Below are 53,096 nucleotides of genomic sequence, written 5' to 3' on the forward strand. Positions count from 1 at the left end.
ACTACTGAAGCCTGTGCTCTGGAGCCCGCAAGCTACAACTACTGAGCCCGTGTGCCACAACTACTGAAGCCCGCGCACCTAGAGCCCATGCTCCGTAACAAGGAAGCCAACGCAGTGAGAAGCCCGCGCACCACAACAAAGACCCAACGCAGCCAAAAATAAATAAAATAAAATAAATTAATTAAAAATAAATAAATAGCCACATGTCGCCAATGACTACAGCATTGGACAGCACAGTTCTATAGGAAGTGACAGTCAAAAACTAGTAGGAAAAAATTAGAGATTTTAAATAAATAGAGTTTCTGAAGAAGATATCAATACAAAAAATAAAAAGATTGTATAGAGGTATGAGTTGCATAGAAGAAAAAACAAAATGTACTATGGGGCACCTATTATGTGCCAGATATACTGCTAGATACAAAGTACACACTAGTTAATAAAATTTTCTTAAAATATATTAGTTCCAAAAGATTATTTAGACGTTCCTTTGCTCTTTAGTTCCTTTGTCATAAATCCAGGATGTCTCTGTAAAGCAACTATCATGTATAAATCTATACAAGTGTAATTATCACCTTTATTTATTTTTCAGCATCACATAACTCTTTTGTAACAGATCCATAACCCCTTATCAACAATTTTAAAATACAAAATGTTTTGAAAACTGAAAAATTTCTGGAAGCTTATGACAAACTCATTCAGTAGGAAAATCAATATGACATAAGGTATTAATAGTCTCTAGAACATTTAGTGTGAATATATATCAGTGCAGAAACATGAGTGTGTTTCACTATGGAGCTTGTTAAAGGCTAAAGGGGTTGGAAGGAGCTTTCCAAGGTGATGGGAATTTTTTTCTTTTTACAAGTTAAACATTTTTATTTTGATAAAGGTTACACATCAATATGGCAAAACAAACAAACAAAAAAAGTACCTTACATAGCCAAAGTAATCTCCCACTCAGGCTTGCTCCCCAGCAGGTACCCTTCCCAGAATGTGTATATATTTAATTTAACATTATTTACACACATTCTTTTGATCCTATCTTTCGTGATGGGAATGTTTTTGACCTTGATTGTGGTATTGGTTACATAAGGGTATATACATTTAAAAAATTAATTAAAAAAAACTATTCCACCCTGAAAAAATAATAAGGATATATACAATGGCCTAAACTCATTGGGTACACTTAAAACGGATGTGTTTTATTGTATGTAAATTATACGCCATTAAAGTTTTTGTTTTTGTTTTTGTTTTTTTGGCTGCATTGGGTCTTTGTTGCTGAGCACAGGCTTTCTCTAGTTGCAGCGAGTGGGGGCTACTCTTCGTTGTGGTGCACGGCCTTCTCATTGCGGTGGCTTCTCTTGTTGCAGAGCATGGGCTCTAGGAGTGTGGGCTTCAGTAGTTGTGGCACACGGGCTCAGTCGTTGCAGCTCGCGGGCTCTAGAGCGCAGGCTCAGTAGTTGTGGCACAGGGGCTTAGTTGCTCTGCAGCATGCAGGATCTTCCTGGATCAGGGATCGAACCTGTGGCCCCTGCATTGGCAGGCAGACTCCTAACCACTGAGCCAACAGGGAGGTCCCTAAAGTTGGTTTTAAAAGAAAAAAAAAAGACAATTCTTAAAATTTGTGCATGTGCCATCTAAAATCCAAAATATCTTCAATTCCAAAACACATTGGTACCCAAGGGTTTGGAATAAGGAAATGTAGATCAGTATCACTTTGAACACACTCCAAGTTTTTTCACTTATGGTGCAGGATGTGATTAATAATGTCAAACCACCTAAAAAAATAAAATTAACCACTAAAATCATCTGTTGGTGTCAGGCAGCATTCATTTACTTTTCCTCTGGCTTTATGATTTCTTGGCCTCCTTAATAGTCATTTTTGTCTTTCTAATTAAAAGGATAGAAATAGGGGCTCCTCTGTAACGTTCTGATGTACTTGTCCTGCTAGGGGTATAACCATCCCTGTGGTTAAGAGCAGGGTTTTCCCTTGGAGGAAGTAGATATTGCCAGTATCAGTCATCCTAGGAGGCACATCTTGAGACAGCATATGGGAACTTGCAAGAAGGGCTCACACGGAGAGAGGGAGGTACTTCCTTTCTCTCAGCCTTACTTATTTGGACTTGGACACGAAGAGTTTAATGTGTTTGAAGGAATGTGCCCACCTTTCCACCTAGTCGGGGAAAGAAAAGTCTGCCTCCAGAGGGACGGTTTGATGTTCTGTTTTTTGTTTTAATTGTAAAACATCTTAAAATTCTTCATGGCTTATAACCACAAGCATTTATTTTTCTCATGATTTGTATGAATTGATCTAGGCTGGGCTCAGGTAGGCCAGGTTGGAACCCAGGCTTTTGGTTGGGTTCCCATCTATTCCATATATCTTAATTCTGGGCCCAAGCTGATAGGGCATTAGCTACCTAGGGCATGCTCTTCTAGTCGATCACAGGAACACAACAAAAAATGAGTGGAAACATGATATCCTTCTTAAGGCTACCCCTCCCCCTCAACCAACTGGCACACTGTCACTTCTGCTTATGTTTCATTGGCCAAAACAAGTCTACTGCCAAGCCCAGCACCAATGAGATGAAGGATATGTATTCCTTGGTACTCTAGTGAGAGGTACTGCAAAGGTACATGGCACAGGGTGTAGATGTAGTACAAATTCTAGTACAAAGAGGGAATAAAGAATTGGGAGTATTGATCCAAACCAGCACAAGAAGACACCTTGCACATCGGCCTAAACAGGTGTTTAGGGAGGAGATCAGAATGCTTTAATACTTTACAATCTCCATGAAAACACCCCTTTTAAAAACAAATACAAATGACTCTTCAGTCCTTTGTAAATTGCTATACCTATACAGCATTAACCTCCTTATTCCAGTTAAACTGCTATTCTTTTTTCTTCCAATGTAAAAATTCTAGAGTTGGCTCTGGCCTGGGACCTGTGAACTCACAAAGCTACCCACAAAGCTATCTGCTACATAGTTGTAACTTACTAGCTACAGTTAACTAGGCTGCTTTCAGCTGCAAGTAAAAGTAGCTTATATATTTCATAACTGTCTGCACAGCTCATAAAATAAATAGTATAGAAATAGGCTTTCCCAGGATAATTCAGCAGAGAAAAGATATTATCAAAGATCCTGGCTCATTCCTCCTTTCCACACCACCAGTCTCAGGGTGTTGTCTTAGATTGTAGGCTTGCCTTCCAGTGGCTGTCACTTAGTACCATACATAGACATAATACACACCACACACAAATATCAGCCACAGAGGAAGGGTATTTCTTCCCATGCACCACTTTTTATCTGCAAGGTAAGTCCCCCAGAAGACTTCCCATCATGATGCACTGGTCAGACCCAGACCATATATGTCTTCTTAAACCATTCACTAGCAAAAGGAAATGGAATTACCATAAATGGCCTAGAGTAGGGGTCAGCAAATTAAGACTCACAGGCTGAATGCAGCCCATGGCCTGTTTCTGTTAGGCCTACAAGCTAAGAATGTTTTTGTGTCTTTTACATTTTTAAATGCAAAAAGAAGGAGAAGGAGAAGAAGAAGCAAAGATACCATATGTGGCCCATGATATCTAAAATACTATTTGGCTCTTAACAGAAAATGTTTGCAGACTCCTGCCTAGATCAACCATGATATACCTCGGGGGATGAAGAAAGGCCTACCTTCCCTGAGCACCATACCAGTGTTAGGTCCACCATATCATATATGTGTAATTTCCTTCTGCTCTCCCCAAGCCTTGAGTAAGATCTTATTAACCATTACTGAATAGTTCCATTATTCACCACTCCTGAGGTAAATTAAAGGCAAAGTCAGTGTCCACATGGGTGTCAGAATGTTATGGGGGAGCAGTGGCTTTTCATTTCTCTTTTATGGGAATGATAGTGTTTAGTGAATTATCCCCAAAGGGAAGGTACACCTCAAGGGAAAACCATTAAAATGTAAAGTCCAGACTCCTTACGTTACCAACACGTCACTCCATTGTCTTCTGAATCACATAATTTGTGACTATAAGTCTGTTTTAATTCCTCTGCATGTAATGTGCCCCCCCCAGAAACCTTTAAGATTTTTCTCTTTATTTTTGGCTTTCAGTAGTTTGAATATTATGTGTCTAGGAGTGTGTGTGTGTGTGTGTGTGTGTGTGTGTGTGTGTGTGTGTATAAGTGTTTTATCCTTTGGGGAGCTCTCTGAGATTCTCTGGATGTACGGTTTGATATGTTTGATATCTTTCATAGTTTTGGGAAAATTCTCAGCTGTTATCTCTTCAAATTTTTCTTCTGCCTTATCCTTTCTCTCTTCTGCTTCTTGGATTCCAGTTATACATACTTTGGATCACTTTGTCCCACAGTCCTTGGATGCTCTACCCACCCCACACTCTTCTACCTACACATTCTTTTTACTCTTTGATTCTTACTTTGGGTTCTTTCTATTGATCTGTCTTCAAGTTCCCTGATTCTTTCCTTGGGCTGTGTTGAGTCTATTCATGAGCTCATTAAAGGCATTCTTCATCTTTGTTGACATGTCTTTTTATTTCTAGCATTTCCTTTTTATATTTTCTTTTACTTTCCACCTCTCTGTTCATTCTTCATCTGTTCATTCATGTTACCTACATTTTATATTAGAGACTTTAACATATTGATCATAATTATTTTAAACTCCCTGTCAGATAGTTTCAACATCTCTAGATTGTTTTGTCTCTTGAAAGTGGTGTGTGTTTGTGTGAGTGTGTGTGTGTATGTGTGTTTCTCATAATTACTGATTGGATGCTGGACCTTGTGTGCAGACAGGAGAGATGGAGATAAATATTATTTATGTTTTAAAATGGGCATGCATCTTTTTCTGCTAAGCTGTTAGTGTAAGAGGTTTAGTTATTCTAGTCAGGAGTTGAACTGGGCTTGGGTTTTATTGTTGCTATGGTTACCTTCAGTGCATCATCATTTTCAAATTCCTCTAAAGTTATTTTGTGCTTAGAGTTGGGGCGGGTTTGCTAAAGTTTTTTCTCAGTGCTGATATTCCACTTTCAGCTTTAGGCTTTCTATGCTGTTACCACTCAGAGGGGGTCACTCTAAGCTCATGCCTTTCTCCCAGCAGTAACCTGCTTGTTACTTGGTGCTTACTAGAATGGTTGTAGTGATGGGGAAGGAAGACAGTGTCTCTGTGGTCCTGTTCCAACTTCATTCTTAGACAGGCTCTGTGTCCCTGGGTCTGGGTAATCCAGACCCTCCCAGAGCATTATGACCTCTAAGAGTAGACAGTTTCCAGTCTCTTCCCTGGGATTAGAGGTTTGGGGGTTTTTTTCTTTTCTTTTCATTTTTCCTATTCTTCCAGCTGCAATGGATCTTTACTGGTGCCTTGGGGAACAACAGGGCTTGCTGCCTTCTCCCATCAATTTAAGTCTTTTGTTCCTTGGGGGAGAAGTGTCTGGGTTTCTTCCTGCCTTTCCTGCAATGGCAGCCACTCCTCTCCTCTAGGCTTGAAGGACCCAGGAGTCTTTTCCTTACCTACCACCCTGCCCCCAGTCTTTGTCCTGGCTTCCCAGTGGTGGTCTCTGGAGAAGAGCCTGTGAATAGTTGTGACTCCTTTTATGACTGTGGCTTCTATGGTGTTCTACAAGCATGCCAGCCCACACTCAGTCTTTAGCAATTTATTTAAAAATTTAGCAGAATTCTTCCTTCCTGTTTGTATGGCTGCCCCATCTTCCTTCCCATGCTCTGCCATAGATGACACAGTGCCTGCATCTCATCTGTGTTTAGAAGCACCTGTCTTTCCTTAGATTTCAAGTTAGTGGGTTGCCCTATGACCTCAGATCTTTGATTGGCTTAATAAAAAATTATGATTTTATAGATTACCTAGATTATTGTTGTGTGGAGGGAGCAATGCTTTTTTGCAGCTCCCTCCAGCTAGGCAGAAGCTGGAAGTCCTCCAGGTGTTATTTTATTAAGAGAGTCAGACGGTCTCTATTGTTGGACCACAGTGCTTATCACAAGTTTTACCCAGGATAGTCCTTCTACTTACTCTCTTAACCCACCCCTTCCTATTTGTCTTACTAGCTCTCAGAACTCTTGCTTTATGACTCGAGTTTAATATCTGCTTCTGGTTGTTGCCACAGTTGGTGGCAGATTTGGATAATCTTCTCCACCTTACCCGCATTAGTTCTTACTCAGCCTTTGGATTTACATACTCCTTGATTTTAGTGCCACCTCCAGAGAAGGGAGATTTAGATGGAAACACCAGCACATTCAATGATGCTGGGATTTTCTAGGTCTCCTATTTATCCAACTATGTTCTTTACTCAATTTAACAAGTATTTTTTGAGTGATTACTTAATACAAAGAACATAGTTCTGGGTACTGGGTGGTTTATAGAAGTCAATCAAGCTAGCACATCTCTTTCACTCACTTTCAACTATATGAGCCCACTTGAAATATGAACACAAGGGAACAAGCAGAAAGACATGGTGGGCACTAGATGGCACAAATGAAGCCTCAGGTTACAGGGAATCTAGAGATAGCAAGGTAAGAGTATCAGAACACACTAGATAGTGAAGAGAGTGTAGCCTGTGAAGATGCATGGACCTCCAGGTGGAAGGATAAGACCTACCTGGACACTATTATTAAGAGGATCTGTTGGTCATCTTGATACCAGAGGGAGTTTTGGGGAAGCATAACAGTTGTGTTCGAGCATCTCTTCCTCTGAGGCTGGAAGAGCACTAGCCTTTGAAACTAGTAGAGAAGACAGAAGACACCTTAACTGTAAATAAATACAAAAAATACATAAATAAAAGCATTCAAGAAGACTAAATTCAAAACATACACACAAGACTATGGAACAAAAAGCATGATTTTGTTCCCTTTTTAAATTAAGGTTTTACACTCAGTGAAATGCATAGATCGTAAATGTATACTTTGATAAACTTTGATAAATCCATACACCCCATGTAACCCACACGCCTACCAACATATGGCACATTTCCGTCACCTCCACTTCCTGCTACTTCCCAGTAAATTCCTACCTTTCTCCATTTCCTCCTCCTCAAGCACTTTCTGATTTTCTATCATCATAGATTAGTTTTTTCTAATTCATAACTTCATGAGATGGAACCTTATTACATGTATTTTTTTAACGTCTGGTTTCTTTCACTCAACATATTGTTTTTGAGATTCATTCACATTGTTGCATGTATCTGCAGTTTTTCTTTTTGATGCTGAGTAGTGTTCTATTGAATGAATATATCACACTTTGTCTACCCACTTTCCTGACAACTTTTTTTGTTTTCACTTGGGGCTATTATAAATAAAGCAGCTATAACATTTTTACACAAGTAGACATATGAAAATCATGATTTTTAAAATACAACGTTGAAGATATATTGAAGGAGAACTGAATCTTGCTAAGTGGCCTGAAAAGTGGAAAAGATATCTCAAAACAGAGCGAAAATATAAAGAGAGAAATTATGAAGAAAAAGGCAAGTCACTTTGAAGATAAACCCAAGAGACCTGATATATGACTAGTTGGAGTTCCAGAAGGAAACAAAGGAAACGATAAAAGGAAGATAATATTAAACAAATAATACTAGAAAATTTCCCTGACCTAAAGATAGATTTGCATTTGCAGATAAAAGGGGTCACTGAATTTCAGGTAAGATCAATGAAAAAAGACACACCTAGGCACGTTTGAGGGAAATTCCTGTAAAGAAAAGATCTTAAAAACTTCCAGGTGGAAAGAACAAGTTTCCTACAAAAAGAATAGGAAAAACAAGAAGAACAATGGGGAGGACACGGAGGTGGGGGAGGGGAAGAAGAGGGAGAGGAGGGGCAGGGGAGAAAAAGGAGGAAGAAAGTTGGAAATAGACAGGAAGACCAACCAGATGACAACAAGTAAAAGCTATTTATTCAGAACTTTCTATAGCAAGGGAATTGGTCACCATCACTTGTGTTTGACAGCGAGTCAGAGGCAGGCAGAGAAAGCTTTATAGTGGAAAAAAAGGAATTTAAATGTTCCCTGATTGGAGGCTGTGGACCTGAGGGGGTTGTAATTAGCCTAGCTTGAAGTGGGGTATCCCATGTAAGGGGGCATATTTGTCCTTCTCTGGTTAGTCATAAATTAGAAGTTAATTAGAAATTAAATTAGAAATTAAATTACTAAACTAAATTAAATTAGAAATTAAATTAGAAATTAAATTACTCGGGAATCTGGTAGTTATTGATCAGGTAGTGGCTGTTTTGGGCTGATGGCTACAGGAGTTGTTGTTTGGATCCTAGAAGGGTTGCTGCAGATAGTGAGTTGATTTTTTGGACTGGTTGCTACAGATTGTGGGTCAGAGTTTTATTTTCATATATGGTCTTGCCATTGCCGGTTTGCATATTTAGTCTCTCAAAGAGAAGAAAGAAAGAGAGAGAAAGGGAAAAACAGGGAGAGAGAGAATGGAGGAGGGAGGGAGGGAAGGAGGGAGGGAGAAAGGAAGGAAAAAAGAGGAAGGGGAAGAGAGAGAGGGAGAGAGAGAAATCACTGGCACTGAACTTATCTGAAATCCTGGAAGCTAGAAAACTGTGGAATAACATTTGCAGGTCACTGAGGGAAAAGGACGGCAGCTCAGACAAAATCCCATTTAACTGTCAGGATGCCAGAAAGATATTTGTGAATGTACACAGATTCACAAGTTTGTTAGCCATGCACAGCATCTGAGTGACTACTTAAGAGTAAATACGAACAGGAAATTCCCTGGCGGTCCAATGGTTAGGACTCCGTGCTTTTGCTGCCAAGTAGAGTGCGCGCGTTCAATCCCTGGTCAGGGAACTAAGATCCCACAAGCTGCGCAGGTGCACCAAAAAAAAAAAAAAAAAAAGAAAAAATAGTAAATACTACCAAACAATAAAACAATCAGAACAGACACCTCATATCAAGATAGGGAAGATGAAGAGAAAGGAAATTTGTGGTGAGTAATTCACCTTGAATTTATTATATAGTAATGTAAGTGAATAATGACAATGTGGGAATTATAACACAGTGGTAAATTAAGGATTCCTAAAATAGAAGAGACATACCGCAAAGCAAAACAAAAAACTTGGTGAAATGGAAAGAAAGTACCAACTTTTCTCAGCGAAACCTAGGAATTAAGTGGAGGTAGAAGGGGCAGAAGTAAATACTGTAGGTTCTGAAAGTCTCCACTAGGAGTGAAGGGTATAGCAGAGAAAATATTCTAAAAGTCTCATTTATTGAGGTATAATAAACAGGTAACGGGGAACTAAAGTGTCTAGAAGGAAGGAAATGGCTGAAAACTTGTTCTCATATATTATTAAAGGAAAAGTGTTTGATAGTGAATGTCAGAAAAGGGAAGGTAATTACTAAATAGAAAAGAATATGATATAGGACATGACAGGATACCATAATAAAATCAGATATACCCAGAATGAGCGGTGGAATTCAGGAACGAATTAGAAGTAAAAATATTACTTTCAAAATGAAAACTAGACTAGAAGGAAACCAGGAGTAAATAAAAAGGAAAAATAATGCCTTAAGAGAAATAGAGAATGAAAAGGAGGAAATTTTTTAAAATAAAAATGATGTGAAAAAAGGAATAAAAAGATTTTGAGGATGGGTGACTAATACTAAAGATAGGTAGATCTTCTGTTTTAACATATAGATAATAGTAGTTTCTGAAGAAAGAAACCAAAGAAATAGAGCAGGTACAAGAGATTGTAATGAAAGACAATGTTGTTGAAAAAAATTAAAACTACATATTAAAAGAGCACACTGTGTACCTGAGAATATTGACCCAGAATGACCAATACCAACACTTAGTCTAGTAAAATTACTCGGTGTTAGAGGAAAATAAATTTGGGACATCTAGGTAAAAAGAGTAGGTCATTTATAAGAAAAGAAAATTAGACTCTCATGAGATATTTTTCAGCAATGCTTTATGCCCCAAGAAAATAGAGTACCACATTCAAGATTCTCAAGAAAAGTGAGCCAAGGTTGATTATATCTAACAAAACTGACTTTCAAACATAAAAGGCAGAAGATGTTACTGAGAATATGCCTTCTATGAGCCCTTCCTGAGAAACCTGTTAAAGAACTACCTTCAGACAACAAAAAGGACTAGAGAGATATCAATATAAGAGCTGACAGTGAGCATTAAATATGTATTATTTATAGAACTAAGACTAAATAAGGATTAAAAGGAAGAAAGTACCATTTGTACTGGCTGTATTTGCTTATCATATAGTTACAGTACAATTATGAAAAATGAAAGGAAATGGGAGAGGATTAGCAGAAGATTGAACTCTTCTCAGCAATCGTATTGAGGGTGTTAGTTTTAGTATTGTTTTTCTGAAACTGTTGTGTGTATAATGTGGGATGAATTAAATGAATAATTATGGAATTTTCTGATTCTGTAATCCTCTATGTACTTGTGAACCAGGACTTTGGATGTGGAATTAAGGAGATACAGATGTAATACAGAAGAGGTTAAGTAAAATCACCTAAATTGGAATTGGAAGTATCACTATGAACTCATGAGTTATTTTATCTTTAATTATGTGTGTGTATGTGTGTATATATATGTAGGATATATATCTATATCTATATCTATATATATATATCCTACATCCATCCTATGAAAAGGTTCCCAATGACCAACACAGTAGCAGTAAGCATCCCTAGCACACAGGTTGTTATCTGTAACTATCATTCCTAAAAGGAACTAAAGGAACAAGGGCTTCTTGGAGAAATGGCTGATTCAGGGACTAGGCTGGTAAACACACAAGATGACTATAGAACAATTTTGATAACAGCACTAACAACATATGGAACAAATTCAGAGAAGCAATTGGTGCTCAGAAAACAGCACTACATACACTCACTTATACTTTTTTTTTCTATTACTTCTATAGCAAGGCATATTTGAGCTGGGCACATGGGATGCTGAGTGGAAGATGTGCTAGGAAAAAGATGTTAGGATGTCTCCCTTTGCATATTTGTAGGGAAATTGTGAGGGGGTAGAGATCATCTAGTTGATTATGTGAAAATGGGAGATCCCTGGCCAGAGAAATGGCCTTATTAAATAAGCATTTAATGAGAAGAGCTCATATACCAGTGGTGACATCTGCTAGAGCATTGTTACTCAAACTTTAATGTGCAAAATTACTAGAGGTATTTTGTTAACATGGCAATTTTGACTCAGTATGTTGGGGCTAGGATCCAAGTTTTTACCTAGTAAAAAAGAACTAGCATCAGTGCACTTCCCTTAACTCGGATGTGCCTAGTAACTTTCCTGCTAAGCAACTGGAGAGAGGGAGAGAATAAGCTTCCAGTGCCATCCAGGTTTGTTTTTCTCAATGCTATGAGCAAAAACTAAAAATATGTAGTATTCCCTTAGAACTTGGGCAGGGGTAATAAAGAGTTTGGAAGGGGGAGGCCTTGTCATGTCAAAAAAATTTAGTAAAATTGTTGCCTACAATAACTAGAAAGGCAGACAACCTCCCTCCCTAGCTTGTAGCTCTAGTGGAGATATCTGGAAAGAGCCAGTTTGTGTATGTGGCTGCTTCTTTTTGTCTTTTAGCAAGGTATTACAAGTAAAGTTTGAAGTCAGGGTAAAAAGGGAACAGAATGTCCAGAAATTCTGGAGCTTCACTAAGTTGAAAAAGCCAACTGCTTGTGTAAACCTAAATAACAGAAGAGGGATTTCCCTGGTGGTGCAGTGGTTAAGAATCCACCTGCCAATGCAGGGGACACAGGTTTGAGCCCTGGTCTGGGAAGATCCCACATGCCGCAGATCAACTAAGCCCGTGCACCACAACTACTGAGCCTGCACACCACAGTTACTGAAGCCCACGTGCCTAGAGCCTGTGCTCCGCAACGAGAAGCCACCGTAATGAGAAGCCCGCGCATCACAACAAGAGTAGCCCCAGCTCGCTGCAACTAGAGAAAGCCCGCGCGCAGCAGCAAAGACCCAACGCCGCCATAAATAAATAAATTTAAATAACAGAAGAGAAGACTTGGCTTAAAGATCTCTCAGAGCCCATTATGACTTTTTTGCAAATGCAAGTAAATAAAAAAGCATCAGAAAAGAAAGATAAACTGAAGCAAAAATCAAACTAATAGAGTCCTCTTTACACCTAATCTTATTGTTTCAGGTGATTTCAAGGATGCCATGATTAAGATGTTAAGAATGGGCTGCATGTGGAAGTCAGGAAATAGGGCATATTTAACGACTACTTCTAGAAAAAACTTTGGGTGTGATTATTGGTCCCTGAAACTGTCTATAAGCGAACAGAGTTTACTGACTATTCAGTGAAATTATGTTAAAAAAAAAACACTGATAAACCTGGCCTACAAATGCCCTCACTTGTTCAAGCTCTAAAACATTTCCCTAAAGAGGGACTACTCTCCAACATCCAGTTAACTTGTATTCAGAGGGCAAAGCTCAGGCTCACAGAATACAATGAACAATGCAATGATCCTCTCAAAATGCACTACTAGGGTCTAACCAGGGTAGTGGGTGTTCATAATTCCTGCCCAGGATTCTACCATTGCTGTGGACAAGTAACTGCTGTGTTTCCCACTCTTACTTTTTCTGGATTGTAACTGTGGTTATGCTGTTCCTCCTGTTCTTGCTCCACTATTGCTTTGTATTACATGTTTGTGCATGAGGCAGATAATTTGTTTTACAGTGCCATGAAAAGTTTCATCCCAACCTGATGGAGAGGGTTGTGCATCATCAGACATCCTGGATTTTAAGCTGCTAGAGAAACTGAATTGGGAAATTGAACACTCTTCTTTAGAGATGAGTGTTCTATTACAAGAAGGATACACACAGATATTATGGTCAGAGGGACAGATGGCAGTAAAGACTGCCTACTGCCCCTCCAAAACCATCCTTTCCTTTTTCCCTGGAAAAGGAAACTAAGTTTCCAGTCTCATTGTTGCCAGGCATGGTGATTTGACTAAGTTCTTAACAATGGAGTGAGATCTGAATTGATGTGGGTAATCACCACATTACTTTCCCAAAGGATTTCCCTGTTCTGGTCTTCTTTTCTTTCCCCTTCCCAAAAGAGGGAACATGCTTCTTTTCACATATAAAGTGGCAAAAATTCAAAAGTTTAACATCCTTTGTAGGCAAGGCTATAGAAATTTGCACTCCTATGTGTTGCTGCTTGTAATGGTCCCATTCCTATAAAGTGCAATTTGGTAATATCTTTCAAGATTGTAAGTACATCTAAGCTTTGACTCTCTTCTTGAATGTATTCTACCTGTACACATATAAAATGATGTACATACAAGGTTATTCATTGCAGCATTGGTTGATTGATTAAAAACAACTTAAGTGTCTAGCTATACGGATTAAATGAACAATGGCATCCCTTCATTATATGGAATACTCTCCAGCTCTAAAAAATGAGGAAGCTCTCTGGACTTACATGGTAAAATCTTCAAGAAGAGAAAAAAATCAAGAGCAGAATGTGCTATCTTTTGCAAAAGCTAGAAAGGACAAAAAAAATTGCAAATTCTACAAGGATACATAAGTAATGAATATAATTACATATCAAGGTAAGGTGATCATATAATTTGTCATCCAAATGGAACAGTTGGTAGAGTGAAAGGGCATGTTATTAATAATTACTCCAGAACAACAGATGGAAAATGGCACTGTCCTGGACAAACTGGGAGGTATGATCAACCTATATAAAGGGGGCAGAATGGGAAGGGGAATGGGGACCTTTTTTATTGTACTTTACAAAAAGTACCGGTCTGTGGTGAATTGTAACCAAAAACAACTCGTTCTTTACCACGGGTAGTTAAGGGCTGCCTTAAAGAACAAGGAACGGTAAACCACAGACGTGAGACACGGAACTTGATGAAAATCCGGTAGTTTTGCGTATCGGGCATTTGTTGGGGTTGCACAAGCGACACAGCCTCTTGGAGTTCATCCGCCAATCCGAAGTGGGAGCGTGCGAGCCTGAGCCTGTGAGAGAAGCCCGGGCCGGCCTCGGACTTGAGGAGTGGAGCTTCGCGTCACTCAACCCTGGGGGCGGGCCTAACGCAGGCTCCCACTCTCGGCGGTCTGGCCCACACAGGCGCTACTCTGTGGCATCTCGGGTTCCCTCTAGCCGCACTCTGGAGGCCTACACTCGTTTTCTTTTGGCTGTGAGAGGCCTCGCAGCCTTCGCTGAGCTGGGAGAAAGATGGCGGCAGCCGTGCGACAGGATTTGGCCCAGCTCATGAATTCGAGCGGCTCTCATAAAGATCTGGCGGGCAAGTGAGTATTTCCCAGGGGCCTGGGAGGTGGAGAGTAAAGCCAGAGACTTGTTCTCCTTGGATTGACGGCGGCTTTCGGATGTGAGGCTAGGAGCGGGCCTGATGACCAAGGGGGCGGGCCTGAGGTCGGTTGTGTAGGCAAATGTTGGGAGCAGCAGAAAACTGGAAGGGACCTTGTGTAAGGAGCCCTCAGGACCGTAGATCTGGGGTGACTGTCAACGTTTGCAGTCCCTGATGGCATCCTTTCCTGTATCTTAAGATTCTAGAAGCGCGGTTTGTGGGACGACTGCTTCCATGGCCTTCTAAGCCTTCCCTGGTGCCCCTTCCCATCGCCTGCCGGCCTCTCACACTGAATCGTGGCCTCTCTTTGCCCCTGCTCCCCCCTTTTTTCGTTTTGGTTGAAGGGAAATTTATATTCTGGGACCTTGGTGTAGAGTTTTCTGGGGAGATGGCTTCTTGAGGCTGAGAGGGCTGAGGAGGTATGGCCGCTATCATGTCGTTCAGAGCCACTTGAACCATCTTCTGTGGGTTGTGTTTTGGGTACTCTCCGCCACCAACTCTGAAGAAGGGCACGTAGGCGGCATGTCACCATAACATGGGTCGGGATGTCTAGAGTAGTGATGTTTGCAGGGATCTGGATTGTTTAGGAATTTGGTCGGAATTTATGTGGAAGGCTTAGGTGCACTCCAACTTAAAATTTGTGATATGTGCCTGCCCTGCAAGCGGTGTTAGTTACAGAAAGATGTCAGTTTTCTCTTTGTAGATTTCACAGCACTGTTTTTTGTTTTTTTTTTGTAATGAACATGCATTCTATTTAAAGTGTGCTTGTCAAGTTGATCCAATTTACATCCCGACGGCTGAGATCACTTTGATCCATTCAATAGGATACGACTGCTCTAACCTGGCCGCTGAAACCTTGACTTTGTTTTATGTTTTTGTCTGGTGGTAAATGTAATCTGCTTTATCAGTGGGAAATTTAGCTGTGTATCTTGGGCTTAACTACTTTGTGGGGCAATTTCCCTCTCAGGAAAATGGGATGATCATATATATCCTGTCTGAGGACAAAATGAGTATGTGTGTGTATATGCACTTATATCACACTTACATCACTTAGAACAGTACCTGACACTTAGAAACAGCCATAGGATTGTCGTTGTTACTATTATTATTAAGCAGTTAGTAAATACGTATGGACGTAATAATCCCTGGGTTGGAAATAAGTTGAATATGTCTTGTAGCTCAATCCGTTTTGCATGTAATTTTAATAGATTTGGATGAAAGTAAAACTAGCTTATATTTTTTTTTCCATGCCTGCTCTCCTTTTTGTTTTGGTGAAAAAAATAAGTGCATTAGGGCTTCCCTGGTGGCGCAGTGGTTGAGAGTCCGCCTGCTGATGCAGGGGACACGGGTTCGTACCCCGGTCCGGGAAAATCCCACATTGCCGCGGAGCGGCTGGGCCCGTAAGCCATGGCCGCTGGGCCTGCGCGTCCGGAGCCTGTGCTCCGCAACGGGAGAGGCCACAACAGTGTACAGAAAAAAAAAAAAATGCCCGCGTACAGAAAAAAAAAAAAAAAGTTTATTAGTTATCAGAAGAGATAAAGTTTTCATGTATTTGCGGGATTCTGAAACTTAAGCTAAGCATTTACTTCCTCTGCTCTGAATTGCAGATAAACAATAGTATCCACCTTATTGGGTGCTTTAGTTATTTACTGCTCTGTAAACAAATCAGAAACTTAGTGGTGTAAAACAACTATAATTTCTCAATATGCTTTGGGTCTACTGAGCTATTTTGCTGGTCTTGTCTGGGCCCACTCATACAAGTGCAGTCAACTGGCAGCTCAGTTGGGGTTGGTGGGGCTAAAATGGACTCACATACACATCTAGCTGTTGGCTGGGTCTCTCTCCACACTGCCTCTCATTCAGTAGTTTAGCTGAGGATTCCTTACAGGGCCTTGGGAGTGTTCCAAGAGGGTGAGAGTGGAAGCTGCGAGGTCTCTTAAAGCTACCCTTGGAAGTCTCACAACATCAGTTCTCAAATACTGGTCAAAGTAAGTCACATGACCAGGCCAGATTCAAGGGGAGGGGAAATGGAGTCTACCTCTTTATGGGAAGAGTGGCCAAGTTACACTGGATCCCATTACTGTAACAATCTAGTACACAGGATTATTATGAAGATTAAATAAAATAAAATAATGTGCTTGATAACTGATAGCCAGTGCTTCCTGAGGAAAGTCTTGGCCTTGCCTGTGGGTACATATCTGGTCCTATCTGGGCAAGAACGTGTCATATTTATTTTCATAAGAAAACAGTTCTGCCAGCTACATGCTTTATGAGAGAAATACTCTTGGAACATATCAGTGGTTTTAGGCTTTATGTTAGGAGCTGAGTAACAAAGGATTCCATATTAAGAAGTAATGGAGTAAATTCCTTTTTAAAATACTGATACTGTGTGTTACCAGCAATTTGCAGAATATTTATAACAGTAGTTATTCAATAAATATTGGTTGACTCAATGAATAGCTGAAAAGGTGCAGAGCATATATTTGAAACCAGGTTTGTCTACTCTAAAAAGCTCATTTTTAACCCATCAGACTACACTGCTTTTCTTGTCAAAACTTCAATTAGAAATGCTTTCCCATAACTATGAAATAACACAACAGTCTGAAATTGATGTAAGAAATTATCACATGAGAAGCATTTTTGCAAATTATATAGACTGCTTTTGTACATATTATGCATTGTGTTCGTTATCTCATATAAAGTTTTAGAAGAAGCGAAAAGCCTTGAGAGAGGGAGCATTTGTTGTGATAACTTATCTTATTCACTTGGCTAAAACCTGTGTGATTCTTCAAAATTCAGTTCAGATGTTATTTCTTCCAAAAAACCTTCTCTGAACAACCATCAACACATGGAGGACCTGGTTAGTTGCTCTTCCCATGCCCAGTGGCATCCTATGTTTACCTCTATGATAGCACTTACTTGTTTTGTCTTTTTACTTCTTGCTTTTCCAACTAGAATGTTATCTCTTTGAGGGCAGGTTTGAGGTCATGGATTATAGGTCTTTGTTGAGTCAATCCTATATAAATATGACCTTTTTTTTTTTTTCCTTCCCAGTTCTGTGGTATGGAGGGTATTCAGAGGAAAATATCAGGCCTTTGAAATCTAAATGCTTCATTTTACAAAAAGCTGTCAATCTGGAGAAAGGAGAGAAAGGGAGACCTTTTAGCTGCCCTTGACTATTAAAAAAGCTGTTTTGCAGAAAAGAAAATAGACTTTTCTACCTCACAGAGGTAGACTTTGGATCACAGCTTTCTAGTAATACAGTGGAATAGAATTGTCAAAAAATAGAGGATACACACACACACACACACACACACACACACACACACACACACGAAACAGAGGTCAGACCTCAAAGTCCTCTTCTAACGCAGATTCTCTGGTTCTCTGTTATTCCCACACACAAGTTTCAGCGGTTCCCATCTGAAGAGTGGAGTTCCCTAAAATCTAGTGTTTACCATATGCCAAGCACAACTTTACTTACATTTTTAAATCTTAAACAGTAGGTGATAGTATTTACATTACATGTGAGAAAACAGAGGTGAAACCCTTTGCTCTGGGGTCACATAGCTAGTGACAAAGCCAGAATACAGTCTGTCTGCTTGGCTCAGAGCCCTTAACTCGAAACACCTACCTACCTTTTGGTTTTATATTACTTTCAGCAAACTGGACTGCATTTCAGACAAATTTTTTTTTGCCTAGAATTTCTGTCTTCTCCTACTCTTTCCCATTTAACACTAACTAAGTCCAAATATTTAGACTGCTTAAAGATCAACCTCATTGGTGGATGAACGTGGAGTCTGTCATACAGAATGAAGCAAGTCAGAAAGAGAAAAACAAATACCATACGCTAATGCATATATATGGAATCTTAAAAAAAAAAATGGTTCTCATGAACCTAGTGGCAGGACAGAAATAAAGACACAGGCATAGAGAAGGAGTTGAGGACAGGGGGAGGGGGAAGGGTAAGCTGGGATGAAGTGAGAGAGTAACATTGACATATATACTCTACCAAATGTAAAATAGATAGCTAGTGGGAAGCAGCTGCATAGCACAGGGAGATCAGCTCGGTGCTTTGTGACCACCTAGAGGGGTGGGATAGGGAGTGTGGAAGTGAGATGTAAGAGGGAGGGATATGGGGATATATGTATGCGTATAGCTGATTCACTTTGTTATACAGCAGAAACTAACACAACATTGTAAAGCAATTATACTCCAATAAAGATGTTAAAAAAAAAGTTCAACCTCATTAGGAAATTATTTCTGTCTTCTAAAAAATTATATTAGCACTTAGCTGTAAGATTTTGTCTTTAATATTCTGCAACTTCATTATGATGTGTCTGTGGATTTGATTTTACTTATGTCAATTAGCTTCTGCTGTGAAATAAACCACCCCAGAACTTCACGGCTTAAAACAACAATCATTTATTTAGCTCATAGTTCTGTTGTTTTGTACTTTGGGCTGGGCCCAGCTGGTTGATTCTTCCCTATTCCACGTGGTCTTGGTTCCACAGGGGCTCCAGGTGCACCTGGAGTCAGCTACATGTAGGCAGTCAGGTCAGGTAGGCAGCTCTGCTTCTCTGTTGGCTGTGGCGGTGGCAGGTGACTGGGCTACATATCTCATCATCCAGTAGGTCGGCCTGGACCCATTTATGTGGCAAAGCCGCGTTCCAGCAGATAAAGACAAATTCTCTTAAAGTCCAGGCTTGGAACGGGCACTTTACTTCTATTTCTGTTGCCTTCTATTGGTCAAAACAAGCCCAGATGAAAGGGTAGGGAGATAAACTCTACCTCTTGATGTGAAGAGTTACGAAGTCACATTGCAAAGGGGCATAGATACAGAGAGTAAAAGAAATGTGGGCAATTTTTGTGAGTGCTTTACCGCAGGGGTCCCCAGCTCCCCGGGCGTTGGACCGCTAATGGTCCGAGGCCTGTTAGGAACCGGACCGCAGAAGAGAGCAGGAGGTGAGCTACGGGCGAAGCTTCATCTGCCGCCCCCCATCGCGCCCTGTTGCTCGCGTTACCGCCTAAACCACCGCCACGCCCCAGCATACCCCTTCCATGGAAAAATTGTCTTCCACGAAACCCATCCCTGGTGCCAAAAAGGTTGGGGACCACTGCTCTACCGCATTATCCTGGTTAAGCTTCATTTTGTTTCTTGAATCAATGGATTGGATCATTCATTGTTCTGAGAGGTTTTTCAGCTCTCTGTCTCTTTATTTTATTTTATTATTATCATTATTTTTTGCGGTACGCGGGCCTCTCACTGTTGTGGCCTCTCCCGTTGCGGAGCACAGGCTCCAGACGCGCAGGCTCAGCGGCCATGGCTCACGGGCCCAGCCGCCCCGCGGCATGTGGGATCTTCCCGGACCGGGGCACGAACCCGTGTCCCCTGCATTGGCAGGCGGACTCTCAACCACTGTGCCACCAGGGAAGCCCTCTCTCTCTTTAAATGTTGCCTCTGTCCCGTTCTATTTTCTCCTCTAGGCCCCGGGTAAAACCCTTGTTAGGCCTTGTTACTGTGACCTCTGTGCCCCTTACTCTGTCTTCTGTACTTTCCATTTCAAGGCTTTATTCTGGATAAGTTCTCCTACTTTCTAGTTTGTCAGTTCGTCAAATGTGTCTAGTCTGCTGTTAAGAACTACACCGAATTTCAAGTTTTGGTAATATTATTTTTTAGTTCTATAGCTTTTGGTGATTCTTTTTTCAAATGACACTATTTATGGTTCCTAGTTTCTTGTGAAACTTTTTAAAAGCCTGTCTTTGTCTCTATAAACTTGATAAACATAAGTGTATTTCAGTCTTTCTGGTAACTCCAGTATCTGGAGTCCCTGTTTGTTGCTATTGACTGTTGTTTTTGTTGATTCCAGCTAATATTGTCATATGCATTGTAATGTTTGTTGTTGGCAAATTATTTTTAAATGTATTTTTAGAAACAACTGGAGGTCTATGATGTTACCTTTCAGGGAGGATTTTCATTTCCTTCTGCTGGACACCTGACAGGGTTAGGAGTCTAGGACCAAGGCTTCCAAATTTATTGGTCTTCTTACTAGATGATCCTTGGAATAGAATTTGTAACCATACTTCCAAAGTGCTAGTGTTTCCTCCTTTGGCAGGTAAAACACCTTAGATTCCTGTTCTAGTTTTATCAGTCAGCCGGAAATTGCAACTTGCCTTTCAGCGTTTCCAGCAGATGGCAGAACACCCCAGAGCCGAGCCCACTTTTCCCCAGCAGAAGTGCCTCTTTGCCTCTCAGCTCTCTTTCCACAGTCAGCAAATGCTTTCAAACAGAAGCTATGGTTCACGTCTTTGCGCTTAGTCTCTTCTCTTTACTCTTTCTTGTTAGGATTTTATGCTATTAAATTTTTTTTTCATTTCTTTCAACTTTTTATGTTGTTTTGGAGGCAGGATTGGTCCAATATCTATTTCACCATTACTGTAAATGAAAGATCTGTGAATACATACCTGTTACACTAATTTTGAGCATAGATAGTGACTGTGGTACAGTTTCATGTGTGTATGTTTTATTTACCTCCAGATTCCTTTCAAGTGCCAAGAAATCAGAAATTGACATACTGAACTTTAGTTCACATACATAATAGATGCTCGATAAACATTTGTTGATGATGATGAATGGATAGGACAGATGCAAGGTGCCTTAATTAATTTTCTTTTCCTCCATAATATTTTTTAATGAAAAAATATTTGGTACTTGTCATGTTCTCCACATCAGTCACTTTTCCATCTTTTCCATTGATTTCGATTGGGTTTTTTTTGGTGTTCTCAATACAGATTAGTTGATTGATAAGTTATGAAACTATATATTAAAACTTAAATTATTAGCAAATTTTTATAAGTGAGACATTGTCATCTTTGAATACAATATTGTTAGTATAAAATAACTGGGATTTAAGAGTAAGAGGGTTTAGCCATAGTCTTCATTTAATTGATTATGAAAAACAAGCCAATCTAAAAAAGAAATAATAAACCATTGAATGCATTAACTAGAACCATGCCCAGGGCAATAAAGTAAATGTATAAATATAGATATGGAAAATATATGTGTATATGTGTGTGTATATATGTATATATGTAGAGAGAGAGAATGAGTTTTGTTTGTTTGTTTGTTTGTTTTTTGGCTGTGCTGCACAGTTTGTGGGATCTCAGTTCCCCAACCAGGGATTGAACCCAGGCCACGGCAGTGAAAGTGCCGAATCCTAACCACTAGGCCACTGGTAAACTCCCGAGAATGAGATATTTAATGTAAATAAATTTTTAGATAACTGTATTTCATCCCTCAAATGTAGCAATTTTTAAAATGACAATTTTTTATTTTAAAGCTTGATAATATTTCCTTGCTTTCTTGGAATTGTTTGTCTCTTCTTTTGGAGTTAGCTATCTTTTCTGTCAGTATACCTGCTTTCTTACAAAGCCAGTTTGATTCACTGCTGTTTTGAGAAATCGTATCACCAAGGCTGTGAGAATATTGTATGAGCTGATAATCAGTAAGTGCTGAATTGTAGCTTGAGGGTGTGCCCTACAAATACAAGTCATAAATTTGAATGAGTTTGGGCCCTATTTGTATATTTTTATTTCTTGACTATATTCTGGATAATGCTCTGAATAATTGCAGTTAGGTTTGTAAAATGCATTAACTAATGCTTTTAATAAATATGATTGAGACAAACAAAAGGGATAAAGAATAGTATAATACCAATGTACCAACCACTCAATTTAAGAAATAAAATGTTACTAATACTGCTGTATCTTTGAGTCCTTATGATGTGCCAAGTACTCTTCTAGGCATTGTATATATAGCAGTAAACAAAACAAAAATCCCTGTCCTCATGGAGTTTACAGTTTAGGAAGGAACTTACCATTGCCTAATAATTGTTAGTGTTCTTGTTTTCAACATTTCCCCATCATTTGTAGAATGCTGATTTGAATTTTGTGTGATCATGAATATTAGGCAGAATGATTATTGGAACTGAATGCAAATAAAGAACTAATAGGCACTGAAGGATGTTCTGTCAGGACATTTGGCTTGGTGGAATGTATTTTGTACACACTAAGACATTTAATCTCTAATATTTGGCTTCATTGCATAGTCAACATTATCCTATTGTTGGTAAACCTAGATTCATTAGGTCCATAAGGAAAAGGTTCTGGGCCACCTCAAGTAATGTTCTTGTGTGTACTTTAGTGAAGGAAATATAGCTTATCTTTTGAGGCACTTGAAAGAAAATTGACGTTTCAAATTCAAAACTAAAACTTGAAAGAAAAAGTGGCACCTTAGATCCATTAACTTAGATTTACTCTTTTTGTGATAGACATGAAAACTTAAAAAATGGTGATATACTGTAAAGAAAACTAGAAGAAGTAGCACTTTGAATTACAGATTTAGTGTTTCTTGTGATGAACTAGAAACTTAAAAAAAAAAATCTGTAGTGTACTATGAAGAAAACCACAAACTAGAGCACTATGAAAGAAACCAGGGTAAATAGAAATGAACAAACATCAAAGTTAGCATTAGACTATATAATGCCTTCTAAACACTTTTTCTTTTTGGTATTGTTTTAGGTATCGTCAGATACTGGAAAAAGCCATTCAGTTATCTGGGGCAGAACAGCTAGAAGCTTTGAAAGCTTTTGTGGAAGCAAGTAAGTGGAATGAAAATTCTGTGTTTGCCTTGTATTACTGAGTTAGGACTTAAAAGCTTGCTCAAGCCTTGTTTTATATCAGATTGTCAGTATAATTTACATTGAGATTAAATTAAATATGCATTGAGCTTGATTGATTTTAGAATTTAAACTACTTACAACTTGATATTTGATTGTTTTTCAATTGTTTTTCAATGTGAAGCCATTGTTACATTTACAATTAAGGTTTTGTATAGTTATTGATAAAGCAACTGATGGAGAGACAATATAGCAAATGATAAAAAAGAATAGTCTGGATTCAAATCCTGGTCTGCTATTTTATTAGCTATGTGATCTTGGGTAGGTTATATAACCTCTTTGTGCCTCCTTTTCCTTGTCTATAAAATGGGGATATGATACCTACCCTGTAGAATTGTTGGGAGATTAAATGAGTTAATATCCATAATGGAGTGCTTAGAATAGTACCTGGCACATGATAAGTACTAGATAAGTGTTAGCTGTTGTTAATGTTAAGAACATTTCTTTTGAATGGGAACTAGAAATTTCCATTCTTTAAGACACTCTTCCCCATTCCCTGACTTCTAACATATCCAGTTATCTGGAAAATTACTCAACATTCAGGCTGGAATTTATCCTGAGTTCACAATATTAATGATACTTGATAGTGCTTTACAGTTTACAGTGTGCTTTCATACACATTATCCATCACACAGGCTCCTTTTCATAACCTTGTGACTAACAATGCAGGTATAGATAGCCCTATATAATATATTATAAAATGAGTCTCAGGATTAAGTGACTTTTTCCCCCAAGGACATTCAGTTAGTCAGTGACAGAGCCCAGACTAGAAACTAAGTTTTCTTACTTATAGTTCTTATTTAATTATATTTCCCTGAGAAGTCCTAGTTTGTATAGTAATTTCTAACAGTTATAGGTACCTAATGGCATTTGTAATGAAACTGTTCTCAGTCACATCCAGTATCATCCAATTCCAATTAATATACTATAAACTGATTAGTTACAAGGCCTGTCAGTTACTGCCTCAAAAAATTGGGGCCTGCAATGTGAGACAAACTGGCAATGGTTTCAGAAAAACTCTTTTAGTGGCTTTTTTTTTTTAAGACCGTTGCACTTAGTAGCAAAAGAGTAGTGCTTTTTATAAACTTTGATCTTTATATAAACTTTGAATCCAATGAACCACCAAAAAAAAAAAGCAGTCGGGCTTCCCTGGTGGCGCAGTGGTTGAGAGTCCGCCTGCCGATGCAGGGGACACAGGTTCGTGCCCCGGTCTGGGAAGATCCCACATGCCACAGAGCAGCTGGGCCCGTGAGCCATGGCCGCTGAGCCTGTGCATCCGGAGCCTGTGCTCTGCAACGGAAGAGGCCACAACAGTGAGAGGCCCGCGTACCGCATAAAAAAAAAAAAAAAAAAAAAAGCAGTCTACTGTTAAAATCATTTGCATCAACTGAATAGTTTTGAACTGTCATTTATTTCCCCAGTAACTACTGATTTAAACTTATCTAAGGAGTGGTTCACAAGCATGATGCATCTTTTTAAAATGTAATAATAGTGATAATAATAACTAACATTTGCTGAGTGCTATGTGCCAGGTATTGTTTAAAGCACTTTATGTATATTGCATTTAAGCTTCACAGCAACCTTATCCACATGTTACAGAAGAGGAAAGAGAAGCACAGAGAAGTTAAGTCTCTTGCCTGAGGGCATGTAATCAGGAGGATTTGGAAGCAGTGTGGCTCCAGAGTTTTCATCCTTAATCATATATAATAATACCTCATAAATGTTTATAAACAGTATCATAAAATATGTCTATGCATCTAGTGCTGACCTAAGTTCTTATTTGTTGTTTTTATCAGGAAAGTACAAGTGGCAGTGACTGTCACTACTCGCTTTATTTAAACTTCGTGAAAATTATTTCACTGTTTCTTCTTTAACTCTTTTTTTGTAGCTAGGTAGAATGTAAGAACATAAGTAAAAATATTAAGTGTTTCTGTGCCTTCACTTTGTAGAAAAATAAAGAAGAGAAAAGAATGACTTAAAATTCTCAACTGTTAAAACTTTTTCCCAGCCATTTCTGTTTCTTAGAAAAGTTGTGGTATTTTTACTGTTTTGTTGTAGTTGTTATGTGATCAGATAATTCAGCATAAGGAAAACTGGTTCTATAATATAAGGTCACAGGGGTGTGGAGATCCCTAAATAATGCTTTGAAGAGTACACTGGTATATATTATTTTTAGTATTAATTTTAGGTGAAAATTGATTGCTTAATGAAAACATAAATTACTCATGTTTTCTTATCCCTTACTTTTTTTAACAAGTGGTAAATGAGAATGTCAGCCTCGTGATCTCTCGCCAGTTGCTGACTGATTTCTGCACACATCTCCCTAACCTACCTGATAGCACAGCCAAAGAAATCTATCATTTCACCTTGGAAAAGATCCAGCCTAGAGTCATTTCATTTGAGGAGCAGGTAAAAACCTAGAGCAGTGGTTTTTGTTTTGTTTTTAGGACTCTGTTTATTATGTGTTTCTTTTTTTTAAAAATTGAGATATAATTGATGTACAATATTATTATAAGTTGCAGGTGTACAACATAGTGATTCACGATTTTTAAAGGTTATATTCCATTTATAGTTATTATAAAATATTGGCTATTAGAGTGGCAATTTTTAAACTTGAGATAGCAGCAGTTATTTTGAGAGATACTATTAAATTTTTAAAGTAGGTAATCATTCAACTTCATTTTTACAAAACAGTGTGCCAAACAGCGTGCCAAACAGCATTTTACAATGTAAGATCAAATAAATATCATGATGTTTTAAGTCCAGCTGACATTTGCTCATATACTATAATTTGGTTTTATGAACCAAATATTACTCTTTAGATAATTTTTTTTAAAATTTTATGTATTTATTTATTTATTTTATTTTTGGCTGCGTTGGGTCTTCGTTGCTGCGCACGGGCTTTCTCTAGTTGCGGCAAGCAGGACCTACTCTTCACTGCGATGCGCGGGCTTCTCATTGCGGTGGCTTCTTTTGTTGCGGAGCACGGGCTCTAGGCGCACGGGCTTCAGTAGTTGTGGCGTGCGGGCTCTAGAGTGCAGGCTTCGGTAGTTGTGGCGCACAGGCTTAGTTGCTCTGCAGCATGTGGGATCTTCCTGGACCAGGGCTCAAACCCATGTCCTCTGCATTGGCAGGCGGATTCTTAACCACTGTGCCACCAGGGAAGTCCCTAGATAATTTTTAAAAATCAGTAAAATTGTTGATTAGGCTAAGAACATAGGAGAACTCCAGCATTATATATGCAGTGACACAAAAGCAAAACTTAATATTTCAACTAAATTATTGCCATAATCCACATTGCAGAATGTGTTAGTTCACTCTTTTGATATTCTGTAAATGCAAAAGTCATTAAAAATTTGGGTAGTCTAGGTAAACTTTTACTATTTACTTGCCTGCATAATATGTTGAATGAGAGCATTGTCACAATAGATTATCATCTATTTATTTTAGCTAGTTTACTAATATCAGCGGAAGTAATTTAACATGTATACCTCCTATTCCAGGTTGCTTCCATAAGACAGCATCTTGCATCCATATATGAAAAAGAAGAAGATTGGAGAAATGCAGCCCAAGTGTTGGTGGGAATTCCTTTGGAAACAGGACAAAAGTATAGTAAATAGTGGATATAAAACACGTATAATTGTTCACTTACTTTTTTTTTTTACATTCTGTTACAGGAAACAGATAATGAACAATTTAATAAATAAATAAGTAAAATTTGTACTATTTTAGAAGGTGATAAGTGCTATGGGGAAAAGGGGCAAAGTGGGGACAGGATGTATTATTAAATAGGGTGATTAGAGTGGTAGGGTAGTCCTGATATCACCTTTTCAAACACTTGAAGGAGGTAACAGAGTAGCTATGAGCTGCCTGAGGGAAGAGTTATCAGTAGATCCTCTTAGAGAGGATGGCTAGTGCAAAGCCCCTAAGACTGGAACATGCTTGGAGTGTTTTAAGAAGAGCAGGGAGACCACTGTGGGTGGAGTGAGCAAAGGGGAGTGTGATAGAGGGTGAGATCAGAGAGTATTGGGTACCAGATTACATGGGGTCTTGTAAGCCATTGTAAGGCCTTTGGCTTTTTTTCTAAGTAAAACAGTGGGGAGCCATTGGAGGATTTTGTACAGAGGACTGGCATGATCTGATCATGTTAGATCATTCTAACTACCGAGTTGAGAGTAAACTGTAGACATGCGATGATAGAACTAGGGACATTAGTTAAGAGGCTTATGAGCTACTGCAGGTGAGATGGAGATTGTGAGAAATGTTGGACCCTTGATGTGTTTTTAAGGTAAAGCTAAGGGTTTCTCGACAACTTGGACATGGAGTACAAGAAAAAGAGCCAAGATAAGTCCTGAGTTTCGGTCTGAATAACTGGAAAAATAAAGTTGCCATCTACTGAGTGGTAAAGAATAGATTTTGAGGGAAGATCAAGAGTTCTGTTTTGGACATGTGATAACCAAGTGGAAATATCTAGTAGGGAGTTGAATATATTAGTCTGGAGTTTAGGAGAGAGGTCTGGACTAGAGATGTACATTTGGGAGTCATTGATATATAAATGGAACTTAAAGCCTTTAGATTGGACGAGATCTCCAAGGGAGGGCATATAGGTAGAGAAGAGCACTGAGTACTGAGCACTCTGACATTAAGAGGTCAGGGGCAGGAGGAAGATACAGCAAGTGAGGATTGTCCATTGAGGTAAGAGGAAAACCAGAAGAATGTGGAGTGTGATATCTCAGAAGCCAAATGAGGAAAATGTATCAAGAAGGAGCAAGGGATCAACATGGTGTTGATGGTCAAGTAAGATGAGGAGTTGAAGGTGAACCGTAAAAGGTAGTAACGTGGAGGTCATTGGTGACCTTGGCAAAAGCTGTTTTGCTGAAATGGTGAGAGTGAAAGCCTGATTGGAGCTGTTTAAAAAAGAATGGGAAGAGAAGAATTGGAGATGGTGGGCATGGGCAGCTCTTTGGGGAAGTTTTCATAAAATGGAGCAGAGAAGTAGGGTAGAAGATGACAGCGGAGGTTAGGCTGAGATTATTTTTTCTTTTATGATTCAGTGGAAAGCAAAAATTTGACATAGGGGAGTAGTGGAGAGGATTCTTGCAGGAGTAGACTAGAGGGGAAGGAATCCAGTGGAGGGATAGGCTTCAGATAGGAGCATGGACAGTTCATTTGTGGCAGAGTTTCTCAGCCTGGGCACTCTTGGCATTTTAGATCGGATAATTCTTTGTCCTGGAGGCTGTCCTGTGTATTGCAGATGTTTAGCAGCATCAGTGGCCTCTACTCACTAGATGCCAGTGACACCACTATGCCTAGTTGTGACAATCAAAAATGTCTGTAGGGCTTCCCTGGTGGCGCAGTGATTGAGAGTCCACCTGCCGATGCAGGGGACATGGGTTCGTGCCCCGGTCCGGGAAGATCCCACATGCTGTGGAGCGGCTGGGCCCGTGAGCCATGGCCGCTGAACCTGTGTATCCGGAGCCTGTGCTCCGCAATGGGAGAGGCCACAACAGTGAGAGGCCCGCATACCGAAAAAAGAAAAAAATGTCTGTAAACATTGCAGATTGTTCCCTGGTGGGCAGAATAGTCCCAGTGATCTATGGTAACAGCCAGGAACACAGAGTATATGGGTGCAGATATTAGTAATGTGGTGATGGAGTTTGTGCAAGTACTGTTTTCTTTGATTGTTTCAATACTCTTAGTGAAGTTGGAATCAGAGTCATCAGCTGAAGTGTGGATGGGGGTGAGAGTTGTGAGGTTGAGGAGATATAAGAATATCAAAAAAAATTCTCTGGGAGAGTGAGACGGTGTACAGCATTAAGGCTCATTTAAAGGTCATAGTCACTAAAATGGGATCAGTCAGATTGGTTGGGTGTTTTTCTTCATCAGAGTTCGGCTACATGGTTGCAGGAAAGGAGTAGATGAACTATTAGGTTTAACCAGCATTATGATTTCGCCCAACCAGTATGACAGCATGAGAGGGGCAAGGGAGACGAGCGCACGTGCAGTTCAGTGATGGAAATGATTGACCATAGGAATTAAGCCAGGTAAGGAGGAAGTGAGGCCTTTAAGGGGAAAAATACAATAACTGTAGTAGGATCAGTGGTTTGGAGTCACAATGGGTTCAATGGATTGTTAGGTTTGAGATACTAGAGAAAATGAGATGGAAAAACAATTAGAAAAAATTAAGATGACTGTTATCCAGCCAGTCTTACCTTTGATATGTATTTTAAAAAATATTTATAGTTCTTTAGGAAACATTCCTCCAAAGTATATTGTATAGAAGGATGAAAGGTGTGAAACTCTTGGTTGTATTATTAAACACACTTCCTCTTTCAGTTGGCAAGTATAAAAATACCAACTGAATGACAAAAAATATTTTCAGTTACTTCTCTTTTACCAGGTGAATAAGGGATTCTTTTTTTGTCTTCATTAATATTTGTGATCATAAGTCAAACACTACTTCAGGCATCTTGCCTTTTGTGCATTTATGAAATTGTTAGACAGTGATGCCCGTTGAAAAAGCAATCAGTATATTAAAAAGCCTTCATTCATACGCAGATGTTGAATTTTGTTTTCTAAGGCCTCTTGTTAATTAGGGTTTTTTCTTGGATAGTTTGAAAAGGCTGGAGGCTTTCTTAATTGCTTTGGTCTTATTCTGTCTGGAACAGTTTCTCCCTAGCACAGAGCAAATGATTTATTTTCATTGGTAGTTGATGTAAATATAAAATAGATATTGTTCTTTGCAGTGGTGGTAATTATCATTTTGAGAGTACTATAACATTATCTGTGAGGATACCAAGAACTGAAAATTCAGTGGTTTTTCTAAACAAGTTAAAGTGATTTGGGTAAATTATTGAGAGCCTGTTTCTTTAAAAAATGATTCACTCTGATTCTGAAAATAATGGACATAATAGATATCTTGGCATAAAATATGGAAATGCAAAAAATATGGTGCTATTTGTAGCAGTTTATGTAAATATGAGTTGTGAATGGAAATAATATAATAAAAAATAATAATATATGACTTATGGAAAATTTTGAATTGATATAAATTTTTTTTTTTTTTTTTTTTTTTTTTTTTTCCCTGTACGTGGGCCTCTCACTGCCGTGGCCTCTCCTGCTGTGGAGCACAAGCTCCGGACGTGCAGGCCCAGCAGCCATGGCCCACGAGCCCAGCCGCTCCGCGGCATGCGGGATCCTCCCGGACCGGGGCATGAACCCGTGTCCCCTTTATCGGCAGGTGGACTCTCAACCACTGTGCCACCAGGGAAGCTCGATATAAAAATTTTTGCAGAATTAATTTCAAAGCTGGGCCAAGTCAGTTGTAAACTCTGTTCTTGCCAAATGGTGGCTCCACTTTTACTGGTAAATAGAATTAATTTTTCTGTGAGGATTAATCTTGAATTATGTGAGTTTTGAATTATGTTAGGTCTTCAGTTATACATTTTTTGCATAAAATGTGACTATTGGGATAAAGAAGAAAAATGAAAACCACCTGTATTCTCAGAGATAATTGCTATTACTATCTTGATATGCATGTATAGAAATACATTTGGATGGTGTTTTATGTACTGTTTTATCCAATTTTTTCACTTAGCAAAAACTTATGACTATTATCAGAAGTAATTATTATAATAACTGTATAGCATCTACCATCTTTATGTACCACAACTTAATTGATTACCACAAATATGATTATGGGCGATTTCCATTTTTTTTATTACGGATATTTATGAATAACTTTACAAATGAATATTCTGTACATATATATGTATGTACAACCATGATTTTTTTTTAAGGATTTATTTTTTAGAGGTAAAATACAGTAGGTAAAGAGGATATGCATTTTTAAAGCATTCAAAGGATGTTTGGAGAGCATACTGCCAAATTGTTTTCCAGGATGGTTGTACATGTTCATAGTTTCCCTGGTAGTATATGATATGTCCCTGAACTGAGCTTTTTTTTTTTTTTTAAGATCTTTGATTTGTGAGATTATCTGAGGATTAGAAGAAGCTAAAATAAAATGAACAAAGATAAAAATAATAAAAATTCAATAAATCTTATTCTGGAAATATGTTTTAGCTTGTCTACGTAATATACTGCAATAAAAGTATGATTCCCTTATATTAACAGAATATATATAAGGAAAAAATAATGTATTTCCTACCACTCCCAAAATTTTCTTGATGAAATATTTAGTTATTCTGTGTCTTTCTGTTATACCCTAGACAGTACAATGTAGATTATAAACTGGAGACATACCTGAAGATTGCTAGGCTATATCTGGAGGATGATGATCCAGTCCAGGCAGAGGCTTACATAAATCGGGCATCATTGCTTCAGAATGAATCAACCAATGAACAGTTACAGATACATTATAAGGTAACAGATGAGCTAATTTGGAAAATTAATTTTGTATTGGAGAATCCTTCAGTAATAAGGTGCTCCAGAATATCTGATAAATACTGTTATATAATAGAAATTTTCTTTTGCTTTTTATTTTTAATTTTTCTCCCTAATTGAAACATTTTCCCTCGTATAGGTCTGCTATGCACGTGTTCTTGATTATAGAAGAAAATTCATTGAAGCTGCACAAAGGTACAACGAGCTCTCTTACAAGACAATAGTGCACGAAAGTGAAAGACTAGAGGCCTTAAAACATGCTCTGCACTGTACCATCTTAGCATCAGCAGGTAAATATGTCATTTACACTTTAATGAACAGTAAGTTATCTTTGCTTAATAATTTCAGGTTCATTACTATTTGAGGATTTAGCAAGGAGCTATTCTTTAAGAGGATGTCTTGTTAATAAAATTATGATAAATTTAAACAGTTAAAAACAGCGCATTGCTAACTTAAGACATTTTAAAATATGCATTTATCAGCCTGTCAGGTATTAGGAGTAGTTAAGAGGTAATCTGAAGTTTAGTTCTCCTAAAATATCACTGAAAAAATGGATATTAAATTGAGAATTAGACAAAGGGAAATGAAAATTAAAATCTAGAAATGAGTGCTGTGATAATGTACTGCTTTGGGGTTTGTTTTTTTTTTATATTCAAGCCTCAGTTTTAGACCTGGTGCTTATCTTTTTCTTCCATAAATATAAATAATAAACTATTCTGTATTCTTTTTTACTAAACTGTAACATGTAAATCATTCAACTTATAAAGCAGGAAAGGGCATTGAGAGGAAATGCTGATAATTCTAAGCCATGGCTTGCTTTTCTAAATCATTTTAGAATGTCTATTTTTTTTTTGTGGTACTCGGGCCTCTCACTGTTGTGGCCTCTCCCGTTGTGGAGCACAGGCTCCGGACGCGCAGGCTCAGCGGCCATGGCTTACGGGCCCAGCCGCTTCGCGGCATGTGGAATCTTCCCGGACCGGGGCACGAACCCGTGTCCCCTGCATCAGTAGGCGGACTCTCAACCACTGTGCCACCAGGGAAGCCCAGAATGTCTATTTTTGAACTGTGTTTAGTTGAGAGCCTAATGACATGTTCAGACTACACATTTCATTCTCTTTGTAGCAGTCATCTTATTTATTTTATTTTTGTTACTGAAAAGGCAGTACATAAAATGGACTGCTTGTACTCTGAAGAACTATTACTGATTCTTTTATTTCCTTGAATATAAAAGTGTGTATCCTCTTTTTTATACACAAATGATAGCATGATAAATACACTTTTACAACTTTCTTTTTTTATGTGGATATTCATCACAGTGGTCTTTATATGTCATTACATAAAGCTCATTCTTTTTGATTTTCTATTGTTTGGCTGTATCATAATTAGTCAATTATAAACAGTGCTGTAGTGATTATACACATATGTGAATATATGTATAGGTTAAATTCTTGAATCTAAGGGTACATACATTTAAAATTTTGATGGAAATTATAAGTTGCCCTTTAATGTTAGACCTTCTAAACAACAATATCTTTGTGAACCTGATTACTCACACACACATTACCAAATTTTTTTGTCCTTGCTAACCTGGTAGAAGAAAAATAGTATTTCATTCTAGTTTTAATTTGCATTTCATTTATCATGAATACTCTTGGACATCTTTTCATGTGTTTAAAAAAGTCGTTGAAAAACCCAATCTTTTGAGTGAATTATCTGTTTATGTCCATTAGCCATTTTTTTGTTTTTATCTTTTTTTTAATAAAAGCTCTTCATGTATATAAGAAATTAACAGTTTTTTTCTCCCAATTTATTGTCCCCTTTTTAGCTGTGTTTATGAAATTTTTGCCATGCAGAAACTTTAAATTTTTATATAGTTAAATATTTTTTAATCTTTTATGGTTTCTGGGTTTTGTTGACTTGCTTAGAAAGGTCTTCTCTATTGTGAAATTACATATTTTAAATTCCTTCATGTTTTCTTCCAGTACTTTAAGTTTTCACATCCTCTGGACTCAGGACCCCCTTAGACTCTGAATAATTGAGAACCCTGGAGAGCTTTTGTTTATGTAGGGTATATCTGTTGATTATTGAATTAGAAATTGAAGTGAGAAATTTTAAAATATTTATTAATTCATTTAAAAGTAACAATAATAGATCTCTTAGGTATAAACGTAAATGACATTTTAATTAATTTTATTTGTTTTTTGGTTGCACTGCACGGCTTGTAGGATCTTAGTTGTCCGACCAGGGATCCAGCCCAGGCCCTGGGCAGTGGGAGCACACAGCCCTAACCACTGGACTGCCAGGGAATTCCCGACATTTTTATAAAATAGCTGTTTTTTCTAAAACAAAAAAAGTCAGAGAATTGGAATTGTTTTACTTTTGACTCTACAAGTCTTTTCATTGTCTAGCTTAATAGACAGAAATTGAATTCTTAAATGTACTTCTGTGCTTAGCCTGTTTTGATGTTTTGGTGGGAGTATATGAAGAAAACCCAGCCTCACACAGATATGTAGTTGGAAAAAGGAGGCATGTTTAGTGATTTTTTCAGATAATCGTGGGTATTCATCTTTGATACTATAACTTGACAAGTAGTGTAGTTCTTATGGGTTAATTGAAATGTGGCATCTGAAACCATATCAGTGAACATTTTGCACTCTATAATGTCAAAATCTTGGTCTGTCTTCAACATTGATGGATCTTTTACCCATGTAAGATTTTGTACCATCATGTATTTGTTGTTTGGAAAATGTTGGTTTGCTGATTTATGCAGAGCTTCCAAATATTGATGTACTTTATTATCCAATATCCAATGTATTACCACTGATCTCATCAGAAAAACCTTTAAGTATTGGAAGGTTGTCAGCTTCATAGTGGCAGATAGAAGTTTTCAGAAATTTTAATTTTTTTCTTTAAAACTCAAATTTTATCAAGGGCAGCAAATGCTGTTGATTGGTGGTAACAGGCTCACTTTGTTCATTTTTAAGAAAATGTCTGCCAAATACCTAAGTCTGGAAACCATAATTTGTCAGTTGTTATTTTAAGTGAATGTGTTTCATGAAAGAGAGACTAGTTCAGCTTGCACTGTTTCCTTGGGACAACCATTATACTTTGGTTTATAGCAAAAGTTCTGTAAGTACATTTCGCATTTCGTCACACAAAATCTAGTATAGATTAGTTACATTTACCTATAAATCCTAATCCAGTTGGAATTATTTTAGTGTAAGAAATGAGATAGGAAATTAACGTTTGTTTGTTTGTTTTTCTAAATGGCTAGTTATTTGACCTGGCATTCTTTATTGAATAATCCGTCTTTTTTTTCCCTGTTGATTTGAAGCACACTGTAGTAGATTTCTGGACATAGTATTCTGTTCCGTTAATTAGCCTGTCTATTTATGAATATACTTGTACTATGCTCTTCAAATTATTATAGCTTTATAGTGTTTTATTATCTTGCAGATCTACTTCCCCTTCATTACTCTTTTTCTAAACTTTCCTGGCTTTTTGTCATATTTGCTTTCTCTCTCACTCTCATGCGCACACACACATATTTTTTGATGTATCATTTTAAAGTAAGTTGTAGGCCATCATGACACTGCCTCTTTATACATTATGTATCTCTGTAGAACAGGAACATTTTTCTACATAACTGCAATACCATCATCATCCCTAAAAAAATTAACAGTGATTCCACTGTAGAATTTAGCAGCTGGTCCATGTTATCACTGCCCCAGTTAGCTCAAGAATATCTTTTATACCTGCCTTTTTCCCCTTGAACAAGGAGCAACTTCATGTGTGGTGATTATGGTGATTATGGCTCTTTAGTCTTTAGACTCTTTTAGTCTAGAGTAGTTTCCTTATTTTTCCTGCCAACTTTATTGTGATATAGTTGACATACAACACTGTATAGTTGCCTCACTTAAAAAAAGAAAAAATACTGACTTTGAAGTTGTTAGGTAAAATGTCCTTCATCCTAGATTTTTTGATACATATATATTGTTTTTTTATTCCTTAATCCCCTATATTTCCTGTAAAATGGAAGTTAGCCAGAGGTGAGATTAGATTCAGGTTATTTTTTTTCTAGCAAGAATACCTTATAATGATGCTGTGTACTTGCTGTTGAATCACGTCAGAGAGCACACACTGTCAGGTTGGTCCCACTGTTAGTGATGCTGAGTTTGTTCATTTGATTAAGGTAGAAATTCCATTGTAAAGGTACATTGTCCTCTGTGTATTTTGTAAATAATTCATGGGGTGCTGCTTTGACACTACAAAAATCCTGTTCCCCAAATTCCTTTCACATATTCCTTTCCATAATTTAATATCTATTAATAATCTTTGCCTGGATCACTCATTATATGTGTAATATAAAATAAAAATGAAAAATGTTGATTTACTAATTCTTTTCTTCTGTATTTATTAGATAGTATTCTTCAGGAGCTTTCCTTTTTTCTCCTTTTTTTTTTTTCCCAAATATCACTGTGGATTTTTTCTTAGCTTATTTTTCTGCATGTATAATATACACACAGAAAACTGTACATATCAGAAGTGTACAATTTGATGAATTGTCACAAATGAATACCATCACGTAATCAACATCCAGAACAAGAAACAAAATATTACCAGCACCCTGAAATATTCTGTCCTGCTTTCTCCTAACCACTGGCCCCAACCCCTATCCCCCAAGAGCAATTGTTATTTTGCCCGCTTCTTGTATTTATATAAATGAAATCATATAGTATATATACTCTTGTCTTGCCTCTTTTGCTCAGCTTTATGAAATTTATCCACATTGTTACATTCAGTTTCTTCATTTTCATTGTTATGTGGTATTCCATTATGTGAATATACCACAATTTGTTTATCCTATTGCCTTCTTATTAGCTATTAGTAGTAGTACTGCTGTGAACATTCTTGTATATTTGACTCTGTTTTTTATTTATTCAGTGTGTCACAATAAATTATAGTTGTTATTCTTTTTGATGCTCAACTTGTCCCAAATATGACCAAATTATGTCTTTTTGACACAGCCCCATTAGTCTTTGAGTACTTGCCTGAAATGTATCAATAGCATAAAAAGATGCTTCAGGCTCCTTTTGTATTTTCCCTGTTTCAGACATGAAATCAGCTATTTTTTGAGGATCTCTAGTTCCTTTTAATGAGGATAGTGAGATCAGGTTACTAGATATGCTCATTGATGCTGGGTATCGTTGTCATTAGGCTCTTTCAGTATATAGAGCTAAAAATAAATTTAAAAAGAAAAAGTTTGTTCATATTATTTCCATTAGTTCAGTTTTTAATGTCATCAGTTGTCATGTATTTTTTCACCATTTAAAGGTCCTTGAAGGTATAAATTGAAACTATGAAAATCAAGTTTCCCATCTGAGAAATGTTTGTTCATCTTTTATAAATTTTTTATTATTAGGGGAAGAATGCATGTTCATTGTAGAAGTACAGATAAGCAAGAAGAAGAAAATAACAACTATAACTGGAACCACATGTAACATTTTGGCATATAGTTGGCTCTCCATATCCAGGGGTTCCTCATCTGCAGATTCAACCAACTGTGGATTGAAAATATTTTGGGAAAAAAAATTCTAGGAAGTTCCAAAAGGAAAACTTGAATTTGCCATGTGCCAGCAATGCTTTACATAGCATTTACATAGATAGATCATCTCTAGGTATTATACATAATCTAGAGATGATCTAAAGTATAGGGGAGGATGTATGAAGGTAATGCAAAAACAATATCACTTTACATAAGTGACTTTTGCACCTGCAGATTTTGGTATTTATTGGGGGGGTGGTCTTGGAACCAATCCCCATTGGATACTGAGGGAATGATTGTATATCATAGTCTTCACAAATGAATATACAGTTAATCCTCATTATTCACAGATTTCACATTTGTGACTTTGCCTGCTTCCTAAAATTTATCACCCCCAAATCAGTACTCAAAGTATGATGCTTTCACAGTCATTTGCAGACATGTGCAGAGCAGCAAAAAATTTGAGTCTCCCTGTTTATGTTTCTAGCTGGGATCGAACAAGGCAATGCTCTACCTTGTTTCAGCTCTCATACTATAAACAAGTGTCCTTTTTGTGGTCTATTTAATACCACATTCTCCACATTTTCATGCATTTTGTTGGTGGTTTTGCTGTCTAAAATGGCCCCTAGCATAGTGCTGAAGTACTATCTTGTGTACTTATGTGTGGGAAGTCTGTGATGTGCCTTTTGGAGAAACGATGTGTGTTAAGTTAGGTAAGCTTAATTCAGGCATGAGTTATAGTGTAAGCCATGAATTCAATGTTACTGAATCAACAATACGTATTGAATGTGGTGCCTTTAAACAGAAATACACAAAACAAGGTTACATATTGACCAGCTGAAAAAAATGTTGTGACCAGAGGCTCATGGAACCTAACCCCATATATCCCCTAGGAGCAGGAGTTGAGTATTCACTAATACAGTGTTGGCAGCAAATTTATAGAACATAACTACCAGAAATAACGAGAATCAGCCTGCATATTTTAGTAGGCAAAAATGGGGTCATAAAAAAGATTGCTTTTCATTGAAAAAACAGATTGTGAGAATATGTGATGCTCATTTGTTCCCCTTAGGACAGCAGCGTTCTCGGATGCTTGCTACTCTTTTTAAGGATGAAAGGTGCCAGCAACTTGCTGCTTATGGAATCCTCGAGAAAATGTACCTAGATAGGATCATCAGAGGAAATCAACTTCAAGAATTTGCTGCCATGCTGATGCCTCACCAGAAAGCAACTACAGCTGATGGTAATGATTACTTCTTATAAGTATGTGGTAGTAAATATTGAGGTCACACTAGTAGAACATATGTTAAATTTGAAGCATCTTGATATCTTTCTGTAATATTTTTGTGTAACACTTGATAAAAGAAGTATTGACTGAAGATGAATATTATACACAGATATGAGTTTGAAGTATAAGAGTAGCTCTATTGGAAAGCATTTCATGGAATAAAGCATTTTTTGGAAACTCTTAAGAGCAGAAGAATTATAGGCTAGGCTTATAGCGCCTGGTTTTTTACAGACTCAAACCATTTGATAAGTACCTTAATTAATCTTAAACATCAATTTGTAACAGAGCATAATTATCCAGTCCTATTTTAGAGCAAAATTTGGCACAATAGCTTGCCCAAGGTTACTGAGGGGAAAGTGTTTCCAATAAGAATAGAACTTGGTGTCATGTTTCCTAGGTATTTGCTTAAGTCAGACTGCCTTTGCTGGGAAAGAATTTTGTAATAGATGCTTGTTCATAACATCAATTATTTTATGTATGTTTATCTACAGAGGTTTTAAAGTAGCTTATAACAGTAACACACATGATAATAAAAATATAGATGTAGGCCACCAGAAACATGGAAAAGGTCAAGACAAACGTGCAGAGCTGTCAGACTCATTGCCTTGGATTCACTGTCATCCCATATTGAAGAGAATCTAGCTGTAAAGAATTATTTATGTAAGATTTGGCTGAAAGGTATATACCTCACCAGTCTTAGTGCCCTGAGTTACAGATTATTGAAGCAATTATATTGACCTATAGAATTTCTTTTATTTAATTGTACTTTAAGAAACAAATCAATTGATTATTATCTTTCTGTCTAAAGGAGATATTTATTCTATAGGATATTCTTTATGCAGATCCTCAGAAAAATTCCTTTTCAGTCTTAGGATTAGTTGTGATTCTCCGGAGCAATTGATTTTTATCTTATTTAAACACTGTGAGTTGATAAACTGGTTGGTTTTCTTAATTTTTTAAAAAAAATGTATTTATTTATTTTTATTTTCTGCTGCATTGTGTCTTCGTTGCTGCGCTTGGGCTTTCTCTAGTTGCAGTGAGTGGGGCCTACTCTTTGTTGCAGTTTGTGAGCTTCTCATTGCGGTGGCTTCTCTTGTTGCGGAGCATGGGCTCTAGGCACACGGGCTTCAGTAGTTGTGGCATGTGGGCTCAGTAGTTGTGGCCTGTGGGCTCTAGAGTGCAGGCTCAGTAGTTGTGGCTCACAGGCTCTAGAGCACAGGCTCAGTAGTTGTGGCGCACGGGCTTAGTTGCTCCATGGCATGTGGGATCTTCCCAGACCAGGGCTCCAACCGTGTCCCCTGCATTGGCAGGCGGATTCTTAACCACTGTGCCGCCAGGGAAGTCCCAGCTTTCTTAATTTGATGGGCTGCTAGAAAGTTTAAAAAATTAAACTTGTAGCCCACCTGTAATGTGTGTGTTTTGATTGTTGTTATTCTTTTTCTTTTTAACTTTAAAATTTTCTTGTCTTCTGTGTATTCTGAGCAGCTTTAAATAAATTCTTTTGCAAGAAGATATCTGACAAACAAAAGCTAGATAAATAAGAAAGAGTTTCTAGAATTGATGTAGTTGAGCTTCACATTTGACTTTGAGCATTCTGGCCATGAAAAAAAAAAGATAACATCAGATAATTCTTTTCTCAAATGAGGGCTGTTCACTAGGATCTCAGAGAATGCAAATGATTTTCAAATTTCTCATAGGAGACTATGTATCAATATATAGGACAGGCATTTTGTCTTCTTCCTCTTCCATTTTAGACTTTATTGCCTTCCTTATTTATCTTTCTTGGACATCTTTGTTTATTGTCATTACAACCCTAAGGCTAGCAACCTTGAGACATAGTTTTGTTATTACAATTCAGTGGTTTCAGTATATTCTCAGAGTTTTACAATGTAACTACTAGTCTACTTTCTGCTCTAGAGATTTGCCTGTTCTGGACATTTCATATAAATGGAATCATACAATATATGATCTTTTGTGACTGGCTTCTTTCACTTAACGTGATGTTTTCAAGGTTCATCCATGTTGTAGTGTGCATCAGTACTTCATTCACTTTTATTGCCAAATAACATTCTGTTAACCACATTTTATTTCTTCATCAGTTAGTGGACATTTAGGTTATTTTCACTATTTGGCTATTAATAATACTGCTGTGAACATTTATGTAAAAGTTTTTGTGTGGACATAAGCTTTTAATTCTCTTGGATGTATATCTAGGAGTGGAAGTACTGGGTCATATGGTAACTCTATATTTAGTCTTTCGAGGAGCTGCCAGACTGTTTTCCAAAGTGGCTGCACCATTTTACATTCCTGCCAGCTGTGTGTGAGGGTTCCGTTTTCTCCATATTTTCTCCCACACTTGTTATATTATCTGTCTTTTTGATTTAGTCATCCTAGTGGGTATGAAATGTGGTATCTTATTGTGGTTTTGATTTGTATTTCCCTGGGGGCTAATGGTGTTAAGCACCTTTTCATATGCTTATTGACCACTTTTAAATTGGGTTATTTATGCTTTTATTATTGAATTGTAAGAATTCTTTATACATTCTAGATCTTATTATCAGATAAATGATTGGCAAATATTTTCTCCCATTCTGTGTGTTGTTTCTTCACTTTGTTGATGGTATCTTTTGAAACACAAAAGTTATTAATTTTGATGAAGTCCAATTTATGTTTTTTCTTTTGTGGCTTGTGCTTACAGTGTTGTATCTAAGAAACCATTGCCTAATCCAAGGTTATGAAAAGTTGTTCTATTTTCTTCTGTAAATTTTTTTTTTTTTTTTTTTTTTTTTGGTACGCGGGACTCTCACTGTTGTGGCCTCTTCCGTTGCGGAGCACAGGCTCCGGACGCGCAGGCTCAGCGGCCATGACTCACGGGCCCAGCCGCTCCGCGGCATGTGGGATCTTCCTGGACCGGGGCACAAACCCGCGTCCCCTGCATCAGCAGGGGGACTCTCAACCACTGCGCCACCAGGGAAGCCCCTCTTCTGTAAATTTTATAATTGTAGCTCTTACATTTAGGTCTTTGATTCATTTTGAGTTAATTTTTGTATATGGTGTAAAGTAGGGGTCCAACTTTATTATTTTGCATGTGAATATTCAGTTGTCCCAGCACCATTTGTTGGAAAGACTCTTATTTCCCCACTGAATTGCCTTGGCATCTTTGTTGACAATCAGTTGACTGTAAATGTGAGTTTATTTCTGGACTCTAAATTCTGTTCCATTATTCTGTATGCCTGTCCTCATGCCAGTACCACACTGTCTTGGTTGCTGTATCTTTGTAGTAAGTTTTTTTTTTTTTAATTTTTAAGTTTTGGCTGCGTTGGGTCTCCGTTGCTGCACGCGGGCTTTCTCTTGTTGCAGCGAGCAGGGGCTACTCTTCATTGTGGCGCGCAGGCTTCTCATTGCGGTGGCTTCTCTTGTTGCAGAGCATGGGCTCTAGGTGCACAGGCTTCAGTGGTTGCAGCACGCGGGCTTCAGTAATTGTGGCATGTGGGCTCAGTAGTTGTGGCTTGCAGGCTCTAGAGCGCAGGCTCAGTAGTTGTGGCACACGGGCTTAGTTGCTCTGCGGCAGGTGGGATCTTCCTGGCCCAGGGATCGAACCCACGTCCTCTGCTTTGGCAGGCAGATTCTTAACCACTGTGCCACCAGAGAAGTCCCTTGTAGTAAGTTTTGAAATCAGAAAATTTGAGTCTTCCCACTTTGTTCTTTTTCAAAATTGTTTTGGCTTCTGTGGGTCCTTTGAATTTCCATATAGATTTTAAGATCAGCTTGTCAGTTTCTGCAAAGAAGCCAGTTGGGATTGCACTGAATTTGTAGATCAATTTGGAGAGTACTGCCATCTTAGCAATATTAAGTCTTCCATATTTTCCTGTTTATTTAGGTCTTTATATTGGAAAGTTGCTAAAAAAGTAGATCTTAAAAGTTGTCACAAGAAAAAAAATTGTAACTGTGTGAGGTGATGATGTTAATTAACTAAACTTATAGTGGTAATCAATTCACAATATATACATATATCAACTCACTATGTTGTACACCTTAAATAAATACAATGTTATATGTCAATTATATTTCAATAAAACTGGAAAGGAAAAAAAAAGAAGTGAGTGAGCCACACCTTCAGGATGGGGCCTGAGGTCCATAACTTTGTCATGCCCTGTATAATCTTACTTAAGGGAGGATCCTATGCCTGATATCTCATGAAGGGATCCTGCCTTCCAAACATTTCTCACGTTTGCCTCAGAGTAAAGTGCTTGTGAAGTGCCCAGGGGAATAGAGATATTTCCATTGAGCAGTATTTTTTGACTTATCAGGCTTACAAACAGCATGATCGTTTGCATGATTGTTTTGCTGCTGCTTGCTAATAAAAGTATGTGCTTATAGCAAGAAAAGAAAAGTTAGTGAAGTTGGTAGCTAGTCCGAGGAAGCAAAACCCCAAACCCAGAGGATTAAATCTGTTCAGCTAGTTAATAAATACTTGCCAATCATTTTCTAAATGTTATTTGTATTTAACTGCATGTTATTCAAAATGTATTAAGGGATTTTGGTTACTTTTAAATTTTTGATAAGAATAAAGGCAATGATTATGAGTTAGTACCTGCCTAGAAAATTTTTAACAAGATGCATCTTTTAAGAGTGTAAAACTAGTTTCAAAGTTATAACATTCTTATTTATATTTAAGGTTCTAGCATCTTGGACAGAGCTGTTATTGAACACAATTTATTGTCTGCAAGCAAATTATATAATAATATTACCTTTGAGGAACTTGGAGCCCTTTTAGAGATTCCTGCAGCTAAGGTATTTTCTTATTTCCAATACATAAAAGGAAGTTAAGAGACTAAATTATTGACATAAAGAGAAAATAAAATATATACAGTTGGACCTCCATATCTGCGGATACAAAATTTGTGGATATTTTGGAGGAATATTTTGGAGGGCCAACTGTATTCATTGTACTACTACATTTTATATAAGGGTCTTGAGCATCCATGGATTTTGGTATTCATGGGGGCTACTGGAACCAATCCCCCATGGATACCAAGAGACGACTGTAATTGATAAATATTGGCAGTTGCAACAAAAATATACATTAAAAGCCTAAGGTAAATGGAAATAAATTATTTGAATGTCAAAATAGTACTGTAATGGAATTTTCTTTGATTTGGTTTTTTTTTTAAGTTGTATTTTATGGTAAAGTGACCTAGAATGGAAATCTTAAAGGGGTTCCAGGTTATGATACCCATTTTATAAGAATATCTTTGTTTAGTATCTGTTTAAATCCACTTCATAGTGGTTTCTGATTTTTAACTAACATTTGATCTATGCCTTAATTCTTTTTTCTGCCCTAGATTGACTCAAAGTTTAAAAAGTTCATCTCTTTGAGAGAATGACTATGGTAATACTCTGGGCTATTCTATTGTAACTTCTGTGCTTGATTTAACTTAAGAAGTTGACTGAGTTATTAGGGAGTTAATTTTATTCTTAGTCATGGTAACGTTTGGTTGGCTATGTATAAATTCCCAAAAAGTACCGGTCGTATGTAGAGGGTATTTCACGTAACATCTATAAAACATTCTCTTAATTTTAAGTAACAGTAAAAGCAAGCAATCAACCTTACTTTTACCTAACTTGTACAACTTTTTTTTTTAACATCTTTATTGGAGTATAATTGCTTTATATTGTTGTGTTAGATTCTGCTGTATAACAAAGTGAATCAGCTATATGTATACATATATCCCCATATCTCCTCCCTCTTGCGTCTCCCTCCCACCCTCCCTATCCCACCCCTCTAGGTGGTCACAAAGCACCGAGCTGAACTCCCTGTGCTATGCGGCTGCTTCCCGCTAGCTATCTATTTTACATTTGGTAGTGTATATATGTACATGCCACTCTTTCACTTTGTCCCAGCTTACCCTTCCCCCTCCCTGTGTCCTCAAGTCCATTCTCTACGTCTGCGTCATTATTCCTGTCCTGCCCCTAGGTTCTTCAGAACAATTTTTTTTTAGATTCCATATATATGTGTTAGCATACGGTATTTGTTTTTCTCTTTCTGACTTACTTCACTCTGTATGACAGACTCCAAGTCCATCCACCTCACTACAAAACTTGTAGAGCTTAGAGTCATGTAGTTATGGTCACATCCCCTTTTATCTGTTACTTAGTATTTTCTAATACAATTCCTTTACGTGTACACATTCAACACACAGTAAAGGACGTGGAACAATTTCGGAACCAAGGCTTCAGTTACCATTAAAAGGTGCTTTCTTCTTAGGCTTTGACGTATTGATCCCTTGCTGAGACTAAGGGAAGTGAATATATTTTTAACAATAAATGCTAGTCACAGTCTGTTCAAGAGTGATTTAGGGTTGATTGTGAAGATGGTCAGAGTTACTAAAATGACTGTCACAACCCAGTTTACTAAACAGACAGTAAACATGAAGTATTTCTTTAGGAATTAGGTAGAGGACCTTTTGCTCCCCTTTAATGGTCTTTTAAATCCTTTCGTTTCCCTTTTAAATTTGAACATTATTCCTCCTTTCAATATTTTCTTCAAAAATATTACTGTCTTAGAGAGTTTTGGGGGTGATAAATACTGTGAAAATTGAAATGAAATAAAATAAGAAAAGCTAGGGATTTTTTTGAGATGTGGATCCCAGTGAGAGGAAAAATTGTTAGTTTGATTTTGAGCAGAGAGAAAAGTTGGTTAGAAGGCTAGATTCTTGCTTAAAATCTTACAACAAGAAAAACAGATCCCAATTAACTTAAAATAATGGATTGTACCCAGAAAGAATTGGGGGGATATAACAGGCAGATTTACAGGATTTATTCTTGTAATGATTGGCAGATGAACACATACATAAAGTTTAGTGACGGGTAGCTAAACCAAGAGCTTTCAGTTCTCTTGGTGAGAATATGTGAATAACTAGAAATGATAATTAAAGTGTCTAAGAATTTATTGTTTTTTTTAAACAGGCAGAAAAGATAGCATCGCAAATGATAACAGAAGGACGTATGAATGGATTTATTGATCAGATTGATGGAATAGTTCATTTTGAAAGTAAGAAGTTTTGCTTGTTTATATCATAATGAAATGGCAGTGAAGTGTTGTATATTTGTGATTAAAACATGTTGAGCAATTTCCTTTGACCCAGAATCTTACTACTGGAATGAGCTTATTTCCCAAAGAAATAATTTAAAATAATTTTTATGAACTTATATTCATGAATCTAATTAATGCAGCATTTTCTATGCCGTGGAAAAATTTGAAATTGGAATTGTTATGTTAGTTCACTCATTTACTCACCAAACATTTATTGACCACATACCGTGTATTGGGCATGTAGAAATGACAGTTGCATTTCCTGTTCAGCAGCTCACTAAACTGATGAAGACAGACAGGTAAGTAGATCTCTTGTCTTTCTCATTGTCTAATACCTCCTCAGCCCTTCTTCCCACCTCATTTATGCCCTGGACCTTACCCAGAACCATTCCACTTGTACAGTTTTAATTTGAAGTATCCCACTCTGACCATGACCTTTTCCCAGCCTTTCTAGTGGTCTTTCTCAGGTACTTCTACCTCACCTCTTCCTTGACTGCACTGGAGCCTCTGGTCTATTTGCTTTCACTTTCTTTCAGTCAGCTCAGCCCTTTTTTAACCTTTACTGTTCTTCCTATCCAGCTTAGATTTCATGATTCATCGTGAATCATGAAATCAGGATTTCAATCATTTTCATGATTCAGTTACTTCTTTTACAGATGCCCCAGAACACTTGCCTGCGAACTTTTTGTTCCTGCTGTCCAGCAAAACTTCACCTTGAATGAACCCATTCTCCATCTTTTCCATGCCTGTACTTAAGTAACTAACTAACGTTGCTGGAGAAGAGTCAGAGCACCAGACAGATTGATACCACTGCAAAATTCAAGGTCCTGAATTCTCGACGCTGCCTGGGATTCTTGATACTTTTCTCTAGTCCACTTTTTCCCTACTCTGCAATGACTATTTCAAATTTCATTTTCCTAAACCTCTGACTTTTCTCCTCCTTCACTCTCTGTTCAATATAGATCTAATTCTGTCTTTTTCTTCTTCCGTGTTTTATGGGAGATGGTTTCTATCTCTCTCTCCAGTTCTTCCTCTTGTACTTTGGATCCCTTCTCTGAACTCTGCCACTCCCTGCTCCAAAAGAAATCTTTTTTAGGAACCTGAGCTTAGCAATTATTTTGTCTATTTTCATCCTTTTCTTCTCTGTTGGCTTCTTTTTATCAATATTTAAACATGGTCAGGTCTCTTCCATTTTAACAAAAATCCTTTTATCTTTCAGGCTTCATCCTGACTTTTCCACATATTGAATAGGGTTGATCACTCACTCCTTTTTGAGTGCCCCCGCCCCTTCTTGACTTCTGTCATCTCCTTCACCCTGTTCTCCTGTTTTTCCTCCTATTTCTCCAGGTATTCTTCCCAGTTGTCTTTGTAGATTCTATAGTGCTTTAAATTTAAATATTGGGGTTGCTTGGGACATACTCCTCGGCCTTTTTCTCCTCTACTGTTACCCTAGGTAATCTCACCTATTCCCATTGATTCAGTTACCATCTCTATGCAGACAGCGCTTAGATTTCTAGTGTAAATCTCCCTTCTGAGTCCCAGGTTCAGCAGCTCTAATTGATTAATAGGTGTTTCCCACCTGATTGCTTCGTGGGCTTCTCAGAATGAATATACCCAGAACTGAATTCACTATCTCCTCCACTGCCTGCCTCCCAAAACAGCCAGCCAGCCAGAAACTACACTGTTCGCTTTCTCCAGCATTCCTTATCCTTGACCCCTTCTCTTCTTCACTGCCCAGAATCCTTCGAATTTTACCTTGTAGTGTATCTGGAATCCATGTACTTTTCTTCATTTCTTACTGTCACCAGCCTGTTCTGAACCCCTGAAACCCCTTCTGGGCTTAAGAAATAGCCTTTTAGCTTTTTTTCTCACATCTACAATAGCTCCTTTCTAGTCCAGTTGCCCTAGTAGAGCCAGAGGGATTGTGATCTTTTAAAAATGTGAACAAACAGAAAAAAGAAATAAAAACCAAATTATTAAATGTGACTCTCTTCCTTGACATGCTGATGAATGGCTTCCCCATTGCTTGTAGAGTAAGATTCTACAAAGTCTCCAAAAGGTCCTGCATGATCCTTTATGGTTTTCTCTTTCCAATCCAGCTCACAGGACTTTTTGTTTTTTCCAGCATTGTAAATTCTTTCCCACTTGAAACATTCCAAAATAGTCATCCCTCTCCACAAGCAGCCTCTCCAGCCATCTTCTGTTTGTCCCCATGTCTTAGTTTGAACAATGTTAATCAATAATGATTTTCCTGACTTCCCAGGTTAGGTATGGCTTTAAGTCATACATGCTTGTCACCCTGAATTTCTGAATTTGTCTAAATGTCTGTTTCTGTTAACCAAGCTCAGCTTCCTAGTGATAGATATTAAGTGTCTCTTGTTCTCCATGGTATATCCAACATCTTTTCCAGTGCCCTGCACGTTGTAAGTGGGAAATAAATAATTATTGAATGAGCAAACACAGTGTATGATGAAGAGTATAGCAGAAGCGTCACAAAGTAAACACAATTTAAATTAACGTATACCAACTTGATAGAATATGGGATATTTTACTTTCTAATTTTCTTAGATTTAAAAACTACAATGGTAAATCTGCTCATAATAAGAAGTAAAACATTACAAGGATGAATAAAGGAAGAGTCCGTAATGTCTTTCCACTTTCACCTGCATTCTTCTGATCCCAGCTGCCTGGCATAACTAATGTCAGTCTAAGGTCTCGTGTGCCTTTCTACATGCTTATATAGATAAGTAAAAACATGTAGAGATTTTTTAAAGTGGCATTATACTTTAAAGTACATAGTGTTCTATGAAGTGTTTTTTGTTTTTTGTTTGTTTGTTTGTTTGGGGGGTTTTTTGGCCACACTGCTTGGCACGTGGAACTTCCCCGACCAGGGATCTAGCCCATGCCCCCTGCAGTGGAAGCTCAGAGTCTTAGCCACTGGACCACCAGGGAAGTCCCAAAGTGGTTTTTTTTTTTTTAAGTTAATGTACCGTGAATATATTTGCAAGTCACTAGATATAAATCTAATTTATTTGTTTTAATAGCTGCATAGTATTTCGTGGAGTTCAACTATTCACCTGTTGATGGACATTCAGGTGGTTTCCTTGTGCGTATCTTTATATACTGGGACACTTAGTTCTATAGAACAGAGTCTCAGAAGTTGCATACTTTGCATCAGAGGATATACATATTTTGATTCTTAATAGCTACTGCCAGTTTGCTTTCCAGAAAGGTGTAGCCATTTACACTTCCACCAATATGAGAGAATGAATATTTAAGATCTGGATATTCTTCTTCTTTTTATCTTTTGCCAATTGTTGAGGGGAAAATACTATGTTATTGTTTTATTGTGCATTTCCTTGGCACTAGTGAAGTTTAATATCTTTCCATGTATTGGCCATTAGTATTTCCTTTTCTGTGAATTCATGTTAGTTTTTCTTGTCTATTTCCTTCATTCCCCCTCCACACCTTTCCTATCTGTTACAGATATTTTTCTCTTTCTGTCAGTTGTGTTTCTGTAACGCAATGCATGCCATAAACACATTTAAAAGCTCTTTTGCAGCCAAATATGTCCATTTTTAATTTTATGGCTTTTGTGTTTTCTGTATTGATTAGGAAAGTCTCCCTCCCACCTAGAGGGGTGGGATAGGGAGGGTGGGAGGGAGACGCAAGAGGGAGGGGATATGGGGATATATGTATAGCTGATTCACTTTGTTATAAAGCAGAAACTAACACACCATTGTAAAGCAATTATACTCCAATAAAGATGTTAAAAAAAAAAGAAAGTCTCCCTCATTTTGGGATAAAATTAATATTTTCCTAAAATTTCTTCTAATATTTTATTTATTGTTTTATATTTAGAAATTTAATCTGTCTGCAGTTCATTTTTGAGTATAATTTTAAGGCATGGTCTAGTTATTTGTTTTAAGATGGATTGCCAATTATGCAGATATCTTTCATTAAATAAAATATCCTTTCTGATCTTTGGCGTATATTAGGTTCCACATATATGTTCGGATCTATTTCTGTACTCTATTTGGTTCCATTGATCTGTAACAATATTAGGTAATAAATTTATAGTAAATTTTACTGTTAATAAAGGAATACCTATTCCTCCACTACTATTTTTTAATTGAGTTGAAGTTCACATAACATGAAATTAATCATTTAAAAGTGAAAAATTCAGTAACATTTAGTATGTTTGCAGTGTTATGCAACCACCATCTCTACCTAGTTCCAGAACATTTTCATCTTCCCAAAAGGAAATCCCATGCCCCTTAAGCAATTGCTCCTCATACCTCTCTCCCCAACCCCTGGCAACCAATTTCTATTCTGTCTCTATGGATTTACCTGTTCTGGATATTTGATATGAATGAAACCATACAATATGTGACCTTTTAGCTTCTTTCACTGATCGTAGTGTTTTCAAGTTTCACTTTCCCCAGTTGGTGGCAGTGTCTTACGAAGCAGTAGACATTGGTGAGGGAACAGGTGGCCTCAGTGAAGTTGTCTGTCTGACTGCTGCAGTTGAGGTGGTTTGGTTTTATTTTGTGTTTTTTGTTTTGTTTTGTTTATACTTTGTACCAGTGATTGGGGTACTTTTCTTAACTATTTTTTAATTAGCTTAATTTCATTAACTAAGATTTTTGGAGTAAACTTTTAAAAATCAATGTTACTGTATTTATCTTCTAACTCAACATTCACTGTGGTTGCAAAGGAGTAATTTCAACTTTGTACATTATTCCTTTTTTCTTTAGCACGAGAAGCCCTGCCAACATGGGACAAACAGATCCAATCGCTTTGTTTCCAAGTGAATAACCTTTTGGAGAAAATCAGTCAGACAGCACCAGAATGGACAGCACAAGCCATGGAAGCCCAGATGGCTCAGTGAATCCTTGCAGACCTTCTGTGCACATTACATCTTTTTCCATGTTGTACAGTTTAATTTCACTATCTCTCAAAAGCATTTGCATCATGACCTTACATATTTCAATCCCTTTTATGCTGGATTCAATTTAAAGAAGACATTATTAGAGCAGGAAGTACAAGCATTTAAAAATATGTAGTTCCCATTTATTCAGGGTCTCTGTATCAGGCTAACTCAGATGTTTTGAAAGCTTTTTCTTTAAACAGAGTAAGTGAAGTATCTGTGGCTAAAAAGTTTGGGATTTGTGATAACTTTGTAGTTATGTAAAACTTAAGTGCTTTGTGCCTCTCCACATGTGGTTATCTAATAAATGGAGAAGTGAGCCAAATAAAAGTAGTACTTTGTTTTTAATTAGTGAACAGTGTTTTGTTCCTTTTTCCTTTCAATTAAGCAGACACTTATTTATACCATATGCAAGAAATGCAAAGATAAGCCAAAAAGCCTGTTCTCCAGGCATTCACAGAGTCACAGAGCTAAGAGTCAATATATGAAATACTTGTAGTTGTACCAAGTACTAGAGTACATAGGCAGGAGCTTTTCACTTAGCAGAGAGAGATCAGGGAAGACTCCTCAGGATTATTTCAGCCTTGCTTTATAGTGAAAACAGGGAAGAACTTTTAAAAAAGAGTTTGGGAGCTTCCTTGGTGGAGCAGTGGTTGAGAGTCCATCTGCCGATGCAGGGGATGCAGGTTCGTGCCCTGGTCTGGGAGGATCCCACATGCCGCGAAGAGGCTGGGCCCGTGAGCCATGGCCGCTGAGCCTGCGCGTCTGGAGCCTGTGCTCCGCAATGGGAGAGGCCACAACCGTGAGAGGCCCACGTACCACAAAAAAAAATAAATAAATAAAAATAATAAAAAATAAAAGAGTTTGTAGGCAATTACCAGTTTCAGCTCCAGCATATAAGGAGCTGAAGTCATCACTCCATCCTCACAGCAAGACATATCCCACAACATGCAAGGACAGATGGATAATGTAAGCAGACAGATTGAAATTTCAGAACTATAAAATTTTAAAAAATATAGTTGATATGCTAAGAGAGGATGGAGAAAATGGAATCATAAGAAAAAGGCTGAACAGGCAGAAAAATCAATGCCTTTTATTAGATCTGAAGGAGAATTGAGGTCATAGGGCAAACCACCACTCCCAAACTGGAGAAACAGCCAGATAGAATCACATTAGAGATCAGCTTACCAGGAGCAGACCTGCTTGGGCCAGTAACTGATATGAACAGTGAAATGGTAACTTTGACAAGTTACTGGATGCTAACTGCCTTGACAGTTAAAAACCCCACTCTTAGGAGAACCTCCACACTTTATAGGATTTATCCCCAGGAACCCCACCAAGTTCTCATGATTAAGATCAGGGATCCCCTTGTGTTTCAGGGGAGGAGAAGATAACTATTTTGAAATACACCCATATCATTTTCCATGACAAAGTCCTGCCCTCTGAAGGAAATTACTCTACCAGAGCCTTATCTCACCTGAGGAAAAGCAAGTTAGACAATCTCAGCCCCCTTTAGCCTTCTTATATCATGGGAGAAGAGAAAAAAATGTCTAAGAAATACTTCTGAAAATCACAGCCCAGGGACCCAGGCCAAATAAAAGACAGAGATATAAGATTATTGAATGCTTCCCAAATACCCTACCACCATGACAACAGAGTTCCAGTGTAGTATCTGTTCAGTATGACTGAGAGCTCCAAGACAGACTCTTTAACAAAGAATTCTTAGGGAAAAAACACAACAGGGAAGAAGACAAAACAACAAGGAAAACAGAGGAAACAAGCCTCTGCCACTTAGAGCTACAGAAAATGTTAAGTACTGCCTAGCTCCTATCTAGATTAACATAAAACCTTCTACTAAAAGACTAATTGCCTCAGTTCCTATTTCCTGATACATCATGTCTGGCCTCCAACCAAAAAGTTACAAAGGGTGATCAAAGGCAAGAAAAAGCACAATTTGAAGAGACAAATCAAGCATGAGAGCCAGACTCAGATATGGCAGGGATGTTGAAATTCTCAGAACAGAATAGAAATTTAAAACAGCTATGTTTAAGTTGCTAACGGCTCTCATGGAAAAAGTAGACAACATGCAAGGACAGATGGGTAATGTAAGCAGACAAATTGAAGTTTCGGAACTGTAAAATTTTTAAAAATATACTTGATAGCTAAGAGGATGGAGAAAATGTAATCATAAACTGCTCAGTTAAAATCAGAGCATCAACAATAGAGTGTCAAAATACATGTGGCCCAAACTGATAGAACTGCAAGAAGAAGTAGGCGAGGCCACTACTATATTTGGAGATTTCAATACCCGTCTATCAGCAATGGACAGATTCAGCAGGCAGAAAAGTAGTAAGGACATAGTTGAACTCAACAGCACCATCAATCAATTGGATCTAATTGTTATTTCTAAACCACTTCATCCAACAACAGCAGAGTACATTCAAGCTCACATAGAACATTCATGAAGGTAGACCACATCTTGGGCCATAAAACACACCTTAACAAGTTAAAAAAAAAATAGATATCCTAAAATGTATGCTTTTAGACCACAGTGAAATGAAACTGAAAATCAATAACAGAAAGATACCTGGAAATTCCCTCAAAACTTGGAGATTAAACAACATGCTTCAGGACTTCCCTGGTGGTCCAGTGGTAAAGAATCTGCCTTCCAATGCAGGGGATGTGGGTTTGATCCTTGGTCGGGGAACTAAGATCCCACATGCTGTGGGGCAGCTAAGCCCATGTGCCTCAACTAGAGAGTCCGCATGCCA

The 53,096-nt window shown here is 37.8% G+C and overlaps 1 protein-coding gene across 3 annotated transcripts; it reads left to right on the top strand.

Moving 5' to 3' along the window:
- Positions 1 to 14,104: 14,104 nt before the first annotated feature.
- Positions 14,105 to 50,681, top strand: COPS4 (COP9 signalosome subunit 4). Of its 3 annotated transcripts, XM_019932848.3 has the most exons (11): positions 14,105 to 14,266; positions 22,906 to 22,985; positions 25,321 to 25,472; positions 26,567 to 26,670; positions 31,292 to 31,445; positions 31,606 to 31,756; positions 38,084 to 38,254; positions 42,978 to 43,093; positions 45,269 to 45,353; positions 45,666 to 45,694; positions 50,153 to 50,289. In XM_019932848.3, exons 1-10 carry the CDS (start codon positions 14,193 to 14,195, stop codon positions 45,674 to 45,676), a joined length of 1,098 nt encoding a protein of 365 aa, XP_019788407.1. In that variant the 5' UTR covers positions 14,105 to 14,192; the 3' UTR covers positions 45,677 to 45,694; positions 50,153 to 50,289. The 3 variants fall into 3 exon arrangements, with proteins under 3 accessions (XP_019788407.1, XP_019788406.1, XP_073661512.1); XM_019932847.3 differs by lacking the exon at positions 45,666 to 45,694 and having other exon boundaries at positions 14,110 to 14,266; positions 50,153 to 50,681; XM_073805411.1 differs by lacking the exons at positions 14,105 to 14,266; positions 45,666 to 45,694 and adding an exon at positions 20,944 to 20,978 and having other exon boundaries at positions 50,153 to 50,681.
- Positions 50,682 to 53,096: the final 2,415 nt, after the last annotated feature.

Source organism: Tursiops truncatus, chromosome 5 (assembly GCF_011762595.2).
Source record: "Tursiops truncatus isolate mTurTru1 chromosome 5, mTurTru1.mat.Y, whole genome shotgun sequence".
In the NCBI taxonomy this organism is placed as follows: Eukaryota; Metazoa; Chordata; class Mammalia; order Artiodactyla; family Delphinidae; genus Tursiops; species Tursiops truncatus.

What these genes read in the sequence shown, in the direction of transcription:
- COPS4 (XM_019932847.3), top strand. Translation starts at nt 14,193, where the DNA reads ATGGCGGCAGCCGTGCGACAGGATTTGGCCCAGCTCATGAATTCGAGC. An exon ending in GAAAGCTTTTGTGGAAGCAA is followed by an intron (nt 22,986 to 25,320) that starts GTAAGTGGAATG and finishes TTTTTTAACAAG; the next exon opens with TGGTAAATGAGAATGTCAGC. An exon ending in TACCATCTTAGCATCAGCAG is followed by an intron (nt 31,757 to 38,083) that starts GTAAATATGTCA and finishes TGTTCCCCTTAG; the next exon opens with GACAGCAGCGTTCTCGGATG.